The 71112-nt window shown below is 36.7% G+C and overlaps 5 protein-coding genes and 2 pseudogenes across 10 annotated transcripts; 2 read left to right on the plus strand and 5 right to left on the minus strand.

Moving 5' to 3' along the window:
- The first annotated feature begins 8314 nt into the window (after positions 1-8314).
- LOC143561228 (uncharacterized) lies at positions 8315-10143 on the plus strand (annotated as a pseudogene). The gene is made up of 4 exons (XR_013140269.1): positions 8315-8638; positions 8693-9056; positions 9160-9284; positions 10126-10143. The product of XR_013140269.1 is annotated as an uncharacterized LOC143561228 (transcript).
- A 686-nt stretch (positions 10144-10829) lies between these two features.
- LOC143561240 (long chain acyl-CoA synthetase 1-like) lies at positions 10830-18069 on the minus strand. The gene is made up of 18 exons (XM_077049371.1): positions 17790-18069; positions 17440-17529; positions 16746-16802; positions 16239-16287; positions 16078-16154; positions 15943-15982; positions 15600-15694; positions 15048-15215; positions 14864-14974; positions 14682-14769; positions 14060-14126; positions 13900-13975; positions 13700-13817; positions 12817-13062; positions 12577-12716; positions 11482-11664; positions 11277-11396; positions 10830-11050 (listed from the first exon to the last, which is right to left on the minus strand). Exons 1-18 carry the CDS (start codon positions 17994-17996, stop codon positions 11003-11005), a joined length of 1980 nt encoding a protein of 659 aa, XP_076905486.1. The 5' UTR covers positions 17997-18069; the 3' UTR covers positions 10830-11002.
- A 5479-nt stretch (positions 18070-23548) lies between these two features.
- LOC143561241 (uncharacterized) lies at positions 23549-32023 on the minus strand. 2 transcript variants are annotated; one of them, XM_077049373.1, is made up of 9 exons: positions 31501-32023; positions 27793-28203; positions 27258-27530; positions 27073-27109; positions 26870-26985; positions 25892-26249; positions 25557-25777; positions 25331-25454; positions 23549-24830 (listed from the first exon to the last, which is right to left on the minus strand). In XM_077049373.1, the coding sequence occupies exons 1-9, from the start codon at positions 31951-31953 to the stop codon at positions 23857-23859; spliced, it is 2967 nt and encodes a 988-aa protein (XP_076905488.1). In that variant the 5' UTR covers positions 31954-32023; the 3' UTR covers positions 23549-23856. The 2 variants fall into 2 exon arrangements, with proteins under 2 accessions (XP_076905488.1, XP_076905487.1); XM_077049372.1 differs by having other exon boundaries at positions 26870-27109.
- A 1867-nt stretch (positions 32024-33890) lies between these two features.
- Positions 33891-36243, minus strand: LOC143561224 (uncharacterized). The gene is made up of 5 exons (XM_077049351.1): positions 35932-36243; positions 35541-35662; positions 34384-34572; positions 34251-34302; positions 33891-34176 (listed from the first exon to the last, which is right to left on the minus strand). Exons 1-5 carry the CDS (start codon positions 36196-36198, stop codon positions 34069-34071), a joined length of 738 nt encoding a protein of 245 aa, XP_076905466.1. The 5' UTR covers positions 36199-36243; the 3' UTR covers positions 33891-34068.
- An 18651-nt stretch (positions 36244-54894) lies between these two features.
- On the minus strand, positions 54895-58070 carry LOC143561242 (shaggy-related protein kinase alpha-like; annotated as a pseudogene). Its single transcript, XR_013140270.1, has 12 exons — positions 57958-58070; positions 57226-57400; positions 57027-57119; positions 56580-56913; positions 56415-56489; positions 56197-56253; positions 55966-56106; positions 55830-55880; positions 55648-55743; positions 55492-55575; positions 55311-55413; positions 54895-55205 (listed from the first exon to the last, which is right to left on the minus strand). The product of XR_013140270.1 is annotated as a shaggy-related protein kinase alpha-like (transcript).
- Positions 58071-63121: 5051 nt separating this feature from the next.
- Positions 63122-65676, plus strand: LOC143561243 (putative protein phosphatase 2C 2). 2 transcript variants are annotated; one of them, XM_077049374.1, is made up of 4 exons: positions 63122-63261; positions 63376-63525; positions 64349-64572; positions 65109-65676. In XM_077049374.1, exons 1-4 carry the CDS (start codon positions 63199-63201, stop codon positions 65659-65661), a joined length of 990 nt encoding a protein of 329 aa, XP_076905489.1. In that variant the 5' UTR covers positions 63122-63198; the 3' UTR covers positions 65662-65676. The 2 variants fall into 2 exon arrangements, with proteins under 2 accessions (XP_076905489.1, XP_076905490.1); XM_077049375.1 differs by having other exon boundaries at positions 64361-64572.
- Positions 65677-65720: 44 nt separating this feature from the next.
- LOC143561245 (uncharacterized) lies at positions 65721-69591 on the minus strand. 2 transcript variants are annotated; one of them, XM_077049377.1, is made up of 8 exons: positions 69297-69591; positions 69128-69227; positions 66422-66517; positions 66296-66348; positions 66162-66210; positions 66016-66063; positions 65848-65940; positions 65721-65815 (listed from the first exon to the last, which is right to left on the minus strand). In XM_077049377.1, the coding sequence occupies exons 1-7, from the start codon at positions 69509-69511 to the stop codon at positions 65851-65853; spliced, it is 651 nt and encodes a 216-aa protein (XP_076905492.1). In that variant the 5' UTR covers positions 69512-69591; the 3' UTR covers positions 65721-65815; positions 65848-65850. The 2 variants fall into 2 exon arrangements, with proteins under 2 accessions (XP_076905492.1, XP_076905491.1); XM_077049376.1 differs by having other exon boundaries at positions 65721-65940.
- Between the last annotated feature and the right edge of the window lie 1521 nt (positions 69592-71112).

A 71112-nucleotide genomic window follows, 5' to 3' on the forward strand; every position in this document is an offset into this window, starting at 1 on the left:
TGAGACTGAACGGGGTTTCTCCCGTACTGGCCTTCTTCAGCGTTCTGTTTGCCCAAAGGACGTGCGGAAGCTCATCCACCCAGCCGGATCTGTGTTTCAAGAGTCTTTTCTTTATGCCTTCGACGATGCTTTTATTTGCTCTTTCCACCTCACCATTACCTTGCGGGTGTGCCACTGAGGTAAAGGTGTGGGTGATTTGAAGTTCTTTCAGCCACTGCTGTAGCTTCTTGTCAGCAAAGTTGGTGCCATTATCGCTCACCAAATTCTGGGGAATGCCAGTGATCATCGCTACACCCTCAGCTGTTGGCCATCCCATCATGCCGTGGACTGAAGATACCACGGCGTTGAATCTTGCCATCCCGTCTCTTCCGAATAGGATGTCGTACGTGTGGTGTGGCTTTCTCATCACGACAAAATCCACGTCTTCTGTGCGTGAATGATTCCCATCGGTAAGAGTAACGGGGAAAGATAGGATACCCAGGGGGGTTTCTGTACTGCCGTCAAACCCTTCCATTGAAGCGTAGACCGTTTCCAAGCGTTCTTTGTCTTCATCATCCAGCTTGTCAAAGAACTGCCTGTACATCACTGTCGACGAAGCGCCGTTGTCAGCTAGGGTGCGGGAAGTGATGTAATGCCCCAGCTGGCTTTTGATGACGATGGGGCCTTCTTTGCTGGGGCCTCCTGGCAATCGCGGGAAGCGCACCTCACCTTCCTTCCACGCGCATGGTTCTGTCACTCGTCTTTTTCTTCCTCTGACCTTGCCATGAACCATGTTGATGCTGATGTCGACCGGCTTTCGTCCGTTACCTCTGTACCAGTTGTCATTCCTTCCTCCCTTCTTGATTGATGCCACGAGATGTGCAAGTCTTCCATCCTTGACAAATGTCTCAACAATATCCTTCAGGGTTGTGCACTCTTCAGTACCATGACCCTTTGTCCCGTGGAAATCACAGGATTTGCTTTGATCCGCATTAGGTTTCTGCCGGATCAATGGGGCTTTTGGCCATGGCAATTTTTCCGTGGCAAATATCTCCGTGACGCTCTTGGTGAGTGGCGTCCACCGGTGTTTTCGGTTTGAAGGGTGTGTGTTGTCCCTTCCGCCAACAAGAGGGCGAGAGCTGGATGAGGTGTCAAAGTTTACCCTTGACTGCCAAATACCTAGCCGCCTCTTTTTGTTCTGCCGGGCGATCCTAACGTTGTTCTCCCTTGTCCTCTGCGTGTAGAGGTGTGTACTCTGGGGAAGATCTCTTCCCAGCTGCTTCTCCGTCTCGGCAAAGCGCTTGGCTGCCGTCATGATGGCATCCCATGTGGATGGCATGCCGTCCTTACCCGTCAATGTGCGGATAAGTTCTGGGTACTCGGCGCCCTGGATGAATGCGGCGCGAACAAGATCTTCACTTATGTTGCCCAGGCTCAGCTTCTTGGAGTTGAAGCGGGTGATGAAGTCTAGTAAAGATTCATCCTCCTCTCTAACGCAGTTGAGGATCGTCCACTGCTCTTCAGTATACTTCCTCTGCTGGCTGAAGTGTTGGCTGAACTTGTTCTGAAAGTCCGCCCAGTCATATATGTGGTGGACCGGTAAACGATCGAACCATGCCCTGGCTGCTCCGACCAGAGTCATCTGGAACATGTAACACCACGTGGGTTCCGTCCAGTTACTGACGGTAGCCCCCGCAATGAACCTGTTCAAATGGTCGTCTGGGTCGGATAGACCATCATAAGTGCCAATGTTGGACATTTGTTTGGCACTTCTCGGGGCGATTGCTTCCGCAATATCCCTTGCAAATTTTGACTTTCCAGCATTCGTAGCAGTTGGTCTAAAGGTTTTGGAGAAGTCACGCGGGTTTCTCTCCGCATTTGTCGGTTTAAAGGCTTCCCCAAAATTCCTTTTTGGCTGGGAGTCCGTTTCCTTACGCTTCCCTTTCGCCTTATGGCGAGGGTTTGCGTCGGTATCGGACTCCTCCCTCTCGTCATCTGAGTACTCGCCCTCGCTGTTCATAATGAGGTGTTGGCGAGTACTGCCGAATTCGTCAGCCTGTTGAACCGAACGCAAGCGTTCGTCCAATTCAGCTTGGAACTCTTTCTGACGTGCTTCGGCCCACGCCTTCACTTGATCTAGTGTTTGGCGAGGGACCCTCGTTCGTTTTTCCAGCTGGGTATCGGTGAACCCCAGTGGAATATTTACTGCACTTGCCCCGGCTTGGGTAGTCGGGGTAGTGTTCGTAAGGACTGTATAACCGCCGGTGTTCCCCCCAGTTGCTGGGGTTGTTACCGGGGTTTCTTGGTCGGTTACTGGCCTTTGGACCGGAGTAACGTTAACCATTTCTTCAGAAAATTTGAAAAAAACTAAATTAGTTCTAGCTTTTATGCACGGATGGCGCCAATGAAGAAACACTAAGTGACCCGGTGCAGATTATAGATAATCTGGGGGTTAAGTAATGTTTCCCACAAGAATGAGGTCCAACAGAGACAGTTGTTCTTCAGGGGACCTGCAAAACAAATACCGTAAGCTCGTCACTGAGAAGGGGGGGGTTCCTCCTTGTGACCACCCTCCGGTGTGAGAATCAGACTAGATTGCTCTGAATATAAGTGTATATTAAGAGATTGCTAGATAACAGGATAGCAGATGATCTTACCATTCCAAGATGTTGGAGTATTTATAGCCGAAGGTAGGTTTCCTAGAAGGTACAACCGGCTGAATAGTATTCCTGTTCTACCAACAGTGGACTATGCACAGGCCATACTGGTTGGTGGGTAGGTTACGGCCAACAGTAACAAAGTCGGCTGCACTATTCCACCAACTGTAGATCATGCACGTCCCACCTACTGTGGATTGTACGCAGGCCATGCTGGTTGGTGAATAGGTTACGGCCAACAGTAACACTATTCCACCAACTGTAGGCTGCGCATGCCCCACAGTAAGGGTTGGTGAGTAGGCAGCGGCTAATAGTGACAAACAGTACTAGAGGGTGCTCCTCCTCGCACTGTTGTCGGTGAGCTGTCACCCTGTGATTGGCTCATGGGCTGTTCTGGTCAGATCGTCTGTCCTATCCATACCTTGGTAGGTATAGTACAAAAATCTTTCAGAATCATACAGACTGGCTCATTTAGGCGGGATTGTTCCCGCCTTGCTCATTCCTTCATGTGACTACTGAAGTAGCTAGTGTCTTGTGCGTGTAGCCCTGCTGTCTGCGGGTAGCCTTCCCTGATGGCTTGTATCCGCAACTGCGGGAACAGGCGGGGTACTTCACCATTGGGAGGCTTTCCCTGCGTGTACAGCTTGCGTACTGCGCGTAAGGTTCTCTGAGCATGGTGGGTCCTGCGGGAGCAGATGGCCTTTGCGCAGACGTCCCTGTTCAAGGTGAGTCCTGCGGGACCAACTGGGCTCTGCTGGGACCAACTATGTTGAAAACCACCAGAACCCCATGGGACTTGAAGAGGTAGGTCCCAGCAGAGCCCAGTTGGTCCCGCATGACTCACCTTGAACAGGGACGTCTGCGCAAAGGCCATCTGCTCCCGCAGGACCCACCATGCTCAGAGAACCTTACGCGCAGTACGCAAGCTGTACACGCTGGGAAAGCCTCCCAATGGTGAAGTACCCCGCCTGTTCCCGCAGTTGCGGATACAAGCCATCAGGGAAGGCTACCCGCAGACAACAGGGCTACACGCACAAGACACTAGCTACTTCAGTAGTCACATGAAGGAATGAGCAAGGCGGGAACAATCCCGCCTAAATGAGCCAGTCTGTATGATTCTGAAAGATCTTTTGTACTATACCTACCAAGGTATGGATAGGACAGACGATCTGACCAGAACAGCCCATGAGCCAATCACAGGGTGACAGCTCACCGACAACAGTGCGAGGAGGAGCACCCTCTAGTACTGTTTGTCACTATTAGCCGCTGCCTACTCACCAACCCTTACTGTGGGGCATGCGCAGCCTACAGTTGGTGGAATAGTGTTACTGTTGGCCGTAACCTATTCACCAACCAGCATGGCCTGCGTACAATCCACAGTAGGTGGGACGTGCATGATCTACAGTTGGTGGAATAGTGCAGCCGACTTTGTTACTGTTGGCCGTAACCTACCCACCAACCAGTATGGCCTGTGCATAGTCCACTGTTGGTAGAACAGGAATACTATTCAGCCGGCTGTACCTTCTAGGAAACCTACCTTCGGCTATAAATACTCCAACATCTTGGAATGGTAAGATCATCTGCTATCCTGTTATCTAGCAATCTCTTAATATACACTTATATTCAGAGCAATCTAGTCTGATTCTCACGCCGGAGGGTGGTCACAAGGAGGAACCCCCCCTTCTCAGTGACGAGCTTACGGTGTTTGTTTTGCAGGTCCCCTGAAGAACAACTGTCTCTGTTGGACCTCATTCTCGTGGGAAACATTACTTAACCCCCAGATTATCTATAATCTGCACCGGGTCATTTAGTGTTTCTTCAGTAACATATACTAATTCGTTTTGACAATGCCCTTAAATTGAATTCATTCTTTTATACATTGACTTTGACAGTGAGATATTCACCTGTTAAAACTTAAAACCGAGTTCATAACTAATCCTTTATGTATATATTTCGAAACTAACGTGTGTATGTTCATAGTTTTGATTTTAGTACAATCCATGATCAACAAAAATTGAGTCCATATTAACCGAACCAAACCGAATGAACACATTAACCGAAACCAAACAATTACAAGTGTTCAGTTATGGTTTCGGTTATAAGCTCGATTTTTAGGACTTTGATGTGCGTAAAACTGTTTATTTGCATTTAATCTTGATTTTTTCTACATATTTTATGAAGCTTTGGTGACAGGATGATGACTATTGTTAACTTTTTTAATTTGGATTATATCATACAATGTATGAATGCATACTGCCTGTTTCTTCATGTTACTCACTAATTAAGTTGTTATATATAGTTTTGTTTTTTATTTCTCTGCATTAGGGCCAATTACTTTGGATTTTAATTCACTAGTCATCTTCTTAAATTGCAGCTGTGCTATTATCTGAAAGTTGCAATTAAGTCCTTTTCGGCATGACAGATGATACAATGCTTGTTTTGATACATGCGATCGGGCTTAAGTTCACAGTGTATTGTTAAAACGAAAATCTTTTCGTTTAAACGGTTTTGCACACACTAGGACTATAATATAAATATTTTAGTTGTTATAATGCATATATCACTTGTATATGACCCCCCGATGTGTCCGGGTCATAATCAGTATCATTCGGTTAATCGTTTACTCGATACTAAATAACCGTTAACTGTGTACTCGCTACGTAATAAATAAGGTATACCTCATTTTGTCACGAATGTCACATTATGTGTGAAATTGCTGGAACAGTAGCTTTGTTACTAGGTTAGGTGCTTAGGTCTATATATTATTATTTAGAGAAAAGATCTAATACAATAATAGTTTATCGTACAATAGGTATGCGAATCCCCTTTTTGCACAAAATCGATCCATGAAATCACATCCCAACATCTCGGAATCGTCAATACATATCCAATTAATCATTGGTTCACCGAAAAAAACAGTTTTGGATCGTTAATTGATCAATTTTTTACTTTTGTTCACGAAAACCGTTTTTGAGCGTTTTTTAGTGTTTTAGGTTTTGACTGAGCTTTTTTAGGTTTTGGCTGAGCGTTTTTAGGTTTTGCCTTTGTTTTTTGCCTTTGAGCGCCTTGCGTACCTATCGTACGTTAAGGCATTATTGTACAATATCTCGACCCTAATTATTTATGCTTGTAGTGATATAATATGATAAGTGTGCACAAAATTTTGCTTGAGTGATATCTTTATGATGTGTAGGTGAAAGCTGAAAGAAAGGTTTAAGGAGCTGGATGTAGTGTTTTGTTGACTATATTATGTTGCTTAAAAGTTATAGCGCAAGTAGTCCTTTATTTGTCACATACACCATTCTTTTATTACATGCTTTATTTCGTGTCATGATATGGCTTTTTACTGGTTTTTTTTCAATAAATTTAATTATTCATGTAACTGAAACCTGGGGGTATGTATCTAGGAATCACCATGCATTTTTTTTTCGAACGGTAACTTTCATTAAAAAGGCACAACTAGCAAGTTGCTAGAGGCTAAACCAAGAAAGTACAACTTAAAAAGAAAAATTACACCAATCATTCCAAGACAAAGATTTGAAAGACGATCTTTTTTTTATCCAAAGATATGCCAAGGACTTGATGTTCTCTATTACTTTTAAGAGGTTAAACGAGCTCCTTGAAAAAATGGCATCGTTCCTCGCCTTCCAAATACACCAACAAGCCGTAACAATGATGCCTAGGAGAACCTTTTTCTTTTTGTAACACAACAGGGTCGTGGTGTGAAGATTGAGAAGGTCCCTAATAGAGTGAGCATAGATTGGAGGTGTCTGACACCAAGAGCTAATAGCATTCCAAACTGCCATTGCCAGGGGGCACGAAGTAAAAAGATGGCAGGAGGTCTCAACACCTTCACCACACAAATCACAGCCAATCGAACCAACATGTATGTTTCTGAAAGAAAGGGCCTCTTTAGTAGCCAGTCTATCCATTGCTGCCTTCCACATGAAAATATTTAATTTCTTTGGCACCCAATTGTTCCAAGGTAACGCAAACGAGCCAGAATGACCATAGACTTTAAACAAGGTTGTCTTCATGGAAGCCACCGTGAACGTGCCCGAAGGGTCCCCAAGCCAAACCCAATTGTCTTTAACATCTGAAAGCTCTGCCTTAAAAGATTGTTCAAATCTGTGAATTCAGCCGTTTCAATAACATTTAAGTTTCGTTTTTTCCACTTCCAAAACCACGGTTGGTTTTGCCCGTTAAAATATTCCGCAACCATCCTGTTCTTGTGACGTTCTATAGAAAACAGATTCGGGAACTGGAGTTTGAGCGGTTGTGGCGCGACCCAACAATCAAACCAAAACCGTATATTTTTCCCGTCTCCAATTTTATCTGTGATAAGATTGGATAGATTGATGTTAGAGGAAACAAGGTAATTTTCCAGCTTTGCAATGGTGTTCCACACTCCAGGGAGACATTTGGAATGTGGCAAAACAGGCCAAGTTCGATTTGTTCCATGTATCGACAAAATAATTTTTTTCCAAAACGCATTTTGCTCGGTTTTAAACCTCCACCACCATTTCATAAGGAGGGCGGTATTTACATCCCGTAAAGGCGTGAGTCCCAAACCGCCCGCTTCGATCGGAGTCATAATTTTTCCCCATCTGACCCAACAAATTTTATTGTTCTCCGCATCACCCCCCCCCCCCAAAAAAAAAAAAAAACTTCCTGCTTTTAGCCTCCAATTTGTCTAATATTAACCGGGGCCTTATAAAGCGAGAAAAAGTATGTCGGCAGGGTCTCCATAACCGACTTCAACAACGTTAGGCGACCCCCGACCGACAAAGTAGAGGACTTCCATCTAGAAAGCCTGGTATTGAACGTATCCAAAATATAATCCCAATTTGAGATTCGGTTCATATTAGCTCCCACCATGAGACCGAGATATTTGAACGGCATTGAGGCAGGAGAACAACCAATAGAGTTGGCTGCGTCTGTAATATCCTGACGATCGACTTTTATACCAAATAAATTAGACTTGTTGAAATTGATTTTGAGCCCCGAGACCAAATAAAAACACCTTAACAAACGGCTCAAGTTCAGCACGTTATATTGAGACCACTTGCCAATAATAAGGGCGTCATCTGCGTAGAACAAATGGGATAGCAACGGCCCGTTGTTGGGAGTTTGAATACCATGAAAAATACCTTTTTCGCTGGCACACGATATCATACATGACAAAGCTTCCATTGCGATTATAAACAGAATCGGCGACCCGTTGACCAACATCGACGACCGAGCCGAAGATAGGATACCCCTAACCCACCTGCGCCATTTGTCGGGAAAGTTCATTTGGGATAGGATCGAATCCAGGAAGTCCCAACTAAGTTGATCAAAAGCTTTCTCAAAGTCAATCTTGAAAATAAATGCTTTTTCTTTCTTCTTTTTTAGCCATGAACACACTTCATTAATAATCACCATGCATGGTCTGACTGACGATTTTTTTGTTCATTTTTTTTAATTTGTTTAATCTCTAGATTCTAGCATCAAAAATTTGTAATAAATTATAACTGTGGTCAGCATAACGCTCCTGCTTATGGATTATGTTCTACTCGGATACAAGAATCTTTAAAACCTGTACTGTATTGAGTCCTATAAACTCTCATTCTAGTTGTTAGATTACTGATTTGATCTTGATGGCATGCGTGTTTATCAGGGAGTGATAGTTTTTCACAATTGAAAGATGGCTAATAGAGAAGATTTAGACATTGATTACGATGACGATGTCAGTCATCTTTACAAAGAATACACTGGCCCTCTAAGAACTAATACAACTGGTGCACCCGTACCCGACACCTCAATGACAAATAAAAGGTCTCATGCTGGTTCAGATGAAGAAGAGGAAGCCCTGGACCCAAATGCTGTTCCCGCCGATTTTACTAGCCGGGATGCTAAGGTTTGGGAGGCAAAGTCTAAAGCTACAGAGAGGAATTGGAAAACAAAGAAAAGAAGAAGAAATGATATGTAAAATATGTAGAGAATCTGGTCACTTTACTCAGGTATGAAACTATGACTTGGGTTATTGTGTCTTTAATTTCGGTTAATTATCACAGGGTTGTCCATCAACTCTTGGAGCTAATCGCAAATCTCAAGATTTCTTCGAAAGGGTTCCTGCAAGAGAATCTCAAGTTAAAGCACTCTTTCCTAAAAGAGTTATAAGCAAAATTGAAAAAGATACCGGGTGCAAAATTAAAGTTGAGGAAAAATTTATAATTGTTAGTGGAAAAGATAGGCTGATCTTAGCCAAAGGCGTAGATGCTGTTCACAAAATTAAAAATGAAGGTGACATAAAAGTTGGTTCCAGTTTAAATATTATTAGATCCCGGTCACCAAATGGCAGAAGTCCGGTTAGCTCACGTTATAACCCGATGTTTATGCGTGAAGATTTGCAGAAGTTACCAAGAGGGTCCCCACGAGGTAGGGACTGCATGCTTGTAGTTTAAGAAATGTCTCGTGTTATAGAATAATGTTGTTTCTTGCTGTGCTTTGCAGCAAGAGGTAAGTTGTTATGCTCAAGAATAATGTGATTATGTTACCTTCCCAAAAACATTAGAGGAATTGCATTTGGAATATAACAGAGATGCAATGGAGATGACAAAAATTCGAGATATGGAAGAAGATGAGGAAAACAACAGACATCGCGAGGTAAATATAATTTAACTCATGTGTGTGCGCGCATATATATTTGTAATAATTTCATAGGTATTTTTTGTGAAAACTAGTCTTGTTAACAAACCGATACGAAAGGGGCATGCTCTTATTCGTTTGTTCAGTATTGACTGAACAAACGATCAGATTTGAACAATTAAACGAACGGGTTTTTTTTGTTCAGTTGTCCGTGTTCGTGTAATTACAAACAATCTGAATATGAAAATGTTGCTGGGAATCCTAATGATGGTGGCAATATGCCAGTGGATGTAAGAATAAGGTATCCGGATGTCGAAAATTACCCTTCTTCAAGATCACATGAAGGTTATGGTGACTTTCAAAGTCAAAGGCATGAAGACTATGGGAAGGCATATAATAGATATTAAATCATGTGTATCAGCATCGGTGAGTTGACTTAATCTTCAAATTTTATAAGCGTGTGTGCCGATTTGCATTGACATGACTAAACCATTGGTCCCATGGCACAGAGGCCTGCTTGCTATACCCTGAAAAAACAAGCTCTATAGTCAAGGATAAAGGACCAGATGGAGTTTGGGCGCGATAGGAGATAACTGAGCGCGCTTAAAAGGTAAGTATAGCAATTATTCTGTGGCTTTTTTATGCGTAACTAGGTGCTAAAAGTATGTTCTGTTTGCTTGGGGATAAATGTTGTAGCAACTTATTATGAATATAAGATTTGAAATTTTATAATTCGACTTATTATGAACCTAGAAACCGAATTCTGGTTTTCCTTTTCAAATTGTTCAACTTGTATATAAAATGCTCAACTTTGTTTTGATTTTGATCTTAAAATATGATTATCATTTTACTAATATAGCTTTCGTCATTGTTTTAAGAGTTAAGTGTCATTTTAGTACTTGTGGTTTGGCCAGTTACGTAACTTTAGTACATATTCTTTATTTTGTGTAAATGGCTACCTGAGTTTCAAAAAACTTGCATTTTCAGTATTTTTTTTCTAACCTCGTCTATTTTTTCCGTTAAGTCAGGGTTAATTTGGTAACTTTGTTATTTTCTTTGTTTTTTTTTTCTTTTATTTTAAACGCTTATATCTTATAAACCATAAATCCCGAAATCATAACATCAAAATCCAAATCATAAATCCCCAAATGTCGTAAAAATTCAAACCCTATGATAATATGGAGAAAGGGTTTGGGGATTTAGGATTTGGATTTTGATGTTATGATTTGCGGATATAGGGTTTACAAGACATAAGTGTATATAAGAAAAGAAAAAAACAAAGAAAATAATAAAGTTATCAAATTATCCCTGACTTAACGGAAAAAATAAACGAGGGTTAGAAAAAATGTACTAAAAATGCAAGTTTTTTGAAACTGAGGTAGCCATTTGCATAAAATAAAAAATAGGTACTAAAGTTGCGTAGTTGGCCAAATCACAGGTACTAAAATGACACTTAACTCTTGTTTTAAACATATATACTATACCGGTTCTCAATTTAATCCATTTTATTTTGTATTTAGTAAATACTAAAGTGCCACATTTTAACATATTTATAGTATACTAGATTATCATCTCTGTATTGAAACGTGTTCAACGTAGTATCTGTTCTTATAAGTTTTAACCACAACGTAGTATCATATAACATAGCACTAGTTTTTAACATTTATAAAATACCTTACATATAAATTATAATTGCTACAAAATAAATATTATAAGACAACGCTGGACATAATAGTTTAGGATTTGTTTCCGCCTAAATTTCTGTAAAGTTCTTCAATTTGAACCTGCAAAATTAAGCCATACAAAATTAATTTTATACTGGTTAATACATAATTAAATTTATGCAGAAAACTATGATAATGCACTTGAACTTAATTTTTGAATGTGATATACAAGACAGTATGTAATTACTTTCTCTTTCTCACTATGCGCCTATGCGGTTCTTACAATTCTTTATTTAAAATTGGTTATTGAACGTGTCAAACTAATATGTATAAGTTTTTATTTTACCTTGTAATAGTTGAACAATCTCTCTCTTTTCTTCTTCATTGTTGGTGTCAAAAAACCCTTATCCCCTTCAAATGTTTCAGCTTCAGTGATCACACCCTTGATTGTTTCAAAACCTCTCAACTAGTTTCACAAACAACCAAAACGGCACCGTTTAAACACACAAATCTTTATAAAAAAAAGTTAAAAACTGTACACAGAGCAGTACCTTGTTTCTTTCTGCAGTAGATTTGAGTTCAGAGATTACATAATCCTGCAGCTGAGGCGACTTACAAAGCTTAGAGACGGTGGTTTTATGCCCGTTTTGATGTGCCCATTTTTCTGCATGGTCATGGTTCACTACCACCACCGCCACCAGTGATTTCTTGAAACTATCTCCATATACCCAAATCTAACCACATAATATATAATCATCAGTAACGCAAAGAAGATAATCGTGCTTGACAAACTAACTAATTATATAAATATGTTTCAGGTCAGTTAGACTTTTATGAAAAAACCAATTTGACCAGAACCCGTTTTGACCGAGACTCAGTGGCGTAGTTCTTTGGGGACCCGGGGTGGCCCCGACCACAGTCGTTTTCTCCATTAGTAGGTTAGATTTCGCGATTTTTCCGAAAATTTTTATAGGTCGCGGTCACCCCGATGTATTTTTCCAAAATGCTACCGCTCACCACTGATTATTTTTTTAAAAATATAATACCCCATCGTTTGTTTTTTTTATAAAATCTCGCAGTATTTATAAACAAAAGTTACAAAATAGTAGTCGAATAGTAAAAGATTTGTTTTTATAATTTTTTATAAATATTTCGGTACCGGTACCAAAATCCTGATCCCGAAAATCACAAATTTTTGGTATCGGTATCAATACCAATATATTCAGTTCGGTACCGGTATTGAAAGTAAAATTTGGGAAATACCGGTACCGAAACTCAAAACTTTGGTACGTATTTGGTACCGGCGGTACCAAATCGGTACCGGTACCGATACAAATACCGAATTTGCTTATCCCTGCTCACTTTTCTCTCGCATTATAATGAATATTTTAGGTATTTGTTGGTTAATAAGTTATTTTGTTTTTTTATTTTAATAACAATCGTTTGAATAAATGAAGAAAAATCAAATATATATATATGTCATATTGTTTGATCCGACCCGACCCGAATCACCAACATGAACCGAATCGTTGACCCGAAAATTTTTGAGTCCATGACTTCGGTCACCCCGTGACTAAGCACAAGCTTCGCCACTGGACTGAGTGGCGTGTGACAGCTATCGATTAGTATAAGATAGTGGTAATTACATCTTCAACAATAGGAGTGATAAGATAAAGTTTCTCCAAATGCTCAAGTGCAACATATTCTCCTTGTGACAGTTTTATAAGATGTTTCTTCCTGTCAATTATTTTCAATGTTCCATTTGGTAACATCTCTCCAATGTCACCTGATTATTCATATTATAAACATATTAAATATTTATATTCAATATGTCAACACAAGCAACAAATATTTAAACCAACTAGATTTAAAAAAAAAACTTTAACCTGTATGAAACCACCCATCTGTCATCACCTCATTGGTCAACTCTGGATTCTTGTAGTATCCTGCAAAAGGAGCTTTTCCCTTAACACATATTTCGCCACGTGGCGGATCTGCCAACGGGTCATAACCCATGTCGGGAACTTCCTCTAGACGTAGCTCAGTGTATACAAAGGGCGAACCGACGGTCCCAACCATGCTCATTTGGTCCGGAAATGCAACCGTCGCTAAACCACAAGTTTCCGTCAGCCCTGTTTATAAGTAATGGGTCAAAACTGTAACACAACCCAAATCAAGGGACTAATCTTTAAAAAATGATAAGTTAGGGGCTAATTGTAAATAAATTCATTCGACCCGGTTTATACGCAACACACCCAAATCGACCCATTAGTAAGTAAATGTGTCGAAATTGTCACCTCTGGTATCAGTGGCGAAGCTTGGACATACACGTCGAGGGGGGCGGACTCAGTATGTATAAAAAAATTCATAAACTAGAGGGAGGCGGGCCCAAAATTTTGGTCGGAAACGGCTAAATTCACATCATGTGTAAAAATTTTCGGCCGAAAAGGGATAAATTTACACTACCGAGCATAAAAACGGAGGGGCTGGGCTCAAAATTTCGGTCGGAAATGGGTAAATTTACACTGTGTAAAAATTTTGTCCGAAAAAGGATGAATTTACCCTACCGAACGAAAAAGGAGGGGGGCGGGCTCAAAATTTCGGTCGGAAACGAGTAAATTTACACTATGTATAAAAATTTTTGACCGAAAAATAGTAAATTTAAACCACTGAACGAAGAAACGGAGGGGGCCGGGACCACCCTGGCCCCAACTAAGCTACGCCACTGTCTGGTATTATGTATAGATTATAACATGAAGATGCAATTACCATAGCCTTGTAATACAAAAGCGCAGGACGTAACCCTCAAGAACTCTTCCACCTCAGGGCTTAATGGAGCTCCTCCAGACACTATAAGCCGAAGCCGACCACCCAATTTGTTCTTAATCTACACAAGCAAAACTTTCCATGTAATCTTAATATTTTAAATTTAATGTGACATACATGGAATATAATGTCTGTACAGAAACCTTGTTGAAAGCCAGCATATCCGCAAATGGTGACGCGTTTTTCTGCTTATAACCAGCTTGTAACCATCTAAGTTTGCTGCATAAATTTGCATCATAAAAGACATTAAATCCACAAGAAATAAAAAAGAATGATTAATATGTAAGGGAAATGATTAATTACTAGTTGTATAGAATGTCAAATATTTTCCTTCTCCTCGGATTAAGCTCTTCGAGTCCTTTCAGCACGCCTGTAAAACCAAAGAATCATCAAGAAAACTGTAAAAAAATATTGACTGATTACTAGGGGTGTGCAAGAAACCGAGAAAACCAATCCGGAACCGAAAAAACATAACCGACGATTTGGTTTTACATTTTTGTAAAAACCGAACTAACGGTTCGGTTTTGGCTTTGAATATAATAAAATCCGAAAAAACCGAACCGAAATCCTAAAATTTTTGTTTTTTTTATATTTTATATTAAGTAATTTATAAGAATTTAATAAACATGTAACTCAAATATTTTTGGTAAAATGTTTAATTAGATTATTTTACAATTAACAAAACTATTTATAACTAAATTATTATTTTTCGAAAACTTTATTTTGACCTAAAGTTTTCAAGATCAAATGACAAAAACCGAATAAACCGAAACCGAAAAACCGAAACCGAACGGTTTCAAATACTCCAAAAACCGAAGTTTTGGTTTTTCGGTTCGGTTTTAACCAAATACTGCACCGAACCTAACCAAACACACCCCTACTGATTACATAGGACACCTAAATGAATATTCCAAGTTCCTGAGACCTTCATAAATTCGTTCTAAAACGCGAGGCACTCCGGCTAAAAAGGTTGGTTTTAGCTCCATTATATCATCTCTTATAGCATTTATATCCTTCAAAATGTAACAACCAATAGTTAACAACTTAACCTATAAAAGGCTTTAATATAAATATATACATAATGTTGTATGAAGATGTGAATGTTACCCCGTGGAAGAAACCGACAGAAGCGCCTTTGCGAAAATAGTATTCTTCGATTATACGATCGAGGATGTGGGCGAGAGGCAGGAAGGATAAGTAAACATCATTCTCGGTCATCTATGATTATACATATCATCGGTTAGTTGGTTCCGGAGTCAATAAAAGTCAAAGAAGAAGGTTTAGTAGGTACCTTGTCTTCAAACTGTTCCATGAAAAGATCAACCCCATTTATATTTGTTGTAGCATTTTCATGAGTCAAGATAACACCTTTTGGATCTCCGTTGGTGCCACTCGTGTACATAATCGTACATGTGTCGGACGGTTCGGGTGTCTGCAACTCTGATGGGTTCTTGCTTCCCTGCTCAACATTCATGCAGTTAATATTTTAGCATAATGGTGGTTCATAAGCACAATATTATTTACTATCCAGTAAATAGGGAAGATCACAGTATTAGTTATTAATATTAATATATTCCTAGGGGAAAGTTAACGTGGTACAAATTAAATTAACATGCTAACTGTGAGAATCACGTAGTGTAATTATATATTCAGCAATGTAATTATAGTGTAGTGTAATTACAGCATAGTGTAATTACACTACGATACAATTATACAATTACACTATTTGGTTCTCACAGTTAGCAGTTTAATTTAATTTGTACGTTAACTTTCCCCTATATTCCTAACACTAATTTGTACATTTAGTCAAATAATATGTAAAGACTGAAAATGAAGGTTAAACCATATCAAGGAAGTCATTCCATGAGAATGATTTTACTCCGATGGCATCCGCCATTTCCCTTTCCTTGTCCTCCATTGAAGTGAAACAAACAATCACTACAATCAGAATAAAAAAAAAGATTTATTGGATGTTATATTTTAATACAATCACAAGCAGGACATACGCATAGGGCGTCCTTGTTACATGTATTTATCGTCAAGAGCCCACGTAACTCTACTCGAATGCAATTACGTTGCTGTTGAGTACACATCACACATGTCACGTTCTGATTACTTCTTACACTTTTTAAGATTTTGACTATTTTTTTAATAAGTAGGCTGCAAATTATAGTAAGTTTTCTCACCCTTTAGCCGTCTGGTATATGTACAATCTGGATCCAGTAGCTGTAAAGACAACTCAAAAATTAGTTACTGGTATAAAATGAATAAGAAGTTAGTTAATGTCACTAGCTAATTTGTTGGGAATATTAAACTCTCACTTGTTTAACTTTTTTATCTTGGACAAAAACAATATCAACTTCAGCATGCTCCAAGATAAAATTTACAGCACCTGCCCCTGTTTAATTAAAAAGAAACAAGGTTAATCTACAATAGGTTACTCTTAAAAAAATTTAAAAAATAAAAATAAAAAATGATGTACCTAAGGTGTCATATAGGGGTACACAAATGAGGCTCTGGGCATTGCAAGCCTACATCACAAAATATAATATTAAGATGTGATGACAGTGTAAACAATAGGAGATTAACTTTTAGTTGCATCATATTTTTTATAAATTTATATTTTTCTATACTATAAAACCGATAATTTTGTTAATTTAAACTTAAGTTTAGTATTACTATATGTTAAAAAAGCGACGTATGAATTTATGTGTCTAAATTAGTTAAAACAATGATTTTAACCAACTATAACAATGTGTCTAACCTATAAGAGTGTGTACAAGTTATCAAAATCTGACACATGAACGAACTGTATGAATATAATGATGTATTCAAACCATTATAAGAGTGCATCTAAAATCCATTTATAATTTAACAGATGTCACTCTTTAATATGATGACTCAAATGTAAATCTCACTTATTCATTACATGTTTGTATCGTATAAATGTATAAACTATATGATATAATTTATGTAGATGAAAACTTACCTCCATTGCTACAATCCACTGAGGGCAATTTGATCCATAAATTCCAACTTTACATCCCTATCACATGTACATAAAACATTTATATTTTGGTGATGCATATATGGAATGGGGTGTGATAACTTTCATGTGTAATAAATAAATAGTTATGATATGTGACATTTTTTCCAAGATAATTTCTACAATTAATTATGAGTGGTACAAGTTGTGATTAGGACAACCAATTTTCTTAATTAAAAAAAATAATCAAACTATCCCTCATGAGTCATGGACCACCTTCTATAGGCCTCCATGGCACCCGCGTCATCGCCATCAACAATCACACATGCCCTAGCCACTGACTACATTCTCCACCACGAGCCCCTTGCACCGAGATTGAAGCAGCAAGGGGGTTTTAGGATTAAAGGCGGGTGCTACAAGGGTCATTTAGGGTCCATTTTCACATGGGAGGTGAGGACGGAACAGAAGAAGGTCAAGAGGGTCCATTGACTTTATGTCACAAAATTTTGTCCATAAACTTTTAGTTTTATTTAAAATAGATATGAGACTATAACCTTCCGACTAAAAAAGTTCTGGTTTCGCCACCAAAGGAAGTGACAGGAGAAGGGTGGCCAGAGACGAAGGGATTTACCAGAAACGACGCTGACACTTACACCCAGTATATATACATGTCACATGAAGCTATATGCTTACGTACAGGTTGGAGCCCAGAAGCTCTAATGGCATATGCAACATGCAAAACCTCCTCATATATAGCCTTGTATGTCTTCCAAACGTATGGGCCCCACTGAAAGACAAAAAACAAAATAAACATAAAACAATACACCTTCAATAAAACAAACATCAAAGCGGTGAATAATATTTTTGTGCATAGATCAATAACTTAAAAAAACATCTACAATGAAAAGAATAATAATTATAATAAAACGTTAATAAATATCATAATATTTAATAACAAACAAACTTAAAGATAAATGATAAATTAAAAAACAGTAACTATAACAGATAATAAACTCGGCTAACAGAGGAATAATAAGAAATCCGTACCTTGCCATCTACGAGCTCACGCCATCCAAGCATCCTATTGTTAGGATACTTTTGAACAGAAGAGCTAAAGACATCCCATGTAGTCTTGAAATGAGAATCAATAGGTGGGAAAGAATGTTCCGAAAGAAGATTCCGGTAAACTGGACCGACAGAGGGGTCACCTTTTCTTCCATTGTCCGCCTTCACAGAAAACTGAAGCTTATCCATGGTTTCTGCTTTGGTCACTACAAGTTGGACCCCTATTATCTTGTGGTGTTTTGAAAGCAAGCAAGGTGATGGATGGTTGTATATATATCTTAGAATTGATTTTCACTTATGAGTATGACCATGTCAATAAATGAGGCAAGTAGATATTAAATGTGATAATTCAGTAGTAGTTTCAAGTTTTTGAAGATCCAAATGCCACAATAAATTCCTTATGATATTTTTTTTCTTCTTTTTTGTAAATTCATGCTTGGTATACTAACTACTTTCTTTTGAAGTGTTACATAATTTCCAATTGAATTTGTCAAATTAGTAATATTCATTGGTTGCACTAATTAATACTGTATGTTGTGGACTAAATTAAAGGACATGTCATGTAGTCACGTAGATAGTAAGATTTAACAAACTGATCATCATTTAACTATTACGTTGTGATTTAACTATCTTTAAATAAAAAAAGAAATATATGTGTGTGTGTGTGTTTGTATGTGATTGGTGGAGAGAAGTGGACCTCACCCACCCTAAGTGAGAGAGGACGTTAAGGGGTTGGCATCTAAAGATGACGGCGGTGTTGTGTTTTGGCAATTGAAATTTCGTTAAAGAGGAGGTGGTAGAGTTGCCGGTCGCGCCACCCCACAATCGTCTTCTCTCTCTTTTTTTTCACTTGCACCCTTTCAACTTGTTGTATTAATAAATAATAATATTACCTCCTTTTTATAATAAAATAAAAAAGAAGACATTTCATTTGATATTTTCATGGATATGTAATAATAGAAAATTTAGGGAGTAAATCTAGCACACCCCTGTACATTTCTTTTCACACTAAAGGAACAATAATAATAAGTTAATAACTCTTTGCTAATGAGGTAAGTTTATCAAACATTTCATGTATTTACTCTCATTAAACAATAAGCCTTTGATTGGCCCCATACCCAACTACACTCCACCGATTGAATATTATCTTTTTATGTAACAAATTTTTTTTATTAAATTTTTTTTCAACTTTTGACAATGAAATTTTATTAAAAGTCAGGGGCGGTAAGGTGGTTTGGACGTAGAATAAAAGGTTAGGGGCTCAATTTCCGTAGAGTTTGATATTTATTTAGTCGTTAAAAAATTTATTAAAACAATAATTAGGTGTAAATATTTTTGTTTTAATAAGTTAGACCAAGAATAATATTGTTACCAAGGGATTTTAAATTCTCTAAACCAAAACTAGTCTGTTAAACAGAAACCGAACTAAATTAGGCCATACGAAAAATTTAGGTTGATTTGATTTGGATTTATTGGGACCTTAAATAAAAATTTAAAAGATGTTAAAGAAATGAAAAACAAAAAAAAAGAAAAATATAAATATAAATATTAATTCCGTAGATTTTCATTTATTTTCTCTTCATCTCGTAAGAAATGTATTAATTAATATAAAACAATTAAAAGTATAAAATTTTCACTATTTATTTTTCTTATGGGTTATATAGATAATGAAGTGTCTTTTTAAATGTGGTGTAGTAGTAGGAAGTCTGAGTTCTTTAATAAAGACTCATGTTCGATCATTACAGACAGCACTTTAACGAGGATATGGGTGATTCAATGAAGGAAGAACGGGATCTTTGTGATCTTCGGTTCACTCCTGAGGGTGTCTGGGTTTTACCACCAGTGGTCCTTAGGACGGGTGGATTTTCCCCGAAACTGGAGATAATATGGAGACGTTTAAGGGCTCTGTACAACTAGGTTGGGTCTGTTAGGGTTAGTCTTTTGTCATTGAGTTACCCCATATAGGGTACCTAAACAATTCTTTGATTGTTGGCCGGTAAAAAATATTCTAAATAATGAAGTATTCTGAAGTGTCGGCAAAGTATATGAAAAGGGCTTAAAGCTACATTTGGTAATTTTTTCTCTAAATGTACGGAGGACTAAATTCACACATTGAAAACAATTACATATTTGATTTCTCATTTATTATAGTTTCAATCAAATTTTAACTTAAATAGTTTTATATACTTTATTTATAAAAAAAATCATACATAAAGTTAAGATTTCTATAATATTGTAGTTGTGTTATATCTGTTTAAAAAATCCAACGTGTTACGTGGTATGTTACGATATTGATTATAACGTGTGTCAGAAAAGGTTTGTCACAATGTTGATTATAACGATGAGTCTAACCATATACATAACGGTGTGTCTAACTTGTAGAATGGCACACCTAAGCCTTTTTAGTTGATTTTTTTAGTAAGTTTTGTTAGCATATATTCAAACCTCCCTAATTAATCCTTATATCTTGATTTCCAACTTTAGAATCAGAATAAAACAAAAGAACAAGGTCTACATTGTGCAAGTCTTAAAAGCATCCATAGATAATATAACATTTCGAGTTATCTTGCTCAATTGCAAAATCACAACACACATAACATAATAAAGGGTAATAGGCAAGTTTGACCCAATTTTTTAAAAAATAGACATGTCTAATTTAGCATATATCTTTTTAATCATTGATTTTTTGATCAATAAACAAGTGACACGTCAGTGAAGCCGGCTAAGCTTAGCCGCCACTTTATGGACACAGAATTTTGTGAAAAGTAAACGGGACCCATCTTTAGCCAATAAAAATTCAACACGTGTCAAAGGAGGCTAAACTGCTTTACTCGTGACGATATATTACAGTACTAAAATCTTGAAACCAATACTGCTATACTTCCATTAACCGCATATTAACTCTAACGAGTAACAATTATTGTTCTATAAACAATGGAATGCAAACATAATCGACTTCCCAAACTGCAGGAAAGAACTCTTTCTTTTCAAAACTAGCGGAAGGTATTCAACAAGGGGATCAACATACCAATTCCCACCACTATAAACGACGACGTTAACAAACATATTTTTTGAAAAATGAGGAAAAACAAGATCTCGTATGATAAGAAAGTAAAAAACTTTTATAGGGTGAAGATGGTTTTATAAGATGGAGTGAAGATAGTTGTATAGTTTTATAAGAATGGTTGGTGAAAAATTAAATTTGGGTAGATAAATTTATTTAATTATGATGGCTAAAGCATGCCGGCTAAGAGAAAAAAATTGGCGGCTAAGAGAACAAAAATATATAAACCGGCTAAATATTTAATTGTAGGTAAAAGTATTTAATTTTGAGAGCTAAATTTACACTGGCTAAGAAGACAACTAAGAGATAAAAAGATAGAAGCCGGCTAAGTATTCAATAGGGTTAGTAAGATTGGTAAATATTTTAAATTTTGGTGGCTAAAATTAGACGGCTAAAAGAAAAAAAGAAGATAGTTAAATGAAGTTTTAGCCTACAAGCCGAGTTGGAGGCGGCTAAGAAGGAATATATGGAGCCGGTTAAGTGAATAGACACATATCCCGAAGCCGGCTAAGAGTCAAGGATGCCGGCTAAATAACCATAGATGTAAGCTAAGTTTAGCCGCCTTTGGCACATTTTGAATTTTTATTGACTAAAGTTGGATCATGTTTACTTTTCACAAAAATCTGTGTCCATAAAGTGACGGCTTCGCTGACGTGCCACTTGTTTATTAGTCAAAAACTCAATGATTTGAAATACGTAGGCTAACTTAGACATGTCTATTTTGAAAAAAATTAGGTCAAACTTATCTATTTTGGTAATTAGTCCCATAATAAATAATAATCATGTTATTTTTCATTAGTGATTGAAGAAGCCTTAATCTAGTTTTATGAAATAAGATTGATAAAGACGGTTAATGGAAAGTAAACAACGATCTTGTGTGATAAATGTATAGAGTATTGTCTTGTCAGTGAGAATTTGACACGGTTATTCAAGGTTTGATGGACATGAAAGAAGAGAAACATGCAGTATATTATCGACAAATTAGAGAACAAATGTCTGGTTTAGAGGAAGACAAAATATTGTGTTGCCTACTTATTTGAAAACATTATAAACTCTTCTGCACAATGGTGTCTAACTATGTCCGGCAATGACACCTTGTGATACGAGCCTGTCCTTTTAGTTGAGACTAATTTGTAGGAAGTAGAATAGTGGGTCAGTTATTTTAATAACGGTACAAAATAAGTATTAATAGTTTCACTTTTCCTTGTAATGAATGTCAGTCAATGTTATTATTATAAAATTAGGGTTTCTTAACCTTGTATTTGGAGAATTGTCATCTCAAATTGGCTAATCGGAGACCAAGCCTATCTCGAATTTGGCTAGTTATGTTAGTTTTAGTAATTTAGATTTTCGGTTTCTATCATAGGTTCCATTGCCGGGAAACCGAATGATGCCTACAACCCGGAATCTAGCATATCAATTAGCAACCATTGCAAAATAGTTAGAAGCCAACCTAATGATGCCTACAACCCGGAATCTAGCAGATCAATTAGCAACCATTGCAAAACAATTAGAAGCCATTCTAGCATCTTTGAGGGATGATGTTGAAGAAATCAAAGTCCAAATGATCGGAGATGCTGTAACAGTGAAGAATCAGGCCGTGACTTGAAAAACGCGGTGGCGGAGGAACCGCATAATTCCGAGCATGATCCTCTTCATGTTCATGTACCACCGCTAGATTTGATCAATGAAGACACCCTTGATGACAACCCTAGTGATGGCGAAGATCAGTCAAAACATGTTTTGGATGTTCAATTGAAGATCACAGATCAGTCTCGGTATGTATTGGGTAGTCATTTGAAGATTGACAATGGTGTTCAATTGCAGATTGGAGAGGGTGCTAAATTGCAGGTTGGAGAGGGTACCCAGAATCCCATACAAATCCAGGCCTACTTAAAGCAAAGTAGATTGACTTTTGCTGTTACAGATCCAGGTTACGTCAACCCCAGAAAACTCTCCTGCCTATTATTAAAGATGGGGAAAGTGATCTTCAGTTCAAGACAATCAAGGGTTGCAGGAACACCCTCAATCCACAATAGAATGGCTTATTGCTTGGCGCTACAATTCCCTTCTTTCCGGCTTGAGGACAAGTCGATTTTCCAGGCCGGTAGTATTGATACGAACCTGTCCTTTTAGTTGAGGCTAATTTGTAGGAAGTAGAATAGTGGGTCAGTTATTTTAGTAACTATAGAAAATAAGTATTAATAGTTTCACTTTTCCTTGTAATGAATGTCAATGTTATTATTATAAAATTAGGGTTTCTAAACCTTGTATTTGGAGAATTGCCATCTCGAATTGGCTAATCGGAGATCAAGCCTATCTCGAATTTAGCTAGTTATGTTAGTTTTAGTAATTTAGATTTTCGGTTTCTATCACCTTGTGTCTAACCCTTTACAACGATGTGTTAGCCTTGTGTCCTCGTTGCCATATTTTTATGTTGGTGTGTTAGCCTCGTGTCCTCGTTGCCATATTTTTATGTTTTTCATCGAAGCATTTACTCTTCTATAGGACACCTGTTATACCCTTGTGCGTGCGTGCGCACGCGTTAACCTTACATTTGTTTTGAGTAACACAGACACAAACATCTATATTTGGTCCAACACCCCAACTCATGCAACTTGTCTAGTCCATTCCCAGTAAATGACATGTCATTGGTAACACAACCTGTGTAAAACATATATTCATTACATATACATGTATGTTTCAGTGCAGACAGAACCCATGTTTCTAGTCCATCCCATGTATGTAACTCATGACATTATCCGTTTTCAACCAATTACAACCGTGTTTAAAACACCTAAAACTTGCATAATCAAATAAAACTTGGTCCAAATCAACTTCAAGTTAACTCCTTTGGCAATGAGGTTCATCAATCAGCCAATTGTATGCGGTTAAATATATATATATGCATGGCTTTACAACTCACATTCACATGAAAACATCAGCAACAAAAAAACTACCCAAAGCCACTGATCATATGTTGTTTTACACATATGGGGCTTTTGTCAAGTTATCAAACTCGGCATCGATTTCCTTAATTACTTGTTTGATTCCCTCCATCGCACCAAGTTCCGAAATTATTTTTTCCTTTTTAACCAAAGCACTTGTCTTTAATTCCTCTGATTCTTTAATTTGTCTATTCATTTCTTCAATCTCCGCCTCGATTATCTTATCTTGTATCTTACGCTCTTCCAGTTCCTCAGCGATCCCTTTTGACTGTTCAACCAATTTCTCGTGTTTGTCCTTTATTGAAAGGAATGAGGTTAACCGTTGTCTTAGCACCTCGACAGCAAACCCGTTGTCTTCAAGTTCTACTAGCGTTTCCAAACAGTCCTCGATTACACTTCTTGGATCATCAATTTTCAGGCTGCAAGCCTGGTCAACTGTGGTTGCAAAGTTAACCATGGCGGCAATGGCTAAGCCTTCTCGAGCGCCCTCTTTAACTCCGTTCAATAAAGGACGGAAATGTGGTTTCTGTGGAAGCTTTCGGAAGGCTTCCATTGATTCCAGTGTTTTCCAAAGAGCCATGCTTCTGATAAATGGCAAGTTTCCTAAATCCAATGGTCCTACACTTGCCCTTGATGTTGAATCCTCCACGGTTCCCTCTACAGATGGATTCAATTGTTGATTAGAAATCGTTACTGGAGAATGATTTCCTTCACACAGCCTTAAAATCGATTGATCAACAGGAACAGGCACGGTGTCTAGGGATTTCCCAACAGAAGCTTCTGGATTTGCTGTTGAATCCTTCTCCAAGCTCACATCTGGTTTTTCTTTAGATGCATGTTGATTAGAAATCGTTACTGGAGAATGATTTCCTTCACACCGTTTTAAAATCGGTTTATCAACAGGCATGGTGTCCAGGGATTTCCCAACAGAAGCTTCTGGATTTGTTGTTGAATCCTTCTCCAAGCTCCCATCTGCTTTTTCTTTAGACGCATCTTTGGAAACTACAGAAACTGTTGAAACCAAATCAACACATTTGAATTACTCAAGAGTCCGCTCATATAAAATAAAAATACCATTATTTAAAAAACATACATAAATGTTTAGTGGGACTAGGGGTATAAACAAGCCAAACTGCTCATAAGCTACTAAACAAGCATGTTATTTACATAACTTTTATTTAGCATTAATACAAAAATTAACTAAATATATGATATGGTGCATATATATTTTTTTAACTATTAAGTATATATAAAAATAATAATTAAAAAGGTAAATAAATTAATAAACTAGCCGGGATGGAGCTTGAAAAACTACTCACAAACCAAGCTAGATTTTTAGAAATAAAACTCGAACGAGCCGAGCTAGAACTTATGCAAGTTCAGGCTTGACTCGTTTACACCCCTAAATGAGACAAACAAGCTGAGCCTGAGTCAGTGGATCATGACTGCATAATTATTATGTAATGTGATCCACCAAATTACCAAAACATATCAGGAAGCTACTAGTGTACCTTGAGATGGAGATTCAGTATTTATATCACTGATTGCCCGTCGCTTTACTCGTTTTCCTTTCCTTGAGTTCTTTTTTGTTTTCCTTTTAAGAGCAACAGATGCAGCATCCCCTTCACTTCCCTCCTAATAAAAACATAAAATATATTCCAACCATCCAATACGATTTTTAAATGCAGGTAACAACAATTAGTGTTTTCTTGCTAATTATTATAATAACTTTCTCACCTGATCAACCACTGTTAATGGTGCCAATGGACTGTCTGGTTGATTCGTGTCAGTTTCAGCGACATTTGAAGTTTTTTCACCAAGCGGCTTCTGAACCATCTTCCCTTCTGATACTGTCATCGCGTTACACTGCAAATCCAAGATAAGAGGGAGATTTTTGGTAGCATCTTTTTTTGCAACAAGTTCTTGGGTTCTTGTTCTGAACAAGTCGACTTCTGATCCTGCAAAGTGCTTTCACCTTGAGTGCTTAAAATAAAAACCCATATATGTGTATAAAAGTTTTTAAATAACAAATTTAAAAATATACAGAAAACTAGGGTTCGATTTAATCACACCCTTTGTCGAAGCTTGCAAGCTTTTAAGCTCTTTGCTTAATCCCCCTTTTTTTGTTTTAGAAACTTTTGTTGAAGCTTTCATTTCAGTATTTCTTTCTCTTTTCTCTTGGTCAGTCATTTCACTCACTTCAGAGTCAAGGTTCTCAGATTGACCATCAGAAGGTTGTTTCTTTTTTGTACTTGAATCACCATTACCAATTTTATCACTTGGTGAGGTCTCACCATTGTTATCAACATTTTTTTGTGCTTTTCCTTCCACTATTGATGTTGCAACAGGAGACTGTTTACCGATGGTAGGTGTTGTCTGCTCAATCAGATTATCTATCAAAGAATCAGTTGTCCCCACAGCCATGTCACCCTTCACAGAATTAATATTCGTATGATTATTATAAAACAGTGTGCAAAAGAAAAATTAAAACTTGAGACGCCACAAAGCAGATCTAAGTTCAATGCATAAGCATACACACACGCGCGCGCGTACAGAAGGGTTCTACGCAGAAGACAGCTTTTCTGCAAATATAGAACGAACAAAATAGAACATTCATTTTTCAATTTTAGAAAACGTTATATTACAATGAAAAAAACGTTATATTACAAGGAAATAGTTAAAATGCAATATTTACTCATTTCTTTTAACATTCTAGATATTAAATACATAAACAAAATCCATTTATTTATAGAACCTACACGTGTGTAGCTAATGCTTGAATGTGAGAGAAAATACGCGCAAACAAATTAATTTAAGGGTTTTTATATGGATATAAACATAGACATTCGTATGTAACAAGTAAAAGTTTTTATAAAAATATGAACCATTACTAGAAAAAGTAAACAACTTAGGTTTGTTCTTTATGATCTCGCAATAATATGGTCTTCTGTAATGAACCTCTCCCTGTGTGTGTGTGTGTATGAGAAGTCAATTCCCCGCCTTGAACACTGAATGAAGGGATAAACAAAACAAATCAATATTTAACTCACCGCTTTCTTTTCATGAGAAAGATTCTCAGTTTTACTAGAGGCTTGGTCAGTCATTCCATTCACTTCGGAGTCAAAGCCTTCAGATTGACCAACAGATGGGGGCATCTTTTTTTTATCTGAATCAACATTCATAATTTCATCGTTTGGTGTGGTCTTATGTTTCTTCAATATTATTGTTGGATTCAAAGGCTGTGGCTGTTTACCTATCAAGGAATGAGTTGTCCTCACAGCCGTGCCACCCTTCACACAATTAATATTCACATGATTAAAACAAATCAGTTTGTATAATATATACAAAAATGAGAAGTCAACCCCCCCCCCTCTCCTCTCAAACAGTAAGCGAAGGGATAAACAAAACCAAATATTGCTTATTTGATATTCAACTCACCACTTTCTTTCCATTAGTAAGATCCTCAGTTTTACTAGAGTCTTGGTCAGTTGTTCCACTCACTGCAGAGTCAACACCTTTAGATTGACCATTAGATTGATGTTTCTTTTTTTTACTGGAGTCAACCTTCATTACGTCGCCACTTGGTGAGGCCTTATCGTTGCTACCAAGATCTTGTCTTTTTCTCTTCATTACTGATGTTGGCGACTCTTTACCGGTGACAGGGGTTGCCTGCTCAATCTCAGTATTCGTTGTCCTCAAAGCCGTATCATCCTTCAAAGAATTAAAACTCACAACACTATAACAATATATCGCACAAAGCGAAAACTAAAACTATAGAACCCACGAAGAAGATCCAAGTTCAATGCATAGTAATTAGTTTTCATACAATCCTAAAGCCACTCAGTCTTATCTTGCCTAGGTTCTATAAAAAAACTGAGCAAGACACCTAATTGGTAATGCCAACTTATTTGTTTGAAACGTTTAGCTTAGGCAACCAAATAAAGCACCCATAACTAATTTATAATATGAATACCTGAGAAGTGTTGAACCATTTCCCCCCTTTCCACTCCATATGTGGCCTAACTTTTGAGTAAATAAATTCTTGTGTGCTTTTTGTATGTTTAAAAAACACATTATACCTATTATCAGGAAGTACTTTGGTAATTACTCCACACCACCACCCAAAATCATAATAAACATCAACCTTTACCGACACACCAAAATTCTTATCCTTTAGATAAGGTGGCGAGGGTCGTATATGATGGTAATCTACTGTAGTGTGAATAATTGCCTCGTTACCAGTTCTTGGCTGATACTCAACTAGAAAAGCAGAGTTGCCTGAGTTTTTTAGAACAGTTGCAGGAAACCAAACATCCCGCAGACCTTCTTTCTCAAAAGACACCTCTACTTTCTTTCCCACAGTAAACATCCATCCCGCCGTTTCCTTCTAATAATAAAATATAAAAAAATCAGAAGCATTAAAGCAACCATTACCATCATTATATAAACAACAAATATACCTCTTAAGTTACAAAACTATTATACCAAGATCAAAATGAAAGCAAGTAAAAAATCCGTAAACGAACCGAACCAATCGAACAAGGTCTTGTTCATTTCGTTACTAAGCTTTTATCGGGCAAGCGAACAGTTCACGAATACCTAACTGAACGAAATTTCTTGTCCGTGTTCGTTCATTAAGGAAATGAACTTGTTCGTGAACGGTTCATGAGCACAAACTAAGACAAACAATGTTCTATTGATTTGGCTAACCGAGAATAGTCAGTGTCAACAGTTCGCTCGGACTACCAAATTTGTGTTGGTGCTTTCCCTAACATTCATACTCATATGCTAATTCTACATGCAAACTAATCACATAATACTCAGTTTTGCTTAAATTTATATTAAAGATTAGAAAAGTCATTTAAAAATATAAAAAACCTCTAACAAACAAATATAAACAAACAAACATAAACGGACACATTATCAAACATTCACAAACACAGCCTCTATTTGTGTCCGTTCATTTAGTCAATCGAAAGAAATTCCTTGATCATGTCCGTTCAATTTAAAACGAACGAATAGTTCACAAACAGTTCGCCGAACATTCAATTCATTTCCAGCCATGCATACACATAAACTGATAAAATAGGACAAATTATCAACCAACCATAGTTATTAAATGCGATAGGCGCAATTAAGGCGAGCAGGCCTTCCTCGGGCGCTAGGCGCAAAAAAAGCGTGGGCCTGGGAGAAAAAAAAGCGCGGGCCTGGGAGAAAAAAAAGCGCACTTGAATAAAAAAATTCACAAACAAAATTTGTAATGGCAAACAACACTTTATTCAAATACCAAGCATAATATTCAACCATATTTTCTAAAATCATATGAAAATCTAAAATAACCAAATTGTTCATACTCAAAAGCAAAAAAAATATCATAAATCAATAAATATAAAAACGATTGTACTGTTCGCCAGTTAAAAAAACAAAAATCAAAACATTAACACAGTGGACTAAATTAACAAAACAGAATATTACTAGCCTGATAATCGAAAACAAAAATTAATATATATATATATATATATATATATATATATAGGGGAGGGTTATTTTGAGAACCATGGTGAGTTTTAAGAACTTTAAGAACTCAATTTTGAACCACACATTTAACTAAATGATATGAAATATGTGGCTGAGATTAAATTTAATTAAAAAATGAAGCAAGAGAGAGAATAAGTATTTTTTTATAATTACACATGTTTAAACGTTAGTTACACGTGTGTAAAAAGTCGATTCGGTGTGTAAAAAAATAACGTAATTTTTTGTACATCACTTACACTTACGTATTACACATGTGTAAAAAAATTCGAAAAAAAAAATTGTTACGTTGAGTTCTTTCGAGTTCTTAAAACTCAAAGTGGTTCTCAAAAAGAAATCAATCATATATATATATATATATATATATATTGCTAACCTATTTTCTTCTGGTAAGCTCTGTAATTCTTGCTATGTGATAAGAATAACCAAAATGCCGTTCATAAGAGATTAAGAGTTAATTATGTTAATACCATGAATTTTATGTAAGTTTTACAAGGAATTAATCAAATAAAATCAGAGTAAATAAAAAAAAATCAAAAAAGATACACTTACCGAATTTTCTCCAATAATTTCAACTTAAGTCAACAAAGTCGCTATAACTGCGCCTCGCCCTAAAATATCGCCTAGGCGCCTGGGCGATGTGTTTTTAATAACTATGCAACCAACTCGAAACCAATTGAAACAATTAGTCCTATAACTTACTGTACAGTGATGAAACCAAACAATCCCCAAAACACACATGATTTTAAACAATAACTCAATAAGCCAATAACATTGCAGTCTATTAATATAACAACAAACTCAATAAGCCAATAACACAGCCTCTATTTGTGTCCGTTCATTTAGTCAATCGAAAGAAACTCCTTGTTCATGTCCGTTCAATTTAAAACAAACGAATAGTTCACAAACAGTTCGCCGAATGTTCAATTCATTTCCAGCCATACATACACATAAACTGATAAAAATAGGACAAATTATCAAGCAACTCGAAACCGATTGAAACAATTAGCCCTAAAACTTACTGTATAGTGAAGAAATCAAACAATCCCCAAAACAGATATGATTAATATAACAACAAACTCAATAAGCCAATAACACAGCCTCTATCTGTCTCCGTTCATTTAGTCAATCGAAAGAAATCCCTTGTTCATGTCCGTTCAATTTAAAACAAACGAACAATTCACAAACAGTTTGCACTTTGCCGAGCGTTCGATTCATTTCCAGCTACACATACACATAAACTGATAAAATAGTGCGGAAACTTTCAAAACTCCGACAAGGCACTAACAACAGCATAAATTATCAAGCAACTCGATGTCACAACTAGCCCTAATACTTATACTGTATAGTGAAGACATCAAACAATCCCCAAAACACATATGAATTTAAACAATAACTCAATAAGTCAATAACAAACCCTAGCACTGCAGTCTATTAATATAACAACAAACTCAATAAGCCAATAACACAGCCTCTATCTGTGTCTGTTTGCCGAACGTTCGATTCATTTCCAGCCACACATACACATAAACTGATAAAATAGTGCGGGAACTTTCAAAACTCCGACAAGGCACTAAAAACAGCATAAATTATCAAGCAACTCGATACGAATTGTCACAATTAGCCCTAATACTTATACTGTATAGTGAAGACATCAAACAATCCCCAAAACACATATGATTTTAAACAATAACTCAATTAGTCAATAACAAACCCTAGCATTGCAGTCTATTAATATAACAACAAACACAATAAGCCAATAACACAGCCTCTATTTGTGTCCGTTCATTTAGTCAATCGAAAGGAATTCCTTGTTCATAGCTGTTCAATTTAAAACAAAAACAATTCACAAAAGTTCACCGAACGCTCGATTCATTTCCAGCCACACATACACATAAACTGATAAAATAGTGCGGGAAGCCGGGAACTTTCAAAACTCCAACAAGACACTAACAACAGCATATAATATCAAGCAACTCGATACGGATTGTCACAATTAGCCTAATACTTATACTGTATAGTGAAGAAATCAAACAATCCCCAAAACATATATAATTTTAAACAATAACTCAATTAATCAATAACAAATCCTATCATTACTATTACTAATTACTAACTATTAATATAATAAGTTAGTAACAACTACCTGCTTGTTCCGCTCGATCCACCTCCCACCGATCCACTCCTTATGCATCCGTAACTCCTCACACCGAAACCGAACCTCAACGATCGGGTTCTCGAACGCAACAACGTAATTCTCATGATCAACAACACTAGTAACAACACCAGTCCACCATCCGTCTCTATAAAACGCGTCCACGTGATCATTAACCTGAAACCTGACCGGACCGGCGTGGTGAACCGGTGCCGGTCTGACGTAAGCAACGTTAGCATACTCACGCATCCTGTTGTTCGAACCGTCTTCAGATAGGAGGTTGTGGTACTCGACGTAGACTAGGGAGTTGCCGGTGGCGTGAGTGGACGGCGGTGGGTGGATTACGGTGGCGGTGTACCAGGCGCCGTCGTTGGAGTTGGATATGTGTGAGCTGACTTCGACTTGTGAGCCTTTGGTTAGGAAGGATGTGGAGGTGATGGCCATGGTGATGGTGAATTGGTGATTGTTACAAACCCTAGGTTAGTGATTTACTGGTTTATATTTGTGTTGAAGCTGATGGCCATGGTATCATACTATCATTTTATTATAACCATATTACCATATTTTATCTATCATAATGGTAAGTTCACTATATTATTAAAACAGAAGATATTCACTGCTTCGGTACTTCACTAAAGTAATTTCCTATCTTACATCATTCACATCCAATCCTCCATGTTATATGACTGAATTTTTTTATAATATAAAGAGTGATTATCGTGTTGTAAGTGATTGAGATAGAAATATAGTAATTCTTTTGTTTATTTGAAAGATTAAATTCCTATAATTTTTTAATATATTTTGAAAGTGATTAATAGTGAAGGAAAGAGAAATTGTAATAATAAATGTATAAAAAATTATTATTTAATTAAAAAAAGAGAGAAAATGTAGTGATTTTTAATATATTTTTAAATTTGAAGATAAAGAATTAAATGTAAATACTCTTATGAAATAGTTTTATGAATGTTATTTTTTAAAGTTAAGTGAATATAAATGTTAGTTTTTTTAAAACTTTAAATGTTGACCAGGATTAAGCATGTTACTTTTTAACTTTTACGTGACTTTTTCTTTTTTTAAATGAAATTTAGTAGTTCATGAAAACTTTAAAGTTGTGTTACCAAGTAGAGTGAAAGAAAATGTTTTCATTTTGCTTTCTATTATTCACTTTTCCTTTTGAATTCTTTCATTTAAATTCTTTCCTTTTTTTATTCTAAATTACTTTTTATTTATCTTATATTTTCACTCGTTTTTTTCTTTACTTTTTCTTTAATGAAACTTTGAAACACATTTTTGTTGTTTTCTTTCTTTAATAAAACTCCAGAACATAATAATTTCTTTTCATCCCTTCATTTCCTTTCATTTCTCTTGTTACATGAAACTCGGAAACATAGAATCATATAATGAGACAATTCAAAATTTTGGTTTTTATTTGGGTGATTTGTTTTATAATTTTAAAAGAAATAACTTCTTTTTTTCATTCTCTTTGTCATATGTTTTCTTGATACTTGACTTTCCACCATACTAACATGTCACATTGTCGTCTCCAGAGTTTCTTTACTTTGGTTAGCAGCCTCTATATCTTGATTTTGTGGATCATCATCGATGCGAGATTCACAAGTTTGAACATTTATGCTTTGTTCTTGAGTTAATTTAAGGGTGAAAAAGAAATGAAATATAAGGAAATAAAAAATGATATTGTGTTTTCATAGTTTTTTAAGAAAAATAAAATAAATTAGTGAAAATTGTGTTCATAAAGTTTCATTGAATGAAAGAAAAAGAAGGCCCTGGAAGAGAATTAAAGACGAAGTTGAAAGAAAATGTTTTTTTTTTTCTAACTTTGGAAAGAAACGAGAAGAAAAGAAAGGAAAGATAAAATAAAAAAGAATTGAATACAAAAAAGTTTCTCTTTTTTTTTCCCACATTAAGTGAACTCAAGAATAGAGCGTTAATGTGAGAACATGGTTTTTAACTATGTTTTAGACTAATGTAACATACTAACATATGTACATCAGTAAATATGCATTACTTTTAGTTGTCCAAATTATTAGTTAACTAGTACTTTGACCCTATCGCCGTGGGGGGGGGGGGGGGGGGCGAAACTATAACCAAAGAAACATACGACGCCCAAAGGTTACCACCAAATCGGTCATTGATTAACATTAAGGAAGTTTCAAATCGAAGTAATCACGGTGAGGAATTGCAAGTTTAAATATAAATAAATAAGAGCTATGTTTGGCTTTAGACATGAAAGTTGGTACCTTTTCTAACAAAAAAACCAAATGTATTGACAATTTGGTTGTCTTCCTTAAATTTAAAATATATATTTTGATCATACAAAGTTGAGCACTCAACTATAAAACACTATGCTGCTCCACATAATACCCAACAAAAAAGAATCATAATTACTTATATGTTCAAATCTTACAAGCTTTCTATTATCTTTTACTTAAAATTACAAAATATTCAAAATAAAATATATTGTTGAGGTTAAGAGTTATCTTTTGAACCACATTCTGAATGTAATCATCTTGTTTGAGACTTCATAATCAAGAGACGAATTCACCTTTCCGCCATTGCATTCGTTACAACTGTCTTGAGCCACCGCGATAATGCAATTAAGAACGGCGTGTAGGCGAAATAGCAAGTGAGAGTCCAAGTTACTAGACCCTGGATCAATAACAAAACAAGAAAAATAAATAGTTTGGTTGCGGTTATAGTCGTAGATTTCAAATACTAATTACCTGGCCCAGTATCTCAATATTTGCCTGAGGATAGTACCATAGGTGAAACAATCTGGAGACAAAACTTACTGCCATCACTATACCTATAAACATATTGATTCTTCAAAGGAATAAGTTGGTTGAAGTTGCTTACTTCATTACAGGAATCTCGGCAAGCGGGCAGACCAGACCAACTATGCAAGCCAGAGCGAACCCCAGCCGAGATCGGTCCAGACGTAACCACATCAACTCAGCACCAGCAAACAGTATGTAGGCTTCCACGTTGTCCGCAACTCCAGCCTTGTACAGCTCAGCGCTTAGATCCAAGAACACTACCAACGCTCTGCACTCGCACTCACATCAACAATGATTTATAACTGTAAAAGTAACGGACTACAGTTTTACGAAATATTGTATAATTAAATTAAATGATAGGGAAACTCAATACATACACATGATGAATTAATGTAATCTAAACACGAATAAAACCTAATATCCGTATCCGCAACAAAAAAACCAACCAGAAAGTACTAGTATACATGGAAGTGTGGAACCCGTATTCAAGCTACCCGGCGCGTTCTAATTCGGTTAAGTTACTGGTTATTCGCTTATGGGTTTCGGGTCAACCCGAAAACTCGTTCAGTATTTTATACCCTAATAGTGTGTGTTCATCCGTTTAGTATTCAGCCACATATTCATTTGACGCTTCGATTGGCATTCCATCGGTTTCTAGTTCTCTGGCTATTCTACTTCTAAGTTCTAATTGCTTAATTGTTATATTAACTCTACTGATTTTTGTTGGATCGATTTCAAGTTCGTTCGATTCTATAGGTTTTTGTCTGATCGGTTTTTGTTCAATTTTACCGTTTTTTGTTCGATCGTATCCATCTATGTTCTCAATACTAGGGATGAGAAAATGGTACCGGTACCGAATCGGGTACCGTCAGTACCAATTTGGCATTAACTTTTTGAGATTTCCAGACCGTTAAGGTACCTGAATTTTACCGAATTTTTGTCTTCGGATCCGTTATCCTTTTCTTTGCGAATTTAGGTATCAGTATTTCCAGTACTAGTACCGAGCTCATTACTTAAACAAATATTGTTATTCATTCATATATAATATTTATTTATCCAGTTTTCTAGGTTAAATACTCGAAACCGAATTAACCAAAACTTGAAAAGCCCGAAAGGGACTAGGTTCGGGTTTCGGTTCTAGATTTAAATCGGTAATAATCTAATATTAATATATTATATTTAACAATAACAAACAAGTGATGGTGTGATTGAAATTGATGTTACTGATATACTCACATAAGAGAAGCAAGGACTTTAGTGAAACCATCCTCCTCAGGAAGATCGGGTGAGAATTTGTGATCGAGATAAAGTTGAAGCAGACCAACAATGGCGTAAAACGATCCAAGCAATGGAGGAACCTGCAATGCAACCATCAATTTTAATGAACATTGTAAAAAAAAGAGTTTATAATACAAATGAAATTAACTTGTTAAACGTGAAAATCAATCAGGGTAATTATATATATATAGTTAGAATAGTTATGTAATTACATAATAGGATAATAGGGTAATTACATACAAACTATATATTGTAATTATATAATTACTCAATTACTGGCAAGTTAATTTTATTTGTATCTTAACTTTAATAATAATAATAATAATAATAATAAATAATAGAGAGCCACCCAGATGTTAGTGTGAAGAGGTCCGATATCGATGGAACCGTTTTGATAAACGACAAGATTAACGTTGGAGTGGATGCCGTCGAGGAGTGGGCCCAGAAGGAAGCCGCAGCCGAACAGGGCAACAGAAACTGACGGCCATATGTTCTTTTTTTTGTCCTGTTGTGTTTGACTGCTGCAACAGGTCACTGGCTTCCGGCTGTGGCGGCGTACGGGAATAGGAATATGATGGAATCGGGTGGAAGAGGCAATGGAAATAATATTGTTCATATTGTTTGTTGGAGTGTTTGGTTGAATTTGGCAGAGGCTTTTCTGGCCATGAGAAAACAAACCAGACAAAATCCTGACTGCACCCCACAAATAGCACTGATTCTCTTTTTCTAAGTTTTAAACAATTTATTCAAAAGTGTATTCATTTTATATTCAGAAACTAAGGGGTGTTTGGGAAAATTAAGATCGCGAGTGTATAACTAATAAGTTATAACTTTATAACTTATGACTTATACAAGTTATAAGAAGGTAAAAGATGGAATCACTAACACCCATTATTTAGTTACATATTGTGTTTCACTGTTTACCAATATATGTGTGTATCTTTTTCTAAGTTTTAAACAATTTATTCAAAAGTGTATTCATTTTATATTCAGAAACTAAGGGGTGTTTGGGAAAATTAAGATCGCGAGTGTATAACTAATAAGTTATAACTTTATAACTTATGACTTATACAAGTTATAAGAAGGTAAAAGATGGAATCACTAACACCCATTATTTAGTTACATATTGTGTTTCACTGTTTACCAATATATGTGTGTATCTTTTTCAATGACAAAATATTAAAAGTTAAAAAATTCACCTTTAAACCAGTCGTTGTGGTTACCGCCCAGGGGTGGTATGGCCTCCACCTCACCTTCACGCAGGACAACACCCTTGCTGCCGTTGCCATCCAAGCATTCCACTGGTAAACATATACCATGCTCGTCGCCCATGCTTTACCGCCCCGGCGCGGTGTTTACCGCTCCCAACTCTGCAAAAGCCTTGACACGTCGGTGGCCATGTGGGCATACCACTCGGCGGTGGTGTTACCGCCCACAACGAGCAGTCTTATTAAAAACACGACATAAATAACTATGGACATCATAATAACGAGAAAAACCACGCAAACAACACAAAAAATTGACAACTTTTTAACATTAAATGCATTATGTTTTGACACACTAATAACCAAATCAGTAATTTCAGACTCGTAAAATACGCATACCACAAGGACTACTAATTTACTAGATGATACATGAATAGAGATTCTAACGGCATCGTAAAAAGTAAGTAAGACTCATATGTCTTCAACTATTTTCAAGATTCGTTGTAAACATGACAGAAAACATTATTTTAGAAATTGGTCAACTGTAATTAAAACTTTTCTTTTGTGCAACGATGTTTTATTTTTTCTTAAAGACTTTTGACAGAAAACACCAATAACCTTTATACAATAGTTTTTTATGCCTATATAAATAGGCAATTTGTTCATTGTAAAAAACGCTGAAAAACTAATGACAATTTATATACATTTGCTTTAACGTTTTCAAAATTTCACATTCCACTCTCTTTAGCTCGGCTTTCATATTTTTATTCATATTCCTTTTCCTTCATATTATATCCCTTACTATTAAAAAAAAACTAACTTCAGTTGTGTAAACCTTTGTTGATCCATCCATGGTTCGTAATCATCCTTTCACGAAATTTACATAACTCCATAAGTACTCTTGCTATATGTTTATTTTAGTTATTATATTTCTACTTAATTCACATTTGAATCGTTTGATGTCTTTCTATGCTCCTTCACAGTGTTGTAAAAATCGCTAGTCGGTGGTCGGGCGGTGGAGTGGGGACTAGCGATTAATCGGGATTAGTCGAGATTAATCGGGATTAATCGGATCGGACTTTAATGTATATTTTTCAGTTTTATACATACACATACACATTTTTATATGTAATTTTCAGTTTTATACATACACAAACATATTTTGGCCGGAAATTGGCTGGAATCTCGCTGGAAACCACTAGTTTTTGCTGCAATCTCGCCGAATATAGTTGATTTGGGTCGGAATCTCGTCGGAAACCACTGATTTTGGTCGGAATCTCGCCGAAAATCGTCGATTTTGGCCGAATTTGACCGTTAACCGATTAATTGGCCGACTAGCCCAAAATTAATCAGTGAAGTGGGGACTAGCGATTAATCGGTGACTAGTCGGGATTTTTGCAACACTGCTCCTTCATCATATCGGGAGAGAACCATCTCCTAATGCCAAAAACCATGAACACTTATCCGAAAGCATGACAATAAAACTTGTTTAGTTTAAAAATCAACTAGTGATCGTTGTCTACTCGCCTAGTCTCTCATCATCACCAGCCGAAATCAAATGGTGGGAGGAAGGAATCGACCTGGGTCACATGGAACATCACGTCTCGCTCTCTCTTATCACTCTACCACCAGCTCATTAACGGATTAACGGCTTCAAAATAAGATAAACTTCTATTTGTATTTCTGATAATTATATATTTTTATCTTCATCCGTTAATCAAAGTTTATTTTTGTAGTTAAAAAAACATATTTCATTGTAGTTAGTTACTTTTTGTTAACAACTATACACTCGTCTATTTTTGCTTCTAAATTATTTTTAGAAAATTTACTCTCACACCATGTCTGGTTCATGAATGAACATTATGACTGATATTACCACACGAATTTTTTATAAAATAAAATAACTAAATCAAAATATTTTTTAAGTGTTTAGCCAATGGCTAGATACTTATAAATGTCTAATAGGTGGTTAGGGGGTTTTTTATTTGTTCAGGTAACTATTTTGGTAGAAAAATAGTTGGTTAGAAAAATAGTTGGTTAACTCGACTAGTTTGATAATTTTCATAATATATTTTAATTGTCCTTTTACAGTTTGACAATTATGGCTTATATAACTTAGTCGGTAGTGGAAGTTTTATGAATTAGTTGTCGGATTATCTATTTTTCTCTCTCAAATTTTCCTTTTATTTGTGCAAGAGATCAAGAAGAATAAAAGAATGATTCACACCAAATAGTGGCGTAGCCAGAAATTTTTTCCTGCGGGTTCGAAAATTTTTTAGGGACAAAAGACTAACTGTTTACCACTTATATTTGGGTTTTCTACGGGTTCGATGTTGAAATTTCTACGGGTTCGATGTCAAAATACACTAATATATAACATTAAAACAAAATTTTGTACGGGTTCGGCCGAACTCATTCCCCTAAGGCTGGCTACGCCCCTGACACCAAACAAATTAGTCCATCAAAATTATATAAATTGGATCTAGTTTTTTTATGACCCGGTAATTACTAATAAGTTTAAATTAGAAAATAAGGCTTCCACTGACGAATTACCTACGACCACCAACACGAATATATCCAAATTTGGTTGTTTTCTATGGAACAACGATAGAGCGACAAAATGCAAGGGCGAGGTGAGGGTGTCGGTTGTTGTTAAGAGAGGAAGACGAAGCCCTTCCGTGTAGAACACTGCCTCCCCCATTATTAGTATGTTAGAAGGTCTTTTTCCAAAAAGTGTATAGCAAGTTTAGTTTGTTTTTCTTTCTTATAAAAGGAAGATGAAAACATGATAGAGACCGTTTCAAGACGATCAATCTTCCAATAGACCGTAAAGTGGGTTAGACTTCAAGGACAAGAAATAAGCGAGGATTCAACCAGATGGCATTCATATTGATTAATGAAAGGAAACAAGACATTAAATAGTTAAACAATTATCACGAAGTTTATACGAATCCAAAAGCTAGTAAATAGGAATTATAAATTAAAGTTAGCATCCACACTTCAAGAGATATCTTAACCTTGATAACCAGAGGTGCAAATGAGCCGAGCGAGCCCGAGCTCGAACTCGGCTCGTGAGTAGATTCTCAAGCTCGAGCTCGAGCTCGTTTACTATTTATTAATTAAATTTTTCATATTTATAATTATATATATAAAAAGCTTACTTTTAGGCTTGAGCTCGGGCTCGATTAAGCTCGGCTCGATCGAGCTTTTTCATGAGCCGATCTCGAGTAGCATCCCCAAATGATAACTAAAATGTTTGTGGATCACATCCAAACGGGCGGTTGCGGGTAAGAAAATGCGGCAATTCGCTCATATCAACAACTGGATCGAATCATAGCATTTTAAAAGGCAAACCCTAACCGTGTTCCCAAGTCTCAATTAAGAAAGAGGGGAGGAAAAGAGAGGAAAATATGAAAAAACCATATTTTAGTGATTTTTAAGAAAGAGGGGGGGGGGGATGCTGGAAAATGAGAGCATATATTCATCCTCCCAAATTGGAGATATTATGAGAGAAAGTATTTTTGTATAATTTTCACTCCTATCAATTACTAATGTACCCTCATATATAACTTCTTATTATAGTTTACTTAAAGGATATAATTGGAAAATTGGATTTTCTTTTCTTTTCCTTTTAACTCGAGAACACCTAAAATGTTTAATTTCTTTTTCATTAAACTCAGAAACACGAATTAAAATCACACATTTACCTTCTCCTAACTTTCTTTCATGTTCTAATTCTCCTTCTTTTCTCTCCCCTTCTTAAGTGAGGCTCAGAAACAAAAAAAAAAGAAACAAAAAGAGGAAAATATACACCATTTTAACATATATATATATATATATATATATAATAACAAATTTTAAATATTTGTCTTAACACTTAAAAGATTAATGAAAAGATTGTGACTTCTAGTTACAATAAATTATATTAGGCATCATTAAACAAGCCGCAAAGTTACATGGAATGACAATCCAATAGTTGTCCAACGCCTTTTGACTGAATCAAAGAAACTTACCTTAATTAAATAAATTAGGTGGCCAAATTTCTTTACCCCCACAATATACTTCCCAACCTCCAATAACTTTCATAGTTACAAATTTACTTCAACAAACATAAAGCATAAGCTAGCAGTGTATATATATGTATACACATTAACACACACTAGTGTAGTAGTGTTATATCTTTTTTTCATGGCATCATTGGTGTTGCTATTAACAGCTCTTGTGAAACACCATCATCTTTCCATCCCTCCGGTTGCCGAGGACGACTACCACAAGAAGTCTGGAAAAACCAAGTTTTCATGTCACCATGTCGATACTGATTATGACGACTCTTTTGTGTGGAAAAGTATGGATCATAATTGCATCTGGCCTGCATAGCAATCTAGTGTACTATGCTAATGGAAATGATATCTATATATAATAATAGTCATTGTATGACAACATGACTGATTGTGTGATTAGCATATTGCAGATAATAAGTGAATCGCAAAAAATGTGACTCCCAGGTATAGAAGTATGTGGCCATGAGCCGTCCTTAGAAGGTTCATGGTCGTCGTTACATTATGGCAAACCGCCTAACTTATTAAGAAAATGTGTTAGTTTTTTCTCCAAATTGAAGAAATTTGTTTTATTATTTTTCTTGCCATTTTATTGTGAAAATGTCTTGGTTGTTTAATTCACTAATAATTTTGTGCATCAAACCTCACTTGTACCGCCCACCATGAATTGATGATACCAAATCAAATTGTTAAGGAGCTTTCCTATTGTTGGTACATGATGTCAGTAGTTCAGTATCTAGTGTTATGTTTGTGTCTGTAATCGTGTTAGTTTGTTTTGGTTTGATTTAGATAGGTTGTCTCACAAGTTCGCCTGATATAAGCGAACTTGCGGACAAGCGAAGTTATTGACAACTTCGCCTAGTCTGTTAGGCGAAGTTGTCGTAACATATATATACATATGTTACGGGTTGTATTGTTAAGTTTTTACAGTACGTGTAATTGTGATTTGAACATCACGTGTTAAGGGTTGCAATACAACGTGTCTTTTGAGTATTGTAACGTGTGTTTGTGATTGGTTTTAACGTATATCGCATCTAACGCTCGTATCGTCTTACGTAGGGATTCCGCACCTACGTACTACGAGATACTTCCGTGTAGATCCGGCTGGAAACCTACAATTGGTATCAGGGCATTTGCTCGTGATTGTGTGGTTCGGGATTATCACACGAGTGTAGAAATCGTTCCGTTCGACTATTCGCGGGACGAGTTTACGTTGAAATACCGAGTTTTTGTGTCCTACCCATCTCCCACTATCAAATATAACCCATTACACCTTCGCATACCTCGCAATACGTCAAATTAAAACCTGCAAAAACCTTGTGTTCATCAGGCGAAGTTGCCGTCACTGTTCGTAGGGTTTAGGCGAAGTTATAAGTTTAAGCGAAGTTGTCATCAAGCGAAGTTGTCAAGCGAAATTAAGAGTTTCAGCGAAGTTAAGGAATCAAGCGAAGTTAAGCATAACTTCGCCTACTGGTTACTGTTCAAATTAAAAAAAAAAAAAAAACTTTGTGTTTTCAAGCCGTGTTTCTTTCAACGATGACTTCGATAAATATTACGGAACTGGTAAAAATGGAAGTTGAAGCCGGTTCTGCAACTAAGGCTCCAAAAATGCTTAAGGGTACCGACTTCGTTGCTTGGAAAGATCGGTTTGAACAGTATGTTAAATATCAAGATGCTAAGATGTGGGTGTGCATTCAAGATGGATACATTCCACCAACGGCCTTGTTTGAGGGTCGTGAACAGATTAAGAAGTACAATAAGATGGAAGAGGAAGAAAAGAAGATGTATGAGGCAGAAAGTAAAGCTCATGCGGCAATCACCATGGCTCTTCCACAAGAGATTCTTCACACCTTCAGGAAATACAAAACCGCTAGAGAGCTATGGGAAGCGCTAGAAAATCGATATGAAGGTAATATGGGGATACGTGCATCCAAAATTAAGCTACTAAAAACCCAATTCGCGGTGTTCAAATATTTGAAAAATGAATCACTTGATGATATCATCACAAGATATTACCACCTGATGACCGAACTTAGAAATTACTCAATTGACTATAAAGAAGAAGAGATTGTAGAAAAACTTCTTGATGCTCTTCCACCGAAATGGGAAATGTACACGGTTTTGATGAGAGAAGATAAAGAGTTTGCCAATATTGATTTGGAAACAGCAGTCAATAAATTACGAACTTTTGAACTTAACATGGTTCGGAAAGAGACACCAACTGATCAGGTTCAGGATCCGGGAACGTATGGTGCGAAAGTTACTTCAAGTTCAAGTTCAAAGTCAGAATCCTCTGCTTATTACTCAAAGGGAGACTCAAACTCGAATTCAACTCATGATGGTCATGTGACTCTCAATATGGATGGTGATGTATGTTTCGTAGCTGCAGGAAGTAATTCTTCAAAACCTCAAGCTACAACTGGTAACTTTTCATCAAATGTTCCAACCAACAACTACTCACAGATGCCCATGAGTGTTAAATCGGCCGAACAACAGTTTTCTCTCTATGCATCTTTCATAGCATCCTATGAGAATTACATCAAAGGTAAAATAGTCGATCCCGCAACTTTGGATGAACACTATGATCAGATTGATGCTGATGATCTAGAAGAGATGGATCTGCAGTGGCAGATGGCTATGATAGTAAGAAGGGTTAAGAGATTCATGAAGAAAACGGGTAGAAAGTTCGTTGGCGAAAGACCAGGTTTTGACAAATCAAAGGTTATATGTTACAACTGTCAACAAAATGGTCACTTTGCCAAGGAATGTACAAATGAGAGAGTCGAACGTAGTCAGAACAGGACTGCACAACAGAATGGGGAAGGTAGTGAGAATAGGGCTATGGTATCTAGACACAATAGTGGGTATAGCTGGAATCTACAGGTTGAGGAAGTCTTCGAACAGGCAAATTTGGTGAACATCGAAACTGCAGGAAGTGAGAAAGAGACGGGAGAAAATCAAGCTTACATGGCAGAAGTGAACGATCAGCTCTCTGAGGTAAGTTCTGAACTTCATTGTATGCAATGTGAAAATCTGTCTGAACAATTGAAAACAGTTCTGATCAGTTTGTTAGTTTGGACGCTCAATTTAAAACGCTAAAAGAAGATCATCATTACACTAAAACTAGAGAAAACAGTTACTCGGTAAAAATAAAAGCTAGTGAAAAAGATATCAGAAGTCTTAAAGCCAGTCTAGCTGATAAAATACAGGTAATTGATCTTAGTTATGAAGTGTTAGAGGAAAAAATCAAACTAATTGCTGAATGGGATAAACAGATAGCTGATTACCAGGTAAAAGTGGTGGAATTAAACAGAAATATTGAACAATTTAGAAATTCTTCAGCAATGCTTGATCACATCGTAAGTGTTCAACGTTCCCTAGTTAACAAAGGGGGAATTGGATTTTCTGAAGTTCCACCACCGTATAACCATAACTATACGTATGATCCTAGTAATCAGAAATCTGTTGATGTTGAGATTAGTCAGACAGTTCCTGTCAAAGTTTCGATTAAAGAACTTGAAATTAGTAAAAACGAAACGAGTAAGCCTGTTTCGAATGTTAAGATTTCTGTTCCTAGCTCTGTCTCATCAAATTCGGACAAGACATCCGAATCTAGTGAGATAAAAGAAGAGGTTGTGTTACTAAAACGTGGGGAGGAATATAAGCCAACTGAAAAGAACTCTCCCCTAAACCCGTTTGTCCCACCATATGTTAGACAAACGAATAGTAATGCAACCTCAACATCTGAAATAACTGTTGAGACGAAAGTTGAACACATAAGTTGTTTCAGATGCAATCAAATAGGACACCTGATTGCTGATTGTCCTATAAATCAGAGATTCAGAAGTATGAGGCCTCAGAAAACTGAGAATAAAACGAATAGAAATTACTATAATGGTAAGAATGCAAACTCACCAAAGTTCAGACATTGGACTAAACCAAGATTTCAAAGATATCAATCTCAGTTTTTCCCAGTTAACAACCAAACCTACCATCATAATTCGGTTAATTCACTAAGGTTTGAAAGGCCTCATAGTCAATCCTCAAGAAGGTTTCCTTTTAGGACATACAGAAATCATTATCAAACTGACTTTGGACAACCAAAGTATGGGATGTCGTTTAACAGATTTAATCGACCCAAGACCAATAGGTCTTGGGTCCCCAGATTTTAATCTTTTCTTTAACTGTGCAGGAACAGTTGAACATGACTGTAAAAAATCTGTGGGTTGTGGATAGTGGCTGTTCCCGGCACATGACTGGTAACAAGAATTTGTTACACGAATGGAAACCTGTTCAAGGAGGTAGAGTAAGTTTTGCTGGAGAGAGTGGTGGTAGAATTACTGGTATTGGAACTGTGACAAATGGTAAAATGAAGTTAGAGAAGGTGAATTTTGTTGAGGAGTTGAAGCATAATTTGTTGAGCGTGTCTCAGATTTGTACACTGTGCACTTTACTAAAAATGAAGCAATTGTTCTGTATCCTGGTTTCAAGATACCAGAGGCATGGGTGGTGATGAAAGCTCCAAAAGAAAAGAACACATATGTAACGGACATGAGATCAACCAAGATGGCAACAGAAGAGTCATGTCTTCTATCAAAGGCAACAGAATCTGAGTCCGAGTTATGGCATCGGAGAATGGGATATATACATCTTCGAAAAATGAATTATATTGTCAAGAATGGGCTAGTGCTTGGTGTTCCCCTGAAGAATTTCAACTTTGAAGATCAATGCTTATCGTGCAAGAAGGGAAAACAACACAAGAAACCTCATCACTCCAAGAAGGTTAACTCAATTGTCAGTACACGAGACCTACTTCACATGGATCTCTTCGGTCCCGTGAATGTAAAGAGTCTAGGTGGAACGACATACTGCTTGGTAGTAACCGATGATTACTCTCGATACTCTTGGGTGTATTTTCTAAAGGCAAAGGATGAGACGGTTCAGTTGGTAATTAACTTGATTACCAAAGTTGAAAACATTGTTGGGAGAAAGGTCAAGTACATCAGGAGTGATAATGGGACAGAGTTCAAGAACTACCAGATGGAGATGTTCTGTTTACAGAAAGGGATAGACCATCAATACAGCGCCCCGTATACTCCGCAACAAAATGGGGTGGCTGAGAGGAAGAACAGGACGCTAATTGAAGGAGCCAGAACCATGCTGGCTGATGCTAAACTTCCCATGGTGTTCTGGGCTGAAGCAGTTGCCACAGCCTGTTATATCCTTAATCGTGTTTTAACTGTTAAAAGGCTAAATAAAACTTGTTATGAACTTATGCATGGTCGAAAGCCAAACTTGAATGGTCTCGAACCATTCGGGTCCCCATGTACGATATTAAAGACAAACCCAAAATTTGGTGAGAAAGCCGACGAAGGTATTTTAGTCGGATATGTAGTTGGGACACCCAACAGAAGAGTCTTTAATTTATCGAACAACAAGGTTGAAGTGGTATGTAACACTGACATCACGAGTTACAAACCACCAAAGCCTAGCATGGGACCCGCTGAGGCTTTTGACTATGATAGACTGTTCAAATCTTTTAATGTGCCTTACTTGGATTTTGCAGAAGTTGATGAGAAAATTGCTTCACAGATCATGTATGACGAGGAGGAAAATATTGTGCAACGTCCACGATACGATGAAAGTCAACCTTCCATGTCAAGTGCCGTTAATACTCCTGCCGCCTCTACTGAAGAAGAATTTTATAACCCTTTTCACTCTCAACATCAATCACCCATTGAAGAACTCTCTTCGAATTTGGAAAATAATCTGGAAGTCGGTCCGGTTCAGACTACTGCTATTCACAAAAATCACCCTTTGGAGAACGTGATAGGTGATCTGTCTGACGGTGTTCAAACAAGAAGAAGTTTGAATGAGCACACTTGTGTTTACGCAAGCATTAAAGAAACGGGTATCATAAATGAATGCTTGTTCACCTGCTTCATCAGCCAGATTGAACCAAAGAATTATCAAATGGCTCTCAAGGATAGCTCGTGGGTCGAAGCCATGCAAGAAGAGTTAGCTCAGTTCGAGAAGATGGAAGTCTGGAAGTTAGTAGCAAAACCGAAGAATGTACATGCTATTGGCACAAAGTGGGTCTTTAAGTGTAAGAGATATGAGAAAGGAATAATCATAAGAAACAAGGCGAGGCTGGTAGTTAAAGGGTTTAATCAGCAGGAAGGAATCGACTACAATGAAGTGTTTGCTCCTGTGGCAAGATTGGAAGCGATTCGACTATTTTTGGCATTTGCTGCACACAATGAGATGAAGGTGTTCCAATTAGACGTGAAAAGTGCTTTTCTGAATGGTAAAGTCGATGAGGCAGTATACGTTGAACAGCCTCCGGGTTTTCCTGACCCTGACTTTCCTGATCATGTGTACAAGATGAGTAAAGCGCTATATGGACTACATTAGGCCCCTCGTGCCTGGTACGCCACCTTATCTGATTACTTACTTGATAATGGGTTCGAAAGAGGAAAGATCGACAACACGCTGTTTGTCAAGAGAAAAGGGCGAGATTTTCTGCTAGTTCAACTCTACGTGGACGACATCATATTTGCTGCATCAAAAGTCGTCATGTGTCAGGAGTTTGAAGAAGTCATGAAAAAGAGGTTTGAAATGAGTGCAATGGGTGAATTAACTTTCTTTTTAGGATTGCAGGTTGATCAGAAGAAAGATGGGATGTTCATCCATCAAACTAAATATGTCCAAGACGTTCTCAAGCGCTTCAAGATGGAGGATAGCTCTCCATTTGATACTCCGTTTTGCGTCAATCACAAACTGGGTGCTGATTCGGACAGTGATGAAGACGTGGACCCCACCCAATATCGAGCAATCATAGGTTCTTTAATGTATTTAACTGCATCTAGACCTGATATTATGTTTGCAGTTTGTCTCTGTGCTCGATTTCAGGCAAGCCCAAAGGAATCTCACATGAAGGGAGTGAAGAGAATACTGCGGTATCTCAAAGGCAAGCCTAAGCTGGGACTGTGGTACACGAAAGGGGGAGACTTAGATTTGATCGCTTACACAGATTCTGACTATGGAGGTTGCAATCAGAACAGGAAGTCGACAACCGGTGGATGTCAGTTTCTGGGAGGAAGATTGGTGTCATGGCAGTGCAAGAAGCAGACCTCTGTAGCCATTTCTACCTGTGAAGCAGAGTATATGGCAGCATCAAACTGCTGCTCCCAGGTTCTTTGGATACAACAGCAATTGCGTGATTACGGTCTGAATTTTACTCAAACTCCTATTTGTATTGATAACACTGCTGCAATCTCAGTAACTAACAATCCCGTAAAACATAGCAAAACTAAACACATTGACATTCGTCATCATTTTATACGAGATTGTGCTGAGAAGAAATTAATAGTGCTCGAAAAGGTTGATTCGTTAGATAATTTCCCTGATCTTTTTACTAAAGCGTTTGACAGAACTGGTTTTCAAAATCTTGTTGAGCTTAATGGGATGATCAATCCCGAGTAACCGTATTTTTCGTTTTTACTTAAAAAAAATAAAAAATAAAAAAAAAAACGTCACTATCACTTAGAATTATGTCGGTTGCTTCAGTTTGAAGGACATATCTTCGGATGTGTTTGGTCCTCACTTCTACCAGTAGATTATGAGGATAGCCATTAACCAGATGACTGAAAGTGACCAGGGCAGTTTATGATATGTTTTTATTCTTTCGCTGAAAAATGATCGTTCATACTGAGTTAGAAGGACACATATTCGTATGTGGTCGGTCCAGCTGATCCATTGGATCTTCAGGATAGCCGTTTACCTGAAGACTTTGACTTGATCGGGGCGATAGAATTTTAAATTTTTTTTGGGAGATGATATAATTTTTCAAGTCTACACCTTCGTAAGAAGTTTCTATACAATGTTTCTAAGAAAATTGATCCAACCTTGGAAAGTGATACACAAACTATTTCTGTGTGCTTAACTAGTGAAGTTATTAGGCCTAAAAGACTCTAGAACAGTCATTGTATGTTATGGTAGCTTTTTATGGTGCGTAAAAGTTAAAGTGATACTAACTAAATCTTCTCGATTTAAAGGGAAGACTCATTAAGAGTTGTGTATGTCTCCATATACATCTTTTCGGATGATAGGCAGAAAAGCGATTACCCAGTCATACACGAGCCCGTGAGTGTTCTGATTTCCGAGAAGATAGTGTGTCAAGTACCTGCAGTGATCCAGATTCGGGACTTGCAGTAGTCTACTGTTTGAAGCTATGTAAATCTTTATTATTAAAAAAAAAATGATGTTAAGCCTTCTGAAGCCTATTATGTTATACTTATCAATCAAGAGGCAAGAAAGAAAACGGGATGAAGACTCTAAAGATCAGATGTACTTACTGTTTAATCAGACACTACGGGTCAAGGTCAACTCGGGGTGACTTGGGGAAAGCCAAATAAGCTTTGAGAATAGATAGGAGGCATCACAATTTCTGATGTGTTGTCCATTTAAATTTTGAGCTTAATTGTACCTAATCCGTATCACAGAAGCGATGAAAACCATACTAAGTTGTTTACCTGCTTACAACCTGTTTCTTTAAGTCATAATACCGCTGAACATGGATCTATGTGACAGTCACTTAACTAGTATGATTCCTGTTCGGATCTTTTCTAAAACATGCTAGTCCCTGTCAAGACTGAAATTTGATCCCGTGTACTTTATTTCGAAAATTTTCATTGCATATGTCGTTTTATGGTATAAAACTTGGTTACTTGGTCGTTGAACGTAACATTTAAATCTTTAAAGGAAGTTTTAAAAGACAATTGCATAATGTTCAAATTTATAAGGGTCTGGAGTGTAAATTATTAATACTAAGCGAAGTTGCTATAGAGCGAAGTTATGGATAAGCGAAGTTAACCATAACTTCGCCTGAGCTTTTTCAAGCATATATAAAGGTCAACACAGTCAAACCTTTCATATTCTCAAATTTCAAGCGAACTTATCAACACTCGGCGAACTTGTTTACTCGAATCAAACCTTGTTATTTTTCTCAATTCCAATCCGTGTTAAAGGTGTGTAGGGTCGATATTACGTATAATTCTTGTCGATCATGTTAATCAGATGCCGTTTCGGTCCGATTTGAGATCTCGTTCATGCAAACCTTTAAACACCCACTTTTCAAACTCTTATTAACGTGTTCGTTACTAATGTGATCGTCGAGATCTCTCTAGTAACATGTTTTTATTATCCACAATCTCCAAATTCACCAAACAAGTATCGTCTGGCCTACTAAACTGTCGCCGTCTCAGTTCAGGCGAAGTTATAGTTTAGGCGAAGTTGTTCTCAACTTCGCCTTAGGCTTAACTTCGCCTGCTACTTTAATTTTTAACTAATCAGAGGCGAAGTTGTTCAAGGGGCGAAGTTATGGTTAGGCGAAGTTATCCTTAACTTCGCCTTATCTCTAACTTCGCCTGGTGCTTTACATATTATTTAAAAGTTAATCTGTTGTCAGGCGAAGTTATTGGCTAGGCGAAGTTATTGGCTAGGCGAAGTTATCCTCAACTTCGCCATATGTCTAACTTCGCCTGCACACTAAAGTTTATCTTAACTTCGCTCATGGTAATAGGCGAAGTTATGATTTGCTTTGACGATTTTCTAACTTAGACCGTTTGTTATGCAGATATGGCAGCTGTAGCAGGAGCCGGTGGTGCTGGTGGTGACGAAGGTGGTGATAACAACCGTCAATTCTTTCCGGGGCACAATATGTACATCACACTGGATCCGGATGCCAGTGGTATAGATGATTTTCGTGAGATCATCTCATTCCTTGTTTGCTCGCGCATCTTCCACGCTATTACTACAACACTACCCATATCTCTACCGAACATTGAAGATTTCTGGAGGACGGTAGAATATGACTGTAGAGTTGAGCCCCCAGTCATGCGCGCCACAGTTAACAATCAGGAGGTGCAGTTCTCATCTGAGCAGATAAGGGTCGCCCTGCAGTTCGGGAACGAAACTAGAGATGATCCTACAGACTTTACTGCTCCATTCAGAGATGGTGCATTTTTACCAATGGGCTATTCTGGTCCATTGGGTGACACTCAGAGGCGCAAGGGATTTTTGTTGGATCAATGGCGTTTTCTCATGCATGTGATGATCGTGTGCATGTCGGGTCGTAAGGCTGGTACGGACGGGATGGGTGCGACGATGCAATCGGCAATGACAGCACTGACTTACAACAAGCGTTACAGCTTCAGTCAGATGGTGTATTATGAAATAGACCGTCAGAGACGTGCGGTAGCTCGTGAAAGATTCTTGATGTATCCAAGATTCTTACAAATGATCTTGAATCATGTGGCTCCTACGCTACCTCAGCGCCGTCCAATTCGATACGTAGAGAGTGTCAGCAAGAGGATATTCGCACAATGCAGATCGTCGAGTGCTCGAAGTAAACCAGAGCTTCGTACTCGGCATACTCCGTTATTTGGGTATTTGATAAACCCGGCGTATGTTGCTCCTCGTGGAGACGAGTTTCGGGATCTGGCACCGCAACAGGCAGTTGTTTCCCAACCACCACCTGTGGTACAGCAGGCATTATCTGCTGCTCCTGTTGTGGCAGCGGAGGAACAAGTAGACCTTGAAGCTGCTTTTGGTGGCCAAGGATTCTTTGATATGGAACTAGTTGATCCTGAGGCGGACATTCAGGTCTCAGTTGCAGAGGTATCTGGTGTTGAAGTGTCGATGGTAGCTACGTCTGTAGCTGACTCTGAAAGAACCGACTCTGACTCCTCAGCTGATGATGTTGCTGAAGCAAGACAGATACTGGTCGCCCAAGAAAGAATTCATGGAAAAAGAAAGAAAGACACAGATGATAGTGAATCTGATTTTGAGGAGGAGTTAGGTCGTTTGATTCGTCGATCAAAAAGGGTTAGAACGGGTGAAGGCTCGGGAGCTAGTGAAAGCTCGAGGGTGGTTCGTTTCTTGCCACCCGCCTTATCGGGTATGACTATGGTCCCTGCATCCATGACTGTGACAGGACCAATCACCTCGGATGTTCCCGTGATATCTACATCATCTTCCTTTGGCATTCCACCCACTACTTTTCAGTTTTCGGCTCCAGAATTTGTTTCCTTGCCACCTCCTTCACTTACTCCATCGGAGGTTGTTGCAAGATTCGTTGAGTCGACACTGGTTGCCACTGCAGGGTTATCTGTTACAATACCACCTGCGGTTACTTATCAGCCTGTTTCTGATGTTCCGGCTACCTTGGGAATTCCTTCACCGTATGCTCAAGACACTTCTCATATGAGGTTTGATTTTGATGCAACTTTATCTGACTCAGACAGGATAGCAGCTCTTGAAAGGGTCGTGGCAGAACAGTCAAGAATCAACCTGATCCAGACTCATGCTATCCAGCGCCTTGTTGCAGAAAATCAAATTCAGTCGTCCCTCCTGATTGAGCACGGTAAACTTTTTGATGCTTTAAAACAGTTCTTAGCATCTCAGGGGGAGACAAGCTGCAAGGGCGATGAGTTGAGGACGAAGAAGAGTAACGATAGAGACGATGATCCCAATGCATCAAAAGGTGCAGGTGGTGAGTTGCCAAGAACTGAACAAACTCTTGGGACCTCCACATCTCAGGGGGAGTCAGCTGGTGCAACAGGTGGATCAGGAGGTGATGATGTGGTGGTAGTGGATGATGAGGAGATGTTGGATGATGATACTGTGGGTGACGACGATGTGTTATCGGTTGAAGAGATTGAGAAAATAGGAGCTGAGATTGTGATTGACAGTGAGGTTGAAGAGGGAGAGATTGTGGAGGATAATGTTGAGCATGAAATTCCAGAAGTTGATAAGTCAAATGTGGGTCAAGATATGGGAAGCGATGAGACTGAATGGGAAGAGCAGCCGAGATGGAAAGAAGGCTACGCTCAATGGTTCGTAAAGACAAAGAAACCAGCGGTTCCAACTATGTTTAAGAAGAGTTATAATATCAAAGGGTATGCTGAATCGAAGAAGGGGATTATATGCTGGTTATATGATGAGCAGTTGAGGCTGTTTGTGATTAAACGTTTTGACAGAGTTCAGTACTTCAAAAGGTTGTTGAGATCATTGAATACCTTGTCGGAGTGTGAGGTGAAGGATTTAGCCAAGTTGGGGTTGATAAACAGGAGTGATGATAATATGGCTAGGATTATTGGAAAGATCGTGTGGAAAGAAAGTATAAAAGAGAAAAGGTTCGAGTTGTTAAAGCCGCAGAAAGGGAAGCTCGTTGAAGATAAAGACAGAGGAATGAGAGCTGATGGCAAACTTTGGATGGTAATGAAGTATAAGCCTATCCGGTGTTTAAAAGAAGTGCCGATGAAACAAATGCCCAAGGATGTTCTAAAGAATCTGAAATGGTGGTATGTCGATAGTCAAACAGCTGAAGCGGTTATGGAGGATGAAGATAAACAAGAGGTGCTGAGAGTGTATGATCCTATACACTTGGTGAATTTGTCTCAAGCTGACTTGCAGGTGCTGAACGAGAAAAAGATATTCTATATTCCTGCATGGAAAGAAGAAGCCAAGAAATACTAGAGAGTTGTCTCTGTCTGTGTAAGACAAGGAGTTCATGCTTGAAGACGGGAGATACAAGATTTTGGGATTACCAGACACGTGATTAAAGATAGAGATATGAAGCTACTGCCAATGGGGGTCTGTTGGTACATGATGTCAGTAGTTCAGTATCTAGTGTTATGTTTGTGTCTGTAATCGTGTTAGTTTGTTTTGGTTTGATTTAGATAGGTTGTCTCACAAGTTCGCCTGATATAAGCGAACTTGTGGACAAGCGAAGTTATTGACAACTTCGCCTAGTCTGTTAGGCGAAGTTGTCGTAACATATATATACATATGTTACGGGTTGTATTGTTAAGTTTTTACAGTACGTGTAATTGTGATTTGAACATCACGTGTTAAGGGTTGCAATACAACGTGTCTTTTGAGTATTGTAACGTGTGTTTGTGATTGGTTTTAACATATATCGCATCTAACGCTCGTATCGTCTTACGTAGGGATTCCGCACCTACGTACTACGAGATACTTCCATGTAGATCCGGCTGGGAACCTACACCTATCTTGAACGTTAATAAACATTTGAGTGAGAATATTAATATATCCAATAAATCAATAGATAGTTCCAAACTATTACGTAAGTTAAAGTGAGTACCTAAGAATTATATGGACTATCTAAAATCTAAATAAATATGTAAGTTGTTCAAATTAAATATTCACGTGTATTTACAATAAAATGAATAAAGTTACTAGAACTTGAGAAAACCTTTGAAACAGGGGCTTCAAATGATAGAATTTGGGTTCGACAACTGAGACAAACCACCTGTGACATTTATCACATTATCCGGCCTACTGGAAAGTTTCCATCCATTACTTATGGGTCCCATAAATCTAGAAGTAGTGCAAGTCATTCCCTTTTTATATTTTTATAGCTGACAATTTTTTGCTTATTTGCCTTTGTTTAGCCAACCCGAATATGAGTCCGCTAGTTTTTGGATCGACTATGTATGAATATTGAGTCCGTATCCGGAATCATATGCACCAAATTTCACAAGTGTGCATGGTTGTAAAAATCCTAACTAGACATCGCCTATTAGTCATGGTTAATCCCGATAAACCCATTGATTAATACCTAGTCTTCACCCCACCGCCCGACTAGCAATTACTACAACACTGCAAGTGGGTAAATAAGGAGATATAATTCTGGTTGAACAAAATGATATCCAGGAGGCTGGAAGCTGTCAACCTCAAATCCCATATTTTGTAGCACAAGTTAAACTGGCTATTCAAGTAAGCATCTCCTAGTTAGTTTCATTTCATGTTTCCTATTTTACGAGTGTATCTGCATATGAAACATATCAAGATCCAATATGTATCTACATACCAACATATACTTAGCCCCTCGGTATGCTCTCAATGATTCAGATGAGATATATAACATATTTATAATACACAAAAAATTTGGTGACTTCAACTCAGATATACAAAGTATTCACACATTACAAAATAAGAATACTTGTGATTGGTATGTCGTAATAACACGCACACAATAAAATGTGACTTCAACTCAGATAAACAAGTTGTTACACTGAACATATAATATATGGTTACATTTACGTTTTGCATTTCACAAGGGCGAGCTCGCGTATTCATACGAGTCTACGCATATATTTTGTTCTGGTCTGTTTTACAAATAACTTCTAGGCAGTAGGCACGCGACTACAAGGAACAAATGAACAAACATAATTCATTATTTTCTTACTTTCACAAACCAAGGAATGCGCAATGCTTTCTTGCATGCTCAGGGACCAACTTTGTAACCATCTCCGCAGCAGCCCCTTTAAGCTCTATAACAACGAAAAAAACACATCATTGTTACAACCTTTTCAGTGTAAATGTAAAACAAACAAATCGGATGCACACCGCCAGTTTGGTTTTTATATTTTAATTACCATGAGGCTTGAAATTGAAAAGTGGTGGAAGAACACGTCCGTTTGGCAGCCGAGCAGCAGGATCACGCAACTCATCAAAGAATGGATGAATCATTGCCTCCAACTGTTAAAAAGTTACTTATTATTCAAATGAACAAAACTAATAGAGTTCTAAAATTCCACTTTTTATAAATGTACTCACAGCAGTGCTTCGAAGGTTTGGAGAGTATTGCAGGAGTCTTGAAACAAGATCAACAGCTTCTGGAGGCATGCGCTTGTGGAAGATCTGAAAAAGAGTTGTGATTCGTAAACCCCAAATGTAATTCTGAAAGTTTGTGATCAAATGTTGGTTAATTACCTTATGCCACGGGTGAGCTTTTATCTGAGGAAACTTGTATTCTGTGTAGTTAGGGTTCATACACTTGATTTCTTCCCTTGTTGGAGTACCCAAAACCTATGAACAAACAGCTTGCCATTAAATCAGTATCATTTGATGTTGCAAGATAGCATATGTGCCAAATTTTAATCATTTGCAAGTACCTTTATGATCTCCACTAGCTGATCAACTCCACTTTCACCAGGAAAAAGAGGCTGAAAGTACAAAAGACATATTTGTCAGATCATACAATCTCTTTAAATCCAAAAATAAGAGAAAAAAGAAGCAAATTTCGCCTACTTGTCCAAGCAGCAATTCTGCTAAAACACATCCAGCAGACCAGATATCTATTGCTGTTGTATACTCAGTAGCCCCAAAAATTAGTTCAGGTGCGCGATAATATCTTGAACAGATGTAAGAAATGTTTGGCTCTCCTTTTACCTATCAAAATGGTAAGAACATATTGTAAGTTAATGTAACATAATATCGACATATAAAACAAATAACTATTAAATAGGGATTGATACCAACCAAAACTTTAGCGCTTCCAAAATCACATAGCTTGACCTGATGGGTATGTGGGTTTACCTGTTAAAAAGAACATAACAATTCAGTAAATAATCTTTATCCATCAACACCAAATTTATCATTAAACAAATAGTACGTTAACTAATCACTGACATATCTCGTGTTAATCAAGAAATATCTACTGATATATAAACACTGAACAACCATGAAGAAATGCATACCAGTAAATTTTGAGGTTTGATATCCCTGTGACACACTCCAATGCTACCATGAATGTAGGCCAGGGCTCTAAATATCTGCAGAATAACCAAACAAAAAATAGATATTTCAACAAAATGCCATCCACTAAGAATGGTGAATTCAACATTAAATAATGATAACTTTACCTGGTAACTGTATAGTTTGACGTAGATCATAGGCATCCTTTGGTTCATCTTGTTGTTGTGTCTAATCACTCGATGAATGGTCTCAGGAACATACTCTAACACAAGGTTAAGATAAAGTTCTTCCTTTTCTGTTGTTGAAAAGAAACAATGTTTCAAAGCAACAACATTTGGGTGATCCAACACACGCATTGTTTGTAGCTCTCGGTTTTTGTATCTCTTGTCTTGAAGAACCTTTTTAATAGCCACCCGCTTCTCCAGTTTCCAAACACTTGGCCTGAAACACAACTCCAAATGATCCATGCCCGACAACACGCTCTGCCATGTAACTAACCGTCTGCATCAAATTAAAAACAACTGAATCATCAACAACACGTGGATACTAAAACAACAGTCAAAAAGAAATATTTTGCATAATCAAACTATCAAAGACTCAATAGTCAAATTTACCTGTTTTGGCTGACCATTTTTACCACCAATGGTTGTCACGATTATATGCCCTGTCTCTGTGCCATTACCATCAACAATTGCAGGCTCCATTTCCTATTGGTAACAAAACTAATATTAGTGGAATGATGATAACCTGATTAAAATTAGTGGAATGATGATGATAATTATGATATATATGACGAGGTCACAACTCACTAACCCTGTCATCCCTAATTTTCATGTCATTCATCTCATCAGGCAACTTTTCAGCAGCACATTCGCTTCCACTAGGTTCTCTTACTTCAGCTGCAGGCGGTACCACACTTGCAGATGCCATCGGTGTGGTAGTTAAATTAGGCCAAAATGCTTCTCAAGCTTTATAATTATAACCTTTTCTGCAAACAGACAGATGCAGAATATTAATCATTAATAAACTAACAAAATAAAAATAAAAACATTTTAAAACACGCAAATCACTTTTTTTTTTGAACGGCAAACACACAAATCACTTGACTATGCATATAGAGGTTTAACAGATGCACAAAATTTATCATTAATAACCTAACAAATTATTTAAAAAAAACACAAATCACTTGGCTATGCATATAGAGGTTTCCGATTCGACCGAAACTGAATCGAAACATCTCGAAACGAAAACATGAACACATTAATCAATCCAGTAACATACAGCATAAATAATTGAAAATAAATTGTTAGGTAAATCAGTATACAGGTCAACATACAACAGATCTCATACAATTACACAACAAATCATCAATAAACAAAATAACATGAATCCTTAAACCAGTATAATCAACGTGCTGATAAAACCTAGGGATCTGGAACAATAATCATAACGATTTGATAATAAACCCTAGGTACGATAGCAATTGAGATTAATACGAACAGAAACAGTAAAAAGTAAATATGAAGAGTGATAATAAGAAGGTACCGATGGCGATTGATGATGTAGAATTGAGAGCAGGTTATTTTGTGGATGATGATGGATTAAGAAAATTGAAAAGTAAACTGGTGTTGGTGTATGAATTAGGACTTATAATAGTAGTAATAATACAAATAATAATAATACAAACAAACATTGGGAAGAAGAAGATGACTCTTTCTCTCTCTCCTCTGTCTTTTTGACCATTCAAACTTTAGTTTTATAAAATAATAATAATAATAATAATAATAAAAAAGTTGATTGTAATTTTTGGTGTTAGTTTGCATCCCGGGTTTATCCGGGTTCTTGTTTCACCGTGTGTTACGTCAGAGAGTTATGTTTTGTGGTGGCATAACAATTGTCAAGTGTCAACCGGCGGTATGGTTTTTCTAAGGAAACGCCCAAGTCAAATTCTGAAGCTAACGTTAACCCGGTTAAGACAACATGTGTCTGGCTAACGAACATGGGCGTAGCTTAGTTGGGGGGCCCGGGGTCTCCTTTTTTTCGATCTGTAGTGTAAAATTATATTTTTTTGACCGAAAATTTTTATACATAGTGTAAATTTACCTGTTTTCAACCGAAAATTTGAGCCTGACCCCTCGGTTTTTTGCTCGGTAGTGTAAATTTATCATTTTTTCCCGAGAATTTTTATACATAGTGTAAATTACACATTTTCGACCGAAAATTTGAGCCTGACCTCTTCCGTTTTTTCGCTCGGCAGTGTAAATTTATCATTTTCCAGCCGAAAATTTTTATACATGGTGTAAATTCACCGTTTCCGACCGAAATTTTGAGCTTACCCCCCCTCTAGTCTATGAATTTTTATACTTATCGAGTCCGGCCCCCTCGACGTGTATATCCAAGCTTTGCCACTGCAACGAAGCTCTCCAATCTAGGGAGTGTGATAGTCTAAAAACACAAAGAAAGTCGTTTAAAAGAAAACTAGTCTTCTGATACGGTGACATGCGAGTTATGGTTAAGACTTAATATTTTATATCTCAAGTTTGACACGTAACTTAAGAACTAAGAGTGTTTTTTCTATAGTGGTGAGTTTTCTGTTTGATTGTGTTACTAATGAGTCAAACCTGAAACGTTAAAGTATGCATGAACGGTTGATATCTCGTTTTAAACAAGCTTATAGGTATTGGGATAGTTAAATTAAAAATGTTGTTTAAAAAATAATAATAAAGTTTGATTGAGAGAAAGTGATGTTATTAATTGGTCAAAAATGATGGTCCACATGCCTTCAACCTTTTACCACATCGGAATCATACAATTTAATGTGTTGATTAAGATGTAAACCCATATTTTATTTTTTATTTATATTCATTTGAGTTGTTCAAGTCCGACCTGTAAATACACATATTATATCGTATGGGTTTAAGTAGGAAGAGGACCACCTTATTTATTATTTGTACTAAATTTATACCATGATTCAAAATATTTTGAAGTTGTCATTAAATATAAGTGTGGCATCACGAGCAATCGAGCATCCATGTCTATGATTTTGGATCGTTTAAGGACCGATTCGTATCAGCGTAACTAGCAAGACGACGTATCAACTATGTGTGTTGATTATCTCATTTTTTGAGTTTCTTAAATTAAATTATGGGTTAAATAAAAATTTGAAATTATTTATTAAGATCGTGATGCGTATACTTAAAGAGAATTGTTACTTATTGTAAGTTTGCGATACACCTGACCATTTTTCTCATAAAAACATAAGTAATGACATGTGTGTTGACGTTGCTGTAATTGAAAGTATTTGTGTTGAACAAAATTAGTAACCGGTTATTATATATATTTGAAGAAATAAATTAGAGTTTACATCCATAATTGCATATGTTGCATTTGGGTGAATTTAAGAATACCAAATCTATCGATTATAATTTTTCAAGTTCTACTGACACTTGAGTTAGAAGCTCGCTCACAATTATTATATTGAGTGGATCTATTAACATTTTGCGTAACACATTCAGTATTTATAGAAGCACAAGGATATGATTTGCGATGATACTCTTAGTGTTTAACACTCACAATAATAAAAGCATTATAGTACTAACAGTTTTAAAGATAATAATACTAATGATAAAGATAGCGCTGTCTGGTATTGAAAAAGAGTCTGTCCTTCAAATTGTGAAGATAATGTGATTATAAAAAAGACCGTCTAATTTAAAAATAGAGTTAAAGAGTGTGTGAGATGTCATTTTAAAAAGGTAAAAATAAATCAACAACAACAAATAAAATCAATAATTAAAAAAAATAAACAATAATTGACTGGTTGACTAAAATATCCCAATGAGGTGATGGTATATCGGAAAAGGCAAAGTCTTTAAATGCCTGGGCTTGAAAGGAGAAGCTCTTGGGTTCAAGTCTCCCAAACAACTAGGATTAAAGGAAACTATTCGTTTAAATTTTTTTTGACTAAAATATACATGCAACATATAAGCAGAAATCAAACTACATCCATCTACTAAATATCAAACATTTTATCAGTTGATGCTAGAAACAATGAAGTATGAAGCTTGCGTCTACAAATAAATGGGGATTATAAAAATAATACCATGTACAAATAAAGTTTGCATCTAGATGAGTATATAAGAAAATCATGATATACATAGACATTGTGCCGTCTCAAACTCAATTGTCGTCATTTGTTTGTGGATGTCACATGTTACGTGTAATGACAAAGTTTTGGCTAAATCATAGGAGTATGACGAAGTTTGGGCTAAATCGTATGAGTTGAAATAAGTAGTAAGGAGTGAGTAGACTCAATAACTATAAATTTTAAATTATGAAAATTTATACCGAGTGAAAAACAGGAGTGAATAAAGACACCCCGAGCACCAAGCAAGTTGCATCCCTGGTTATGTGACTTATTGGCGACATTTTTGGCATTAATCCAAGAAGTTTAGACAACTTCTATATAAACAAATATACAAATAAGTACTAGTATACTAGCGTATAGTGAAAATGATTTAGAAAAAAAACAGAGGACGTATTCTCAAATGATTAATTGTTTTTTTGATAATTTTTTTTATAGAAAATTTTCATTACTCAAAGTGAAAAAGTAATAATATAATGACAGGTAACTGAGTAGCAAGCTGCGCCGTAATCCTCTTTTGGATAGCAAATCTGATTCTCCTAAAAACATAATTTTAGGTCTTAGAAGCCGAAAATTTATTATACACGATCCGCTAAACCCTATTCAGAAATTCCATAGTTTTTGGAGTTAAAAACCCAAATGTATCAAACACAAAGGAGATGAAGACGTGTTGATGTTCTAAACAAGTTTTCTCATGTTTAGTCACTTTGCTTGATTTCGCATTCAACACAGCCTCGCCCGCAACAAACGCATTGTTCCGAAGCCCAACAAGATTACAAGAGGGGGTAGTGGGCACATATGTAAGGTTCACACAAACGTGTTTCTCTCTGCCCACCCAAACATGAGAATATCAGTTGGCCAAAGAATAGACATTCCCAAGCGCATCATTCAGAAAGTTCACAAACAACCTCTTTTTTAAGCAACAATTCATGTCCGTTTAAGAACATTGCATAGAACATCCATGATCAAATCATGTACCCGAGAAGTTTCTTGCAATTGAGAGCATGTTCACCAAAAGAATTCAAACAAGCCTTGCGGCAAACTGGGCAGGGCTCATCAAGCGAAAACATAAGAATTTCTATTTTGGTAGGGGGAATACATTTGTGTTTATAGGGATTTTTAAATGACAAAAACATTACAATAAGCACCTTTATATAGGGATTTTTAATTATGGTAGTTATGTCAAAATTTTGAAACTACAAATGATAAAAAGAAACGATGGTAAATGAAAACTAAAATTATAATACGAATATTGCACAGAAAGTCTATTTGGGTGAAATCCAAGACCTAAATGATGGAATTTGGGCTAACTGCTAGACCAAACCGCCTGCAACGCTTTCCACGAGGACCGGCTCATCGAGACCTTTCCGTTGATTGCTAGCGGGCCCCGTAATTCCACTCGTAGCCCAAGTTATGCATGTTTTAAGTTGGGTTCTTTCAACCAAGTTGTTCCATATAAGGGTCTGCTAACTCTTGTATCAGTTTTGGCAGTTCCATCACGTGAAAATTGTTTATAAGAGTCCATTAATTGGTTCGAGAACAAGATTTGGCCGTTCCATCACGTGAAAGTTGTTTGTAAAGTATGGAGTAGTATTTTTGAAGAAAAAAAGTTAAATGCGATAGAATTATGAGAAAAGAGAGTGTATATTGTGAGATTGTATCAAAAAAATTAGAAAAATTTGTGTTAACTTATAGGTTATAAAAAGAAACTGTTTAATTATTTTTTTAGTTTATTTAATGGTCATATAAACGTTAACCACATATGACTATTGACCAATGGATATATCCCTCACCATCTTCGACCTTGCAAACCCGCAAGGGCTACCTAAAGGGTTAGCAACGGTGTAGCCAACCCCATACATGCCCCAAACACCCTAATAAATTTTAAAAAAAGAATCGTAAAAACTACAATAAGTAGCTTGTTTATGGTACTAATCATGTACATATAGAGAACAAATACAAAGGTCATGTGTTGTACTTGGTACATGTGTTACTATACATATATCACATCCAATTGTCACATGGGCCGTATAAATAACGGAAAAAGGTTATACAAGTCGTATGGTCTTTGCCAAGTACTCTGTATGTTGGCATATCAATTGCTTTTGTACTATTCTAACACGTTTGATTTGTAAGAACACAAACTCGTACGCCTCTTGTAAGCATTATGACACGTATAATTAGCCACCATAACACTCATACGACTTACATGATGTGTCAGTGTTGCGTAATGAGTACCTTTTTGGTGAGTATATAGTCCGGCCTTATAAGACAATAGATAAAAGATGTTTACATGATTCTAGGTTCAGCTTAAAATTAGTTTAGTTAAAAAGACGCAACTATATGAAAATTGGAAACCTTACGCCTTACATTGAGATAAGAACGAACTCAAACCGAAATTAACTCGGGTTAATAATTTAGACTAGACTATTAAACAAAAACCAGAAAGCAGACAGCGACAACCCGCGAATAATGATGCGGGTTGAGAAATATAAAACGAGTCCAACGACTTGTCTTTTGTTTGGTTTTATATATTTCACATATACAACCAAAAAGTCAAATAACATTATATATATAATTCAAACACCCTGTCACACCATTTGATGTGATTTGATTTGATTTGATTCGCTTCGTTAAACAAGAACATGATAACCGAAGCATCAGCAAAGGTGATGGCAGAAGACACTGCCAACCACACTCTTCATCTCGTAAATAGTCATTCTTTCTATTCAAATTCTATTTCTTTTACTATTATTTATAACACCTGAATTTGTAGTTTGTAGTTTGTACTCATAACAAGAATTGATGTATGTTTGAATCAGGAGTCTGTTGATATGGAAGGCTTTCCGAGCATTAGATCGGGTAGTTATGCGGATATCGGGGCACGAAGATACATGGAAGATGAACATATAAGGATAGATGACTTGTCTGCATATTTAAACTCTGTGCCAAATCCTAGTGCCTTTTACGGAGTACGTGTAACGAATCTTTGCAGCGTCGAGCAGGGCTTGTCTAGGCCCGTTCTTGGCTGATGAGTAGCTTTTCAAGCTTGAACTCGAGCTCGGCTCATTTTGAGCTCTGTTTTATAAGCTCGAGCTCGGTTCGTAAGTAGTTTTCCAAACTCAAGCTCGGTTTTGGCCAACTCTACTATTTAGTATTTACCAACTATCTTACTAAGGGGGTGTTTGAGATTCCTTATTTTACCTCCTTATAACTTTTCATTAAGTTAATAAGTTACAACATTGTAACTTATGAAACTTTTCCTCTCACAATATAAGCAATCCCAAACACTTTATCGGCCCATAAGAACTGAAACTTTGTTTTTAGTATGATTGGGTTTGCTATTCAAAAGGGGGGTTGCGGTGCAGCTTCCGCTTACCTGCCACTTCATCATAAATCGTTTGGATGTTTTTAATGAAAAACACCTTATTACTTTTCAAAAAGTTAATAAGTTGATGAAAATAAGTAATCCCAAACACCCCCTAAGATCTATATGTATTCTTGTATATATATATATTTTAGTAATAACTTTTATGTATGACGTAATATAAATTATTTAATCGACTAATTGTTATAACAATATATTAAATATACTAAACAAAAATTATATAAATAATAGGCTGGCGAGCCGGCTTAAAAAGTGAAGCTCGGGCCTAGGCTCGTTTATTAAACAAGATCATTTTTAGGCTCGAGCATTTTTAAGCTTAGCTCGGTTCGAGCTTTAAGCAAGCCCATTTGGCTCGTTTGTGCATACACTCTTACCTAAAATTACTAGATTTAGATGTAATGAATTAGTGGATGTTGCAGGTTTTTGATGGTCATGGAGGACATGAAGCAGCGGCGTACATCAAGGATAATGTTCAACGGTTATTTCTTCAAAATCCGCAAATATCTCAAACAGATGAAGTTGAGGTTTCTCTCCGAAAGGCGTTTCTTTCAGCTGATTTGGCTTTGGCCGAAGAAGCTACCGTTAGCACCTCTTCTGGGACTACTGCATTGATAGCTCTACTCTTAGGAAGGTAGATTCATTTTCATAGTTGAGCCTATCATTGAATTAGTAGCCATTTTACTGTCAAATTGTTTTTTAAAAGTTAAATGTATAGCCAAATTGTATTTTAAATATTCAAACTTTACTCATTTTTGTTAATGAAAATGTAAGGAGAGCCATTAGTCAAATTGGCAGTTTGGATTATTATAATTCAACCACTCAAAGTCAAAACTATACAATTAATTTTAGACAAAATATAAAACTAGAAATAAACAAAATATAAGAATTGAACTAAAGAAGAAGATTAAAAAAAAAAAGTTTGAACCGGTCAACCCATTTTGAAAAGTTATGTAGCCAGTTTTGGTCTCTGGTCTGATTATGAGAACAAAGGTTTCAGTCAATTATCTTGATTATTATATCCTCCAGTTGTAAAATTGTCACTTCATGCTGTTTGGATATAGTGACCAGGTTTTGATTATCTCGTTTAATAATCACCATGTCCTACAGCTAGTTATCTTATTCAAGACGCAACGCCAAACACCTGATAAACGTTCATTTTATGTGCAGGAGTCTTGTGGTAGCAAATGCAGGCGACTGTCGAGCCGTTCTTTGCAGAAAAGGCAAAGCAATTAACATGTCACAAGACCACAGACCAACTCATCCATCAGAACGAAAGCGTGTAGAGGAGCTTGGTGGGTTTGTGGATGATGGATATCTTAACGGCGTTCTTTCAGTATCCCGGGCTTTAGGTGACTGGGATATGAAGTTACCTCACGGGTCAGCATCGCCATTAACATCAGAGCCAGAAATTCAACAACTAATCCTTACCGAGGAAGATGAGTTTTTGATAATTGGGTGTGACGGGATTTGGGATGTCATTTCAAGTCAACAAGCGGTCAAACTTGTGAGCCGTGGCTTACGGCGCCATGATGACCCTGAACAGTGTGCTAAAGATCTTGTTAGGGAGGCCCTACGTCTTGGCACATATGATAATCTCACAGTCATAGTTGTTTGTTTTACTGCAAAAGACCAGCAAAGAGACACAACACCACGACACACGGGATGTTGTAGCATTTCTGCACAAGCATTGTACAGTTTCAAGGGTTTGCTCCATAAATAAATGTTTTTAAATTTTGTGTATCATTGTAGATAAATGAGAGATGAGTTTTTTGTTGTATGTACATAAGCCGAATAACATTTCATGTTCCTGCCTCAAATTTGTAATGATTAGCCCAATATGTGGTCGAATCGACAGAATAAAATGTGATCTTACTGTATATTAATTATACTGATAATGTAGAGTAAGAACTTAGGCTGAATCCGGTTGGTATGTCTTAGCATAATTTGCAAATCTTTCCAAGCCGCGCCCCAGCAAGTTTTGAAGGAACGGTTGTAACGCCTAGTTATAGTATTAAAGAAAACTTGGTTAGATCAAGTTGTACATATAATGAGGTTCAAAAAGGTAACTACTTACAGATGCCACAGGGGACAGTAATTGAGGTACTTCATATGAAACTGTAAGCTATAAAAAGAAAAATTCGATTATCGCCTTATAATCTTATATAAAAACTATGAATGTGATCAAAACAATAAAAAGGATTTCGGGCAAATGAGACTTACTTCAACTAAACATGATGAAGAACCTTTAGGAAAAAACCGGACGGCTCCTCTGTAAGATACAAAAGAAAAAACAAGCATTTCATTAATAATTTACCAAAAATAAGTATGATAAATTTAGCACATTAATGATATACCTGTTGGGAAGACCTTCTAAGGATCTCCAGTGGATTTTTTGATTTGGGATTGGCTGTAAGATTCAACAATGTGAGATTAAGATACAAGAGATACAATACAAGAGGTGGCTTTTCACTTAATGTTACCTGCATGTTGCGAGCAAGCCAGGAGAATTCAAGATCTTGTCCAAATGCTTTATACTTGAGAGACCACCGTGATAAGTCGGGCTTGTCTTCTAATATCTGAAGACAGTAGACTCCATTATTTAGACAATTTTTAATAACTACTGTAGATGAAAAAAGAAGTTAGCATCAAAAGGCTATGCATTTCCCCTCTTTCCACATTCCATTTTGTTTTATGTGTACATGATATCTGATGGACGGATGGTTAACATCACCGAATGTTTTCTATATTGATTTTTGATTTATTTACATGCTGTCAAATCCTAGATTTGAGTATATCGTGGAGTATGGGTAGTCTCTTATTAAGATGCAAAAGAGAGAAATTGGATGAAAAATAGCAAAAGTGCTTTTTTTTGTGTTAGTGATGAGTCAAAGGCTTATAAGTTATACCATCATGAAGAAAAACTATATCAGGCCAATTTTTTTTATGAAGAATCAACTTAAAGGGCATTCATAATATTTATTAACAAATTCCAACAAGTTTTGATGAAGAATAGGAACAACAAAAGCACAACGAGCTCAATCATATGTAAATAACCACACAAGAACCAAAGATGCTACTCCACCTTCACTTATCAAGAAACAACTTCTTGTTTTTAACATTTTATCAACCAATTGGTTGAAAAAAAATCTTGTAGAACTTAATGTCTCCAACTTATTGTGACAGCATCACAGTATTTGAACAGTTAAATTCAAAGAAACCTGTTTTTCATGGAAGAAGCAAGTATATATAGTGATAGATGAGACTGAATTTTTACAAAATCTTCTAAAGGAGATTTAAAATGAAAAAAGAGCTACATATCGTTATTTCTACTAAAGGTGAAAACCCGTTACACTTTGAACAAGAACATATGCTTATGTATATTAATTAATATATGCACCAACTAAACTTCATCCATCAAAGAGACTAAGAGAGAGCTTAAGTTTTATACACTGCATGTTGAAACTGTGTACCATAGTTTGCATGTAATCATATTGAGAAATATGTAGAAGAATTCAATGATGAAGTCACATTGTCAAACCTATGAGTAAATTAAAAAATGCATTTTCACAGGAAGTGTTGAGTAAAGATTATAAATCGGGGTAATGGTTTTACGTACTACAACACTCATCAACATTTCTTAGAGAAACGTGTTTAACTTAATACAAGATGGTGGATCCACTATGCATTCTACAAAGCTTAATAATCTAAGGCCAGAAATGATGCAGAGGCAAGATTGTAAACAAATTTTAACTTTCAGTGGCCTGCACGATTGTATCCGGGAATACAGATAGTGACATACTGACATATGAATATAAAAGTGCCAAACTTACTTATTTATCGATTGCCACACTAGAATATACTTAGATGCCAAGTTTACATAAGTACATATCCAAGTTTCCCTATAAATTCTAAAAATACCAAGAATACCATGATGGGTAGAATGCATAGGTAAGTATTAAGCTAATAGTGTCATCATATATGATATATTTTGTTTAGGTAAACATGACTGTCATGATATGTATTCTGCTAACTGCAAAGATAAGCAGTAAGCCAATATAGTATCAATACTTGATACGTATCGTATCAACTATCAAGAGATTCAAAAGTATCAAATGTGGAAAACGGCTTCAAACAATAAAACTTATGCCAAGAAGTTAATGTCCGAACAAATAACCCTCCCACTATACTTTAATTATTATCCAGTGGATATGCTACTAATTATGCTTAATGGAACAATAATCAGTGCCTAATTTGGTTTTTCTAAAACTTAACACTAGCAACCAATTAGGGATGAGCTTGGGGCAGTACCTGTATTTGTACCCGTACCTATACCTGCACCAAAAATCATAAAAACATGTACCAATACTCGTACCAAAATTTTCGGTATGGTACGGTATTTCGGTAAGGTACCCGTTTTGTACCACTTTGCTTTTTTATTTCCAAATCTTCGACGATCTTGAAACCGGTACAAGTACGAGTAACAAATAATCTGAATTAGTCCGAGTATCGGTACTTGCACAGGTACGTGCATTGGCGAAGTTTAATTGGGGCCGGGGGGTGGTCCCGCCCCCCCTGTTTTTTTGCGCAGCAGTGTAAATTTACCAGTTTTAGGCCGAAAATTTTTATACGTAGTGTAAATTTAGCCTTTTTCGGCTAAAAATTGAGCCCGGCCCCCTCTGGTTTGTGAAACTTTGTATACATTTTGAGTCCCCCCCACCCCCGGTGCCTCAGTCCAAGCTTCGCCACTGGGTACGTGACGTACCAAATTCGGTCTCCGAGTTCAAGAACCCTAATTAGTTGCCGACTTTAAGTGATTTGTTTGTTGGTTCGAGTCTTGGATGTTATATTCTTTAATTTTGAAGAAACGTTTGGTACTTGTTCAATAATAACATGGTTGGAGAATTTATTTTATACACTAAATATGAAGAATCTAAATTAAACCCCTATATATTCCAAACATGTACAAAATACAGACGTACCCATACCGTACCCGTACATGTACCTTATTGTACCTGTACCGAAATTCAACAAAAATGAGTACCAATACCCGTACCGAATTGGCGAATAAGCTAAGTCGGTAAGAGTTCAGGTACGGGCATGAGTACGGGTATTTGAGACAAAATGCTCATCCCTACAACCAATTAACAGTAATAAACTGAAAGCATTATTAATTGGCAGGCACTTACCTTAACAGAAGAAATAAAGAGCATCCATCGAGGAATAGCTTCCCTATCAAGGTAACAATTATATGCTACCGAAATTGGCACATCAATTTCCATTTTAACCCTGCACAATTAATCAATTATCTAACAGAATTATAAAACTGAATATAACTAACTAATAACATTTCAGTACGTGCAGTCCTGCCATTCCATGAGTACAGTGGATCGTCTAGGTTTAAAATTGGTTGTGATATTACGTCCATGAATATGATTGATTGACCGTCGGGCGGTTAATGAGGAAGATAAAGAGGACGGTATTGAGAGTTTGGATGTAATAAGAACGCCGGTTCTCGTTGGTCTGCGGGGTTTGATGGTGTAAACGGAGAAGACTGCAGCGGACGACGACATTGGGAGACTGTTTGGAGCTCATCAAAAGTCTGTGGTGGTGGTGGTTCCTTATTGGACTCTGCTAACTGACCCCACGCATAGTCAATTCCCCCTTAACTAGATAATTGTTACTCCATTTTAAAATCGTACATGATACATGTGCTAACTAAAAAAAACCTAAATAAAAGAATAAGATAACTAGACTTTGACATTTTTATATACCAAAATGGACTCGACTGAATGTTTTTCGGTGGCGGATCCAGATAATTTAGTCAGTGGGTGTAAAAAAAAGTTCAACCTAGAACTCGTCAATTAAAACTAAAACAAGTCAAACCAAAATGGGTCGGGTCAAGTCAAAAAGGGTTGAGCAAAAAATTTGCATTAAACAAACTACGTACAGAAATGTAAACAATAAATTTCATTAAAGGTAAACTAAATACATATTACAATTGACCTCTATATGATTTTATCTTTTGAAAACGGTCAATTACAACTTCATTCGCAACATTTAAAAGTGCTTCTTTATCAACACTACAAATTGCACAAGCATTCAAAAAATCTTCACCAATTCGATTACGTAAATTTGTCTTTATGATCTTCATTGCCGAAAAACATCTCTCAACCATTGCGGTTGCAATAGGCAAAACTAATGTTAGCTTTAATAATCGATAAACCAAATGAAAAGAGATATGTTTCTTTGTTTCCACCATAACTCTAGCAAGATCTGCAATGCCTTTCAGATTAGCAAATCTTTCATCTTTTCGCAGACTATCAATGTACAAACCAAGTTGAGATGCAAGAACATTTTGTCCCCATTGTTATAATCATATGGATAAAACTCACACAATCTCATTAACTTTGATGGATCAAACTTGGAAAATGAATCATACGGATTGAAAGCCAACATGTTTTGAAGTAAATCTGTGTTAATCTTATTAAAGTGATCACCAAATTCTTGAATTTCCATATCGACAACACTATTGAAACAATCAAAATTATAACAATGTTGATTGGTGATTGTGTACCTTTGTCTTTTGGGTCTATAACCAGTGTCATCGACAACATGTGAAGTCGTCATCACCCTAATCAGTTCGCCTCCCACTAATTCTAAATTTTATTAAAGTGGTTGAACAATTAACTAATATGGGTTTAATTGTTACTGTTCGTAACAAAATTAAACTTGGGCTTTAAATTTTTGGCTTAAAATTTAAAAAGTTAAGTTTGGGGCACTAAAAAATTATGAATGGGTCACTAAAATGTTTTTGGATGAGTCACTTGGGTCTTTGGACCTAATATGTTACAACTGTAAAGGAAACTATGAACTTGAATGGGTGCAAACGCTCCCCTGACCGAACACTGGATCCGCCCCTTTTGTTTTTGCGTTAACCATTCATCTATTGCATCAACTCTCTATATATACCCTACGTGAAAGAAGGAAAATCTCTGTTAATTTACATTATGATTTACAATACTATAAATAATAAAACAAAGGAGAGAATAATGGGCGGTTACAACAAACTAGACTATTCAATTTTAATATTGACTAGAGTAACTTTATGAGAGAAATGTGGAGACTATTGACTTTGTTGAGTTTGTTGATTTGATTGAGTGATACGGTTGTT

Source organism: Bidens hawaiensis, unplaced genomic scaffold (genome assembly GCF_021521415.1).
Source record: "Bidens hawaiensis isolate Kalapana, Puna unplaced genomic scaffold, B.hawaiensis_p1.1 tig00020643_1, whole genome shotgun sequence".
Lineage (NCBI taxonomy): Eukaryota > Viridiplantae > Streptophyta > Magnoliopsida > Asterales > Asteraceae > Bidens > Bidens hawaiensis.

Excerpts from the sequence above, each read along its gene's own strand:
- LOC143561240 (XM_077049371.1), bottom strand. The coding sequence starts at position 17,996 with ATGGATAAGCTTCAGTTTTCTGTGAAGGCGGACAATGGAAGAAAAGGT. Across the intron at positions 17,530-17,789 it reads GTGAGCTCGTAGATGGCAAG|TGGGGCCCATACGTTTGGAA; the intron begins GTACGGATTTCT and ends TTTGTCTTTCAG. Across the intron at positions 13,976-14,059 it reads TTTGACATTCTATACAACTA|CAAACTTAGATGGTTACAAG; the intron begins GTAATTAATCAT and ends AAATTTATGCAG.
- LOC143561241 (XM_077049372.1), bottom strand. The coding sequence starts at position 31,953 with ATGGCCATCACCTCCACATCCTTCCTAACCAAAGGCTCACAAGTCGAA. Across the intron at positions 27,531-27,792 it reads AATGGTTCAACACTTCTCAG|GATGATACGGCTTTGAGGAC; the intron begins GTATTCATATTA and ends AATTCTTTGAAG. Across the intron at positions 25,455-25,556 it reads CATTAACAGTGGTTGATCAG|GAGGGAAGTGAAGGGGATGC; the intron begins GTGAGAAAGTTA and ends TGTTTTTATTAG.
- LOC143561224 (XM_077049351.1), bottom strand. The coding sequence starts at position 36,198 with ATGAACAATATTATTTCCATTGCCTCTTCCACCCGATTCCATCATATT. Across the intron at positions 35,663-35,931 it reads CTCTTCACACTAACATCTGG|GTTCCTCCATTGCTTGGATC; the intron begins GTGGCTCTCTAT and ends GTTGCATTGCAG. Across the intron at positions 34,177-34,250 it reads ATATTGAGATACTGGGCCAG|GGTCTAGTAACTTGGACTCT; the intron begins GTAATTAGTATT and ends TTATTGATCCAG.
- LOC143561243 (XM_077049374.1), top strand. The coding sequence starts at position 63,199 with ATGATAACCGAAGCATCAGCAAAGGTGATGGCAGAAGACACTGCCAAC. Across the intron at positions 63,262-63,375 it reads CCAACCACACTCTTCATCTC|GAGTCTGTTGATATGGAAGG; the intron begins GTAAATAGTCAT and ends TGTTTGAATCAG. Across the intron at positions 64,573-65,108 it reads ATAGCTCTACTCTTAGGAAG|GAGTCTTGTGGTAGCAAATG; the intron begins GTAGATTCATTT and ends TTTTATGTGCAG.
- LOC143561245 (XM_077049377.1), bottom strand. The coding sequence starts at position 69,511 with ATGTCGTCGTCCGCTGCAGTCTTCTCCGTTTACACCATCAAACCCCGC. Across the intron at positions 66,349-66,421 it reads GGCTTGCTCGCAACATGCAG|CCAATCCCAAATCAAAAAAT; the intron begins GTAACATTAAGT and ends TGAATCTTACAG. Across the intron at positions 65,941-66,015 it reads TACTGTCCCCTGTGGCATCT|GCGTTACAACCGTTCCTTCA; the intron begins GTAAGTAGTTAC and ends TACTATAACTAG.